The following is a 61,152-nucleotide window of genomic DNA, read 5'->3' on the forward strand; positions in this document are numbered from 1 at the left end:
TCAGCAAACCTTGGCAGGTGTTTTGAGTTAATTAGCTGATTAGGCGGTGACGCCATCAGTTTCTGATTTTAGACTTTTTCACAGAATTCTAATTTTCTGAGAAATTGCGGCATTCATTAGCTGAAAGCTACAGTCATCATTTCAAGAAAAAATGGCTTGAAAGAGTTTACTCTGATTAGTCTGAGTTATTTTGAGAAATGAGAGACAAATACTGACTACTTTTTTTTTTGCAACATTCAAATATTTTTCAGCATTTAAGAGTTTCAGCAAGAAAAATGGAAGAAAAATCAAAGAGTCAAAATGTTTACACAAATCTGTAAATAGAGTTTGTAAAAAGGCTATTGAAGATGTGTTGAAAACTAACCTAACAAATGTTCACTGGAATAGGCTTTGATGAAAACTTTGGACAGAGGAAAAACCACATTGGAAATGTTGCCTGTGTACACCTGCAACTGACGTGAGACAACAGGAGAGAGGAAAAGCACGAGCCATGCAGGATCCCCGCATGATCTCCCGCTGCCAGGATAATCTTTATTTCTACTAATCTGCAATGCACTATTATTTTCAAATCTTTCAGTTCAAGAGTGTGCGCTGTTTGGAAATAGATAATCAGGCATTCTCTTTTTGTTGCCATTGTGTATGCAGCTTTAAAAACCAAACTAAGTCAAAAGACAAAACTGAACCCACAATCAAATTACGTATGGGCCTGTATGAGATTCCCCACGGTGTGATTAACATAACCACGGCTTCATTATAACATTGCATTCAATCACAAAAATTAAACACTAAATGGCCTAACTGATTGAGTAATGCCATGCGCATACTCCCCAGTTCACCTTAACCAAACTGAGGCATAGGTTTATAGGTGGACCAAAGTTCTGTTTATTGATTTGCATCACAGTTGCCCAAATGAACTATCCATCCATCCATCCATTTTCTTACACCCTTGTCCCTCAGAGGTGTCAGGAGGGTTGCTGGTGCCCATCTCCAGCTAACGTCCAAATGAACTAGCGTTTGATTAAAGTATATGAAACAAGGCTGGAGTGAATGCTTATTTTACAGCGCGTTGAACTGTGTCGCTAACTTCTTTTGTCCTGAGACTGCAGTCAGCTGACAGACATGCAGCTCGCAGCTTGCTCTTTCTAGATTTAAGACAGTGATAAGGAACAGTTCATGTTTGTCATGACTGAAGATATTTCCAAAAATCTTCCTTGTTCTCAAAGAAAAAGTGAATCTCGATGCCAGACGGAGAGGAAACAGAATGGAAAACAAAAGTGTGGGGCAACTTCAGCACTTTTTTCTGGCATTTCATCAAAATACCTTCACTGTATAGGAACAAGATTACCAAAATGGTTCGACAGTTTCCAAATCTGTCGAATTTGGAAAACGTATTGTTTCAGGCACCATAAGTGCCTGGTTTCAGGAAATGAAACCAGGCACTAGTTTCAGGAAATGGCTCAGCAACATAAAAGCTCCACAAACAAATAAATAAATAATACTGGCATAGCTTGAGGTAAAGTTTTCTAGAATGACTGAAGTTGAGAATTTCTCAGATGAAAACAACAACTTTATTTTGCTTGTTTTGCATTAAACAAGTCTAAAGACATGAAACATCACTATAAAGAATCTGAACACGAGTCAAAATTCAGCTATTTTAAGAAGGGAAGTTTCATTTCCACAGGTAGGTCTCACCTTTTCTGACAACCAGGCCCTGGAGGTGCCGACTGCATGTTTGTTATTATCTAAGCCCCCCAGACAGTAAAGTTTTGCCGCTGCTCCAGATATACTACTTTATGCATAAGCAGCCTTCATGCAGCTTTGTATCCTGCATATATCATGGGGTTACAACCCAACTATAACTTCTCACCGGGCCTATTCATCAGGTGCTGTGATGCATAGTGTGATTTCCAGTGTCAGCACAATGTGTACAAAGCAGTAAATCAGAGAGGCTTTATCTTCATCCGTGTGTGTATTTGTGTGTCTGAGGGGAGCCCCTGTACTGACAGGAGCCGATTCTGACAATAAGTTGAACCAGACAATAAAATTACAAATAAATAGAAGCCTGATAGCACAAAGCAATTTACTTAACAGCACAGTCCAAATCAACTATAAAGACTCAAATAATAAAATATCAGTTCATTAAAATTTTAACATCATTACAATTAATTTTACCAGAACTCATCTGGCAAAACAACAGAAGCATTTATTACTTGATATTAGTCCATAGCAACACACACACGCACACACACACACGCACGCACGCACACACACACACACACACACACACACACACACACACACACACACACACAAAGATTAGGGCATCTGACAACTAACATCTTAACAAAAGATGTTAATTGCTCTTTTAAAATATTGTTGGGAAAATTACAAAGATTAATCATCAAAATGATCATTTTTTTAAAGTTTCGCATTAAAAATCTATGAGATTTGCACATAGTTGTGATATTAAGGCAAACCAGTCAAAACTTTAAAGACAGCAGACTGGTTTAAGAAATACAATAATTTCTTTAAAAATATATATATTTAAAAACAGCCATGGCTTTAAAGACACCAGGTTTTATTGATTTCTAACACCAAGTCGAAGTTCTTAAGACAGTCAATTTCATGAATGCTGTGTGTATTCTGTATCTCTGAACAGGCTAGTATCATTTTCTATTTAAAAAGCAAAGACACCCAAAAATTACCCTAACATTTTTTAAAGTAGATAACTGATTCATCTGTCTGGTCAGGATTTATGGCTTCCACATCATGCACTGCGGTGTGAAGCCACCCAAAATCCCTACAGGAGAATATTTAATCACACTGTCAGCTATAATTTGGATTCTTGTTGAATTAGCAATCGTAGTAATAATTATCATAGAATGTTTCAAAGCATGCACACTCAGTTTCGGTCCTAGACGTCTTAGCTGCAACAAACAGATGGAATAAATTGCATATTTTAGTGGCAATTGCAGCAGCATGATCAATTACTAGATGGTTGGGGTTAATGAGTCTTTTAAATATCCACCCTAAATTTGCTGCTACATATGTCTATAAGACAAAGGCCATGTTAATTCTTACATCTAAAGGGTTAGTACACACATAGCTGGGTCTTTAAGAAAACTAATATCTTCACCAGATCGTTTGAAAAGATATTATTGGTTCAAGAAAAGTGTTCATCCACACAAACACACTGATTTTCACTACTGAGCATCGTTTTAAACTAAACAAACCCATAGAGGGCAGTGTAGAGCAAAGCTAAACCTTATGTCAGCCAATCAAAATCCATCAAAATAACCACTACTTCCTGTTAGGAATCTGGTGACAGGAGATTCACTTGTGTGGACAGACAAATAGGTTAAACTACTATTAAATGCCATGTTAGAATATAAAATTAATAAAACACGAGACGATGTCAATTGGGAATCGTGCCATGTGTGGACGTGGAAACGGCATTATGCCTCCATATTGGTAAGAGTAGTTGGTGTAAAACAGCTCACCTCCAAGCGTTGTTTCTCCTTTGCAATTCAATGTATTGCAACAGTTTTGCTGGTAAAATAGGCAAAAAGCATCTGAACCAACGTAAAAATCATCACCTGTCATTTTTCCTCGACTGCACAGCCAAACAATAACAAAAGTCACATATGTGACACATTGTCACAGACTGTAATGTGCATAGGAGCCTCTTTCCTTTGTACAAACGCCAATAAGGAAAATTCTCAAATCTCCACTTTGCTCGAGTCTTTTATTAATCGTTTTTAGTTATATTAGATGGAGTTTACGTGTGGATGAAAGGCCAAATCGCAAAAAACTCCAGTTTCGTAGATATCCTGCTATGTGTGGATGAGGCCTTAGAAGCCTGTTTTCTGGAGTGAAACATTTCTGTAGGACATTCTTTTATGCCACTGTGGTTTGATTTCAATGTAGCAGAAAACAGAACGATTCATGAATAATCTGACATTGTGTGGACTACTTCATTGGTTGAACATCCACTTTCTTCCATTACACAATGTCAAGCATCCCAACGGACAGGAGATACTGTACACGCAAGAAACATGAGTTAACATATGGAGATACATACAGAGAGCAGCAACATTCTCATATTTCACAGCTCAGGAGCTTCATACAATATTTACTTGTGTGCCACTGAGTGAAATTAACCTACTTTAAGACCAAAGCAACACAGTCAATTCAGTATGACGACAGCATCCCAAGAAGTCAATAGCAACTATTGTCTTACATGCTGGCAATAATGAGGAGAGCAGTCCAGGGGGAAAAACCATGCCGAAATACCTTAGAGGGTTGCGCTGAAATCTGCAGCATAATACGGACAAGCGGGATAATAGCAGTCCAACTCTGTGGAGTTGAACAAAAGGATTCAGAGATCAAATAGATAAGCCACTCCAGACCTTTCCATTCCAGTGCATTATAGAGCTTACATCTCAAAATTCATGCTTGGAACATCATCCCTTCCCTTCTTTGATATCTCCTACTGATGCTTAAACTACAAGCGCCCGGCTTTGTAGAAAGATTGTGATCCAAACTGAAGCTTAATTAAATTCCCAAATATTCAATTGACCCAGCAGCTGGTGATCAGTTTAAACGAAGCATGAAGAGGCTGTTTTATTAAAACCTGTAATCTTAAATTATATAGGCAGTGTCAGCTCAAATGTGCAGTGGTTGGGCTTCTGCGTGATGCTAATTAGAACAGGAACTGAGTGTGCATCTTATTAAAAATCACAGTTAGAGCCAGCGTCTAACACTTGCACACTGAGTAAACTCCAGTCCCGATGTCACTAAATAAACAGATGTACTAAGGACTGGTAATGAAATTACAGACAGGACTATTTCTGGCAGAGAGCCAGGGTAAACAAAGAAATAAATCCATCTGCCTTTCATGGCAGCTCGCCGCCACACACACACACACACGCACACACACTCACTTCACCCTTTGTTTAGTGCATCGCTAACTGCAGCCAGCACCTGAGCTACAGCACCACACAAGGAGGCAACACTTCAGTAGCTATTTACTCCTCTTCAAGGTCTCCATCATGCATCGTACGCTCTTCAAGTGCCCCACTGTGGTGGCCCCACGTCTGATTATCAGCACACATTTTGTGGAAGCCTGGATGCGGCATAAAGAAAGGAGAAAAAAAAAAAAAACTGATTACGGGATCCCAAGTCATGCCTTCATGGTAAGGACGGCAGTTTGATTTTGTTATATTGTTTTGCAGCAGAGCTAATGTGCAGAATAGCATCGGGTAGCCCACAAAGATATCCCTGCGGTGTCAGATGAAAATAAGCCTTTGAAGCCAGATATTTATAAGCAGTGTTTGAAAAGACTCAACAATTCTTCACTGTCTGACCATAAGTGAAACTAAACTTTTTTCCCCCCATACGAGGTCAGGAAATTAAAATTTTGTCCTTAGTTTCGAGTATTTTTATTCTTTATTCTGATTTTATATATTTTATATTCCATCTTTGTGTGATTGTACCTGCTTTGATTCCCTGTCCATTTGCTGCTGTTGCAAAGAAATGTTGCCATTGTGGGATAATAAAGGATATTTGCATTACATTGTAAGGATAAACAAAACATTTGATGGTGATATGGCTAAGTTAAATTCTGATGGATTAATGTACAATATTTGAGGTATGTGGAGATAACAGGTGTGTTTTAAGGCACTCCTAAAATCCCAGCTTCCTTGTGTGACATCGTGGAAAAATTCAAATAAACCAGGTAAGCAGGAAGCGAACGAGGATCTCAATTATCAACCGCTAAGTCCTTTACTGTCAGTCTGAAGAGCCAATCAGAGAAGTCAATAATGTAAAAGCAAAATGAAAGGCAAGATTACATTTTAAAGCTGAACTCCAGTAAACAATTACTTTGTAGACAATTTCTGTGGTAGTGTTTGGTCATATTGGCCATCATTCCAATATGGAAGAAAAAGGATGTTGAGGGGATCATTCCCACTGTCAAATATGTGGCAACATAATCTGAAAATATCAGAAAGGGAGAAAAAGCTTAGCCACACATTTATCTCCATCAAGTTAATGACAAACTGGTTTAATTCAGTATTTTTGGAGTGACCATTAAAGTGTTGACATGAATGCCACGGAAGATTTGAAAAGTTGTGTGACAACAAGAAGATTTACAAACTTGACTCAGTTGCACCAGTTCTTTAAGGAAAAAGGAACAAAATTCCATCAAACTATTGTGAAAAGCTTAAGGAAAAAACATTTTAGATCTTTTTACTGAAGAACTCTTGGATAAGACAATCTCTAACATTTTCTGACTCATTACCAACATATTTTGCAAATAGAAATAATTTTGGTAATCCAGTAACAAGATGTAATATTACTCTGTTAGTCACTTAATGTAAAAGGGTGCGTGTCTTTTTATAGTCTGTGCAAATATCTGGTTTCAACTGTACCATGAAGATTTAAACTCCTATATAGGCAATCAACTTTCAGCTTAGCTTCTTTTATGACAACTCTGTAGAATAATAAATTTTTAATCCTTCCTCTTGTGCCTAAAACTGATCCTAGTTCTCATATTTTAAAGCAAAAAAAGTCACATATTTCTCTCCCAGCTTTTTAATGATATGCGTTAACTGGTACCTTTAGACTTGTTGCGGTTTTCCTTTTGTTCATTGAAATAAGGCCATTAAAATGTGACGGTCCCACAGGTTGACAATTATTGAATATACCCAGATGTTTCCTTCAAACCTGCATCATCGGAACAGCATGGTAAGAATCCCTCTGCAGTCCTTATATCCAAAGATGATTTGGGGCTCAAGAGGAAGTTCAATAAATTTTGTATTTTACATGCATCATCATGACTAATGACCTTCTTGCCAAACCGGAAAAAAACAAGTCCAACAGATTGCAAGTTTTATAGGCAAAATATACAGTGACTCCTCGTGTGATCTTCTGAAATAAGATCAAGCACTTGAAAATCCTGAATCACTGACGCAGTTGACATGCATAATAGTGAATGCAATACAATGCGACAGGCTTTAATAAACACAGTAGAGCTTTAAAAAATATTTAACGGCTTAGGATTTTTCTTTTCTCTCTTCTAAAGAAACTGCAGTTTATGTAAACCTCGTGGAATTCCACGTGTAAAGGCTGCATATGGAAAAATAAATAAATAAATCTTCTGATGCTTCATTGAAATGAACGAGCACAGCCCATCACCAATTTCAAGGCTGTTGCACACACGCGCTTCTACATTTATTGTCCCGTTCTTCTCACCTAGAGGGTGTGCTAGGAAGTTGTCAATGACGTAAAGACAACAATCATTCACATTAAGGACACACGATTAATACTTCATCCATCCATTTTGTCTTAGATAATGCAAAGGAGTCAAAATTGCACTGTAAATTTTTCTACAGTATAAATCAGTGGCTGGCCGACCCTCAGGTTGGTATCACAGGATGCATTGAGAGCTGAGGACCATTGATGAACCAGAACAAGAATCCAGTTTGACCCAGACAACTGCTGGCCCTCTCCTTCTCCTGCAGGCTTTTAGTTTGTTTAAGTGGGCTGGGCCATGGGGGCAGATGGTTGTAGGTAAGTGGAGGACAGATTTTAAAAAAAAAAACAGCAACTGTGAATTTACTGACCTCTGCCTCCCTGTCTCTGTAACGGATGATTTGAGAGGGATCTGAGATTTCCCACAGTGCAATGCCTTGGTCTCAGAGTGACACACTTGTTCCCTGCTATGTGCGTAAGAAAATCGGGGTAAGTGAAAGTATGTGCAGTCACACAAAGAGAGACAGAGAAAGGCCAGTTAATGTAGGAAAATGTCCATGTCTTCCAAATACTATAGTCGTTCAGGGTTTAGTTCCACTGCGTGAAGTTGTATTTATTGTGATACTTCTAAGTAGAATCTAAAACAACCAGAAGATACTTAATTGATTTTATCCAAGTATGAGTTCAGGTGTCGGTGAAGTGCTCCATTTTTTGTTGTTTTTTCAAAAAAAAAATTGCATATCATCAAGACAAAGGAATACAGCAGGTAAGTCAGGGAGAAGCTTAAAACAGGGTTGCATGGTTAGGTTGTAAAACATCAGCAGCCAAGACGCCCATGATAACACTGGAGACACTGCAGAGGCCCAAAACTCAGGTGGAAAAATCTGTTGATAGCACAGCTTCTAGTTGTGTTCTTAACTAAATCAGGCATTTGTTGAAAATTAGCAAAAGGTTTACCACCAGGCATGTACACACAAAGGTTGGAAGTCTGTTTGGGGTAGAAAACCAACAACCAATCACACAGTAGAGTAAAGGCAGGTGGACTTCTCCAAAATATCAATAATATTGATACCAAGTCCGTATCAGAATCGGTGAGATCAACACTTTATAGAGTATATCAGATTCCTTTTTGAAATTTTATTTTATTTTTGTATTGCAGTTTCTTAGATCTACCTTAAAATATATGTTGTTTATTAAAGTATTTTGTAGATACAAATTCACCCAAAACACTGAAGAGTCAGAAGTTTAACGCTACATCATACTCAAATAAAAGGTATCGGTATCAATATCAGTGATGCTTGAATGTATTTACTTGGTATCAGATCGATAACAGAAAATGCAGTATTTTAACTGCAGAGCACGGTTAAAATGGATAAGATGGAGCAACAAAGGAAAGGTTAAAATTAAAGAATATTCATGTGTTAGGACAGTCCAGTCAAAGTTCGGAGCTGAATGCAATTGAGAACTTTGCCCTTTGTACTCCTACTTGTTGGTGCATCACATAAAATCCTAATTAAATACCCTGAAGTTAGTGGCTATGACATGACAAAATGTAAAAACGTTAAAGAAGTATGCACACTTTTCCAAAGCGCTGTGTATTTGTTTGTTTCATTTTCAACAACTACTAAATTTAAGGACTGAAACACACAAAAAAATACTTAAGGCTTTTCTTTTTAATTTCTTCCACGTGTTTAGAAGGGTTATGGGCAGCCTGTTTTACATCCCCACACATCAAGCGAAGCTCAAAGTGCAATGCAGCTGGTATTAAATAATGATGTGTTCTAGGTGCTGGCATTAATAACTAAGGAGCAGAGTTCTCTGTGATTGGAGGAGAAGAGAAACTTGACTGTGGGCACATGCTGAGGATTAAAACAGCGCCACTTCACCCCACCGTACACTCTCACCAACTGGCGCGTCTTTCACTGTCTTTGCCGTGGCGTCTGCAGAAGTAAATAACCATTTCAGACCCTAAGCTTTATTACTGATATGTGCAGCATCTCATTAATAAAACAAAAAGAGACTATTTTTGCTTAAAAATCTCATTAAATATAATCATACATCTCCTCCTGTCAACACGCCGTGTGCATAAAGACGGCTTCGGGTCTACATATCCCCTTTAGAATCAATAGCTCTCCCCGGAGGAATCAGATTGCGGTGTGGCAGTATATTTTACAGCAACAAATACCACCGCTAGTTAAAATGATCCAGGATGGTCTATTAGTGTTTTGGTAGCATGTTCTATAAAACAGGGGTTGCAAATCTGAGGAGGCATGTGTGTGCATGCATTAGCCTCAGGGACTTATCGCTCTATCCTGAAAAGAGCTAGCATGATAATGGCAAGGGACTAGCATTTATCACATGAAGTAACTATCCCCCCCTGACACCAGAGCAGACCTTATCCCTCCAAGCCATCTGCACAAGAGAAAGCACCACACACAGAGTGACCATAAAATCCAGCGTTCATCTGAGCATGTAATTTAATACCATTGTAAAGATTACCCGCGTTGGCCAGCTCGCACACGCAGGATCCTTCTGCACATGCACATGAACTTTTTATCACAGCTCTTTAAAAACAGGGAGCCTGGCAAGTATTATATACACTTCATCAAGCCATTATCTTTGACCACACAGAAAGGTGTAGGTCCGTGTTTCACATTAGAGGGTGAATCAATAGTTTCCCCGCAAGAAAGCAGCGAGGAGTAATGGGGCTAAAGGTTCAGCCTACATCTCGGCTTTCTTACATCAGCACCATTTTTTTTCTAGCAAAAAACTATTTGAATGATTGCAGTTCCTTCTAAATATATTTTTACCACTGCATATTGTGTGTGCACTTTCAAGGTTTTAAGTACACAATCAAAAAGATGTGGGGGTTGTTTTACACATGGAAAGAAGGTTGAAAAATAGCTCACCCTTAACTTTTTTTTTTTTTTTTACTCACAATAGGTTTTGTGGTTTCCTATACTTTGATCGCCTAGAGAACCAATGTGTGCAGATTGCCGATTTGTCTTCCATTTTGTCACTTTGTCTCAAAGCAAGGCTTTCTCATTGAAAAGCTTTTACAAGATTCCGCTTGATGAACTAAGCAATGACTTTCAAAGTGACTGGGGCGTAATGTGTTAGCAAATGGGGACTCTTTTTAAAAAGATGTCATTTATTTTAAGCCTTTTTTACGCAACCGTTATGTTACTGCATTTTTTTTAATTAATAACCAAACATCTGCTGTTGCAAAACCCTAAAAACTCTACAGCTATTTATTCATTTTGTTATGAGGTCCCTGAGAAGTTTATTAGATTTTTTTTATAATGCTCTTTTATGGTCTCCTCATTGGTACATAACACATAAATATGGCAAAGTTGCTTACAGTGGTCATTTGAAGTAAAAAAATAAAAATAAATAAAAAAAATTGAGTTTTAAAATCTAATGAATCCCAGCAGCGGCTCATTACTGAACTCGTTAAAAACTTACAAGCAAAAGAGCCACTGTGACTTTAGATCTAAACTTACTTTTAACAATCTGCCACAGTGACTGCAGCACTTCGACAGTTTAACACAGATACGGTCATTATACTCAGCTTATCGTCGATATCTCTGCCTACAAATTCTAGATTTACAATCATACAGTGTGGGTCTTCTGGTGGATGAGAAGTAATGACTTTTGGATTTTATTTGAGGATATAACTTTTTAAAAATCAATGAAGAATCGCTAGCTTAACTGGTGCAGCGACCAATACAATGATAAGTCTTAGGAAAACACCTATAACTGCTGTCAAACATAATAGTATCAGAAACCGCCGCTAACCTTCAAGTTCAGCTCTGCTCTCTTTTTGAAGCGAAAGCAGCACAAAGTCAATGATTCTTTGTCGATGGCTCCTTCAAGATATCAAACGTTATCTTTCAAATTGCTGCTGGATGATGATGGTACATTTGCAAGGCAATAGTGGAACTACTTTGTGTCGACAAGGAACAGAAAAATAGAGAAAAAGATTACTGGCATTTAGAACTGACATGAGCTATATGAAAAGTAAGACACAAACGATGATAGCGGGTTGATGAAGTGTATAAAATACTTGCCATGCTCCCTGTTAGAGAGCTTCGATTCTTCCAATTTGTCTCACTGTCATATCTTCTCTCAATCATCACGAAGCTGCAGACATCTAGGCAGACGGAGTGCAAACAGTGATGGCTATCGGTATTGACATTGGTCTAAAAGGATCCGCTAGCCTTCCTCTGGCCCTGTAGGCTCCATAATTCCCTATTCAGAACAAAAAAAATGCCAGCCTCTGCACTCCTCTTCCTCTCTGGTGCTCCGCAAGGGAAACAAAGAGCATTACTGCTTAATGCCCCATAGCGTTCTGACATCACCTTTCCACAGGAGAGGAGGACACACTCGATTTGATGGGCTAATTGTGTGTGGCATAATTAATCAATGTCTCCTGAACAACAAATTCCCATGTGTGCACACCCTACGTCGCATGAATGCCTTCAAAAACATAGAGGGGGTAATTGAATTTACATTTATTTATATTTCTTTACAAATGATTTAGTCGTTACTGAGAGATACTTGTGAGGTATTTTAACTGGGAAATGGATGCAATAGATGGGTATGAACTGAGTTTGCCCTCGGCGGCGCTGTACTCGAGTGCAGAGACGGCAATCAGCATTGCTTGAGGCTGATTATTTTTTAATGACAGAGTGGGAAGAGGCATCAGAAGAGACTGCAAGATTAAGGTGACGTTTCTGCTCTTTGTTTCACATTAGGTGCATCCTTATGCCACACTTATAGCAGGTTGATCAGGCACTGCATCCATGTAGACTAAAGAGCATTCAGCCGTAGACATCTTTAGCACCCGACAAAAGGTACAATAAATATTGTGTTTATGAAATGGGAGAAAATCCGATGTACCGACACCTCTGAGAAACGGGCTATGTCCCGAGAAGTAACACTGCGTTAAATTTTATTACGCACAAACCGGCAACACCAAGCAAAACTGTCACATTTTGGCTGCTGAAATGTCAGAAAGAGTACGAGCCACGGCCGTGTAAAAGTATCAAGTCTTACCTTCAGGATCAAAACAATAACTATCCCAGAATGGAGTTATGGAAAAAGGGAATGACTATGAATATCAAAACTGTCCAAGTAATAAAATTAATGTGCATTTTAGAGCGCACGTAAGGTATACGAGTAACCAGCTGAATCCTGGAGTGGTTTGAATTTCCATTACTTAGCACGCAGATCAATTTTAAATTTCTCTTCACTTAGTTGTCTCCTCGGTTGTGGAAGAAAAAAGCAATCACTGTCTACAGTTCACACCGTGTTAGTATTGCCAGCAGGCTGCAGCCAATACCTTGGGAAAGTTGCAAAACAAAATTTGAATAAGTCTCACAAACACAAGCTGAGTCACTGGCTGTAAATGCAGATGGGTTATGCAGCTGAAGTTTTGAACTTCAAGTTGTTAATCGACAAATTGCTATTGAGCTGAAAAGGTGCCGTCCTTGCCGTCAACATTTCAGCAACTGGCACAAATGTCTGCAATTTAGTTAAACAAGAAGTGCATAAAGGCTGAAACATGGCAGAGAAATATCAATTTCCCGTTGCCTCTTTAAAATTAGACGTTTAACACCAGACACAACCTCAAGAGCATAAGATTGAAATGTCACACGGTTCCCAGTCACAACATCTAGACACCATCTAGGTTGTTGTTTAACATGGTTAGGAAGCCTGTTAAGTTTTGCGTCAACAGTAACAATTAGGGAATCTGGTTAGCATGCAAGTTTCCTTTGGTAAAATATATGCAAAATATACAAATTAACAGCAGAGTTAATTTGGCAAGGATACAGGTATTAAAAAAAAAGCCTGTATGAAAAAAATACCAGGGCAAAAAAGAGATCACTGATAGGTCAACAAGGAATTATTTTTTTGTCATTTAGGGATAGGCAAAAAAAAAAAGAAATGTCAGAATTTTCCTGAATAATACCAATTCAGTGTCCTTTTAGGTATGACTTGCTGACTGAATTGATATTTCCAGGGCTGTAATACACAAAAGACTAAGATTGTGTTACAGGTGCTAAGCCATGTGTGACAGAAGCTCTGAGCCTAACAGAAAATGAAGATTATCCCAATATACACACGAAATCATACATCTAAATCATTCCACATAAATGACAGACATTCTACTTCAGTCTATTTTAAATAAAAACACAACTTAAGTTGTCTTATTAGCCAAATTTCTGAACCCTACAACAACATGTATACATGGAACAATTGAAAAATCAGGTCCACTCCATCAAATATGGATATGTGAATTATTCTTTACGAATAGCCTTATGCACTTCTTATTTTTAATGATAGCTTATTTTCTTGTTTCAAAATGTCTGGGAACATAGAATTTCTGTTATGATCATTAGTCAATACTCAGAATGATTTAGAATTGATAAAGGTTGTCAGTAGTTTGTAGAATAAAAAAAAAATTCATTTTAATTATCTGTAAATACTAAATTCAGATAAGCTATTTTTTCAGTTTTATGTCCCTTGATTTTATACAAATGCTACTAAAAAATAAAAATAAAAAAATAAGTGCATGTCATAGGTTGATTAAAAAAAAGCAAAATATTAGATATGATGCATTTATTGAGTAGAGACATTTTTTTTTTATATATTTTAGTATTTGACCTGTTGATTACTGGGAAAAAATGTGAGAATTCTGTTCTCTGGGAGATTAATTGGTTCAACTTTAGAAAAAAAAATTGAACTGAACTAAAAGTTGTCTTGGAGAAGAATATGTCAAAGTTCTACACCAACTAATCAATTGGCTCAATAAGAACACCTTCAGTCACTTAAAAGTATGCTATTGATTATCTGGTTCCATGTGACAGAGCAATCTCACTCAGCCCAAAACAAAGATATCGAAACAAAACCCTCACTTAAAGGTCTTCCAGCGATATATTCATTTCTCTGAGAGGTTTTCACTCAAAATATATGATTCTGGAAAGGAGTGAAATGTTAAAGTAAATTTTTTTCTGCCTTGCTGGGGCTAAATTCAAAGTGCTTTACATTATAAAACATAACACAATAAGCAAAAACAATAAATAAATTGCAGCAGCAAAATAAAGAGAAAATAAAGGAAAGTTGCAATCCAGACTACAAATAATCAATGTACCACAATCAACAAACTTATTAAGAAACGGCAGCCAAAGGGGGTTTTAACCTCGATTTAAACAACCTCAGTGTTTCAGCATTTTTGCAGAAGTTTGTTCCAGATTGGAGCAACAAATTCCAATCTGGAGAATGTGTTGCTCCAAATAAATCAGCATTCAGATTTATTACTAAATCTGAATGCTGCAGATTTATTACTAAATCTGAATGCTGCTTCTCCATGTTTGGTTCTGACTCTGGGGATGCAAAGCAGACTTGACCCAGAAGACCCGAGACGCCTGGAAGGTTGATACAATGACAACAGGTCTTTAAGATATTTTGGTGCAGAGCCCTTCTGTGATTTATAAACCAACAAAAGTGTATTCCATGAGCTACAGGAAGCCAGTATAAGAACTGTTTAGAACTGGAGTGATGTGCTCTATTTTCCCAGTTTTAGTTAGAATGCAAGTAGCAAGGCTCTGGATCAACTGCAGCCGTCAGATTTTTTTATGGGGACCTTTGAAGACGCTTTTGCTGTAATCAGTTCGACTAAAGATAAACGCGTGAATGAGTTTCTCAAGATCTTGTCGGGACATTAGCCCTCTCATCCTAGAAATGTTCTTCAGATGATATAACGCCGACTTTGTAATTGTCTTTATGCATCTGAATCCATCACTGCACCCAGATTCCAGGACTGATCACTAGTTTCTAGTTATAATAGCTGAAGCTGTTTGCTGACTATTTCGTTCCTCTTTTGGTCCAAAGATAATAAGTTCAGTTTTGTTTCTATTCAGCTGAAGAAAGTTATGGTACATCCATGCATTGATTTGCTATAAGTGACTGTTTAGTGCTTGAACAGACTCAGACTTGTCTCTTCACAGATTTATTCATAATAATGAGGAAACAGATGCATCCTCTACGTCTAAAAGCTAACATTTAAAACAAATGCTTTAAAAGAATGCTGCATATTAATTGGTCCATCTCAAGATAATACAGCTATATTGACATGAATGAGAAATACAAATGCAACACAGAAAGCTTTTTTTAACCTGTATAAGATGGAAACACTACAGACATGGATTCAATTCAAGATTTTTTTTTTTTTAAAAGACCACTTATTTTTTGCCTGGTCAAATAATAAAACCAAATGAGTATGCAATTTATTCTATAATTACGTTTTTTGTTTTGCAAAGTTCTGTCGTTTTTGTTCCAATATGAATATTAAATAATTAAAAACACGACTAAGCATTGCATTCCTAATAAGATCATACTGTGCTTTTCAAATTAGATTAGAATTATTAATTAGGATGATGACAATAAAATAGGTCAATTTAAAGTACTGTATGAAAACAAAAACAATATCCCTAATAAAGCAACACAATGTTTTCTTTGCAATCACCAATGTCCTAGCGACATGCTAGCAGTTGACTATCTGTAAAGTGGTCAGCATTAGTGTGTTTCTGGGCAGGCACCGATGGACAAACGTGGAGAGGCTTGTTGAACGTTCTCTAAAGGCTTGTGAAATGAGCTGCCGCATGCAGCCCGGCATCCGACTTTTGGAGGACGGATCTCTTTGATGGTTGCAAAGATCAAAGCCGAGAGATTTGCTTCTATCTGCAGTAATTTCAGACCCCCCACCATCGCATATACAGTCAGACGCAGACACGTAAGACTCTTGAGCTCATTCTTCCTTAATTTGTTGTTTGCAGGTTAAAAATCTCAAAACACTTTGTGTTTATCAGCAAAGTTACCATGTCTCCTCTTTGTCTCTCATGTTGAAAAATGATGCTTTCATGCTGCTGCATACGCCAGTCAGGCGTAACATTAACACCACCAACAGATAACGCTGTTTATCTCTTCTTCATGGCATCCGTTAGGGGTTGGGATACATAAGGCAGCAAGTGATCATTTTGTCGTCATAGCCGTTGTGTCAGAAACGGCAGAAATGGGCAACTGAAGGATATGAGTGAGTTTAGCCACAGTCAAAATTATGATGGCTGAACAGCTGAGTCAGAACATTTGGAAAACTGCAGCTAAGGTGAGCTTTTCCTAATCTGCAGCAGACGAAGGAAAAAGCAGTGATAAACAGACAAAATGTTTGCTCATGGGCAGTCAAGACTCAGTGATGCATGTAGGGAGCGAAGGATGGCCTGTGTAGTCAGTAGAGTTGTCAAAATAATCGGAATTTAGATTAAGTCCATACAAGAAATATTAACTTTAAAAGAAAACTAATTTGCATCAAAACTTATGCAAAATAAGGCAAATTCACATAGCAAACTAGCTTCCCTCCATTATTTTAGGAAGACCATGATATGTTAATTGTTGTTTAAATGTTAGCAGCTTGCTAGCAGCCCCTTTACAGCTCTTTCCACAATTACAGATGTCTTTATTGTGTAAACGTTTAACTAGAAAACAAAAATACTACAGAAATACATACATGTCCCCAGCTGAAGCAGTAAACACTAGACATGCTGGGTAGCATCGACTACTTGCAGGTTTAAATCAGCCACTTTCTGATGACACCACAGGACAATTTAGACAGCTGGATTAACCTAACAGTCATGATTTTGGACAGTGGGAGGAAGCGGGAATACCTGGAGAGAACTTATGCATTCACAGGAAGAACATGGAGACTCCTCGCACAAGGATCGGGATTCAAGCTACTGCAAGGTATGCAAGCCAAAAGTGTTACCAACATACTGCACAAGGCAAGTTTTTATTATATATAGGCCCTATATATATATATATATATATATATATATATATATATTTTTTTTTTTTTTATTTTTTTTTTTTTTTATATAATTTCTATTTTGAGACATACTCTTGAGTGAGAAAGCCCATATTTCTCAGACTTTTTCAGTGGCGGAGTTAAGGTTGACATTGAATAGCCAGATGTTGCAGCACAATCATATCTGGCTGTAAAACATTTATGAGGCATTAGACCTCACAGCCAAGGATGCTGCTGATTATGGGGTCAGGGAAAGGAGGAGGGGGACACCAGGGGAATTTCTAAAGTTGTAACAATGAGCCTGCTTTTTTTTTTATCTGATAAGGTCTTTGCTTTGAAATTATTCCACACACATAAGCCTACATGTTACTTAACTCTACATGTTCTGACATTAGTCGGTGTTGTGAGAGATGGCAACAACTTTCGTTTCTCAAATCTTGATGGCGGCTTATGTAGGCACCCTTTAACGCAAAATGTCAGCTGAACCACCAAAGGAGATATGAGATTTTTTTAAGGGATGATTCTTTTTTTTTTCTACCCTTCTATGTTATATTAGTTTCAGCATTTTGTCAGCTAAAACCAGATCTCATTTCAACATCATGACTGAAAAAAAGCGGCTTAGAGCAGATGACACACCTCTGTCAGAGCTTCCATGCCAGGAAAATGTGGGCTACACAATTATACATAATTCCATAGGCTTCACCAAGAACCCTGCAGTAATGGGATCCATTTTATAGGCGCTTAAAGCCATTCTATTTGACATAACATCTGGACAGAAGAATTCATCCTCTTCGGTGTGTCTGCTTCATTAAGACTGACCAAAGGAGAGAAAAAAAGAAAAAAAAAACAGAATGAGGTTAGTCCTGTCACATAGTGGCGCAGAGCAAATGTAGCGTGTCACTCTGAATCTGAATAATCCCATCAGCCTCAATTTTCATTTAGGTTTTATTTTATTTTTTGGCCTAAGGGGAAACACGACAATGAGCACATCTGGTAAACCTTGACAGACATGAGCAAACTATTGCATTCGGTTTTAATTTAAATTTTGAGCTTTTTATCCTTCCCTAAAGAGTGAAATGTCTGGGAATGTGCCGACACAATTTATCATATTTCACGTGCGTACCAAAACCCAGCAAATTAAGAGTTTGAAAAACATATTTGTTTACAAAGCTAAATTGTGAAAATGAACACTCATATCAAAAAATGTCATATGTAAAAGTATTGCTGTTGATTTAAACATGGCCACTTGGGTAATGTCTTTTTTTCTTAGCTTGCAAGATCTCCCTTTGATTTAGTAGATTTTGTCCAGGTACTCCAGTTTGTTCCGACACTTCAAGTAATTATTCAGCAAGATACAGAATCGTGGGTCTTATTATTGATGAAACAGTACTAGTTACATTGCCAGGTTATTTCACTTTTAAAATGGGGAAAAATGTTTTTTTTTTATAACTGAAACAAACTGAAAATGTAACTAGTATTTTTTCATCAATATTAATGAATTGATTTAAAACAAACCCCTCTATCTTGAAAAGTTACTTGTATGTTAGCTTTGTCTTATTTCAGGTGTGCAAAGATATTTATATTTATAAATCTTACCAAAATTACTTTGTATGATTTTTTATTTTTGCAGTGCACAGTTAATAAAAACAAGCCTGATTGGCTGAACTGGAGGATTTTGCATAACTGTTAGGTCTGTGAGGGGCTTGTATGAACGTTTCTCTCGTTTCGGACCTCGTTATAAACAGGTGACTGTATGGATCAACCTTTATGCAACCCTGACCAGTAATAATCAAGACACTGATGATAGATGGTAAGCTTTCTGGTCCCAGCTAGTCTCTTGATTTTACAAGAGACTAGCTATAACAAGTGATGTTACAAATCATCACAGGCTATGTTGGTTTAAGGACATACAGATGTTGCCTCATTCATTATTGCCTTTCTATTAGCTCAGCTTGCTGTTTAATTTAAAACAAGATTTTTTTTTTTATATATTTTTTTTGTGGCAGAAGAGGCTTTTCTCTCTGGCTCATTCTCATCTGATATTGGTAGATTGTGAAACCTGCCAATCAAGATTCTGTGCTCCTAATACTAAGCTGAATTCTCCTTTGACACCGAGAGCACGCCCTGTTACCCATCTTTCATCATCCTTGCAGGTGTTCGTTTCAGTCGCATTTCATTCTGCAGCTTCTCTGTAGGGTCCGATTATTATAGATAAACTCATCTAGGTCATCTTGTCATGGGCCGCCTGTCAATTTTGTACCTGAATCGGAGATGGAAAGTGAGCTTATTCCTTTGTTTTTGCTCCACATGCCAAAATATTATATTGACTTACTGTTTTTCCTCAGGTAAACGCGGATGCTTGGTGGGTAAGTGTGACACTACGTTTTGCTTTTGTAAAAGAGAAAAGGGGCACAGCCTGATTAGAATTGGATGTCTAAGAAATCCGTTGCTTTTTGGATACAGAAACATGTTTTGTTTTAACATACCGTCTTATGTATACAACAGGTATACAACATTTCAAGCAAAACAAAGGCAAGTGTTATCGTTGCTCTGTTTGGTACAAGAACCACACGGTAGAAGTAAACAGACCTCTGGTTGCTTTAAATAACTCAAACCATAGTACTATGCATAAAAGTTCATTCTTAATATTTCAACATCTTTGTTACCAGTGTAATTAAATCTAAACTAAAATATAAGTTTAGTTGTACTGAAATCAGTCGGACGATATTTAGATGACTAAACTTCACCATTTGAATTGACAAAATAAGCTGAATAATTGTAAAGGATAGCATAAACACTTGTATTTTTGATGGATTTTTTTATTTTATTTTATGTATTTGGAAATTAAAGTAAAAATTAAACTTTTACTATCCATGCTATTTACCTGTTTATTCATTCATTTACTAAATGAACATGTTTTTAAATAATATGAGTGGATATAATAACAGATTTTTAGAAATTGTGTTCACGACACACTTCTGTCTGATAAAGCCATATTATTCAGAAGTCATGTTAAGAAGTTGATTGAGAACAAATTTATGCTAATTTTTAATGTATAGAAAATCTACTCATTGCAATTTATGTAGTAATTATGGCCATTCATGTGTAATGGCAATTGAAGGTAATACATTCACGATAATGTGGGGGATCACCTCTTTCATCACAAATACCAACCACGTATCATCCGATACTCCACTGAGTGTTTATTACACCCACTGATGATCAATGTCTGGGGCACAGTACAAAGGTGATCATGTAGTTTATGAAAAATTATTTTTAATCAGGCAGATGCAGCGGAGTGACTATCCCCTGGAGCACGATTCAGCACTTCACATGCTGAGTTCTAATTGCATTTCATCTGAAATGCAATGTGTTTTCATGCTTCTTTTTGAGATGAAGACATACTGCTCAACTTTCACAGATTTTTAAAAACGATTTAGAGTTCACCCAAGCAGACGGGTTTCAACACGACTGGGGGACCAGAGATCACATACTTCACATATGCAGCTGCCTAGGGTTCACACACTACAGGATTTGTCAAACCAAATAAATGCAAGAAACTCTCATTGTGGGACTCCGCTTTAATAGGTAAACAAACCCACCGGTTGGCAGCACTAATAGATGATATTCTATAAATTCTCACCAGATTATTTTTTTATTCTCTCGGCAAAATAAAAGAGATGGAAATTAATTTTTCCTGTTCTTAGTAGGTTTAGTTCAAAATCAACAATAGGTGTTGATTTTGAACATATAATTTTTTCCTTAACATACAGCACCATAATGATTAGACTAGATTGCCTAGATGAAGAATTTGTGATACCCTGCATATGGCTTGTGTTAAATATGCTGTTCATAAAAACTGAATTCTTTAAAATCAAATTGGGTTAAACACCAGTTAAAACACAGACAAAATGACTTGTTTATATTTTATAAATAACTGATCTATTTTAATCTATTTTTAACTGTATGTTCAAAAGTTAAAATGTTTTGATTATTGGCGAGATATGCTTAAAACAATCAAATTATTGGTGGCTTTGTGATTAATTCATCGTGATTAATCACATTTTAATCAAATAGCAATAACTGATTAAAGAAAAGTTTTTCAATTTCAATAAATTTAGTCAGTGACAGAGAATCAATAAATAGACAATATAAAATTACCATATGATGATTGTGTAGCAATGTGTTCTTGTGTTGTACGTAGGTAGTTATGATTATGTCTTTATTGATGTATTTTCAGGTAAAAATAAGAAAATTAATCAGTTTTTAGGTGAAGTATCCTCTCACTTTTTCATTGGCTACATGTAACGTGATGACTTTTGGGTCGATTGTCATTTCAAACTATATGAATGTGTCCAAGTTTGCCAAAAAAAAAAAAAAAATCATGTTTAACCGAGTGTGACTGAGGTTGGGCCAGGTCTGTTCCCCTCAGACACTTGTAGACGTGTCTTTACTCCCTCTGACAGTCACAAGTTGTTCTGCCATCTTATCTTCCCAACTGTCCCCAACTAAAGCAGAATGATAAGACATTTTTTCCTTCTAGGTCTCATGACTAGTACTGGGCAAAATATTGTATAGCATGTCCCCATCTTTAAACTGCAACTTCTGCCTTTTAGATTGGTCTTCCTAACTATGTATGACTTGAGGAAGCAGTAGAACAAAACAAGATAAAAGCACAATGTCATCCTCCTCAGGCAAGGGTAAATTAAACTTTATCAAAGCCAAACTGTAAACCAGTTTTTTTTTTTTTTTTGCCTGGCAAGGTTAGATGATTTGCACATTGATGAGGGGGAGACGTTTAGATGCCTCCCGGAGTTCAGTTGAAATCCTGCAAAATCAGGAGAGAGGAAGAGGGAGAGAGAAAGAGAGATGTAACACATAACTAGACAAAAACCACACTTGCAGCCAGACCAACCAAGGCATGCAATTACTCTGGCACAGTGGTTTGTCCCCCTGTTTCTTGTTAGTACTGTATGTTGCTGAGTTCTCTCGAGCACTGCAGATATACACAGCATCATCACTCCACCGGAACTCCTGTACCGTTCTTCGTTTTCATCACAACATTGCTGATGAGGTCTTGAGCTCAATTACTCATTTCCCAGCTCTCCTCCACTACCCCAGTATTAATCACCAAGCCCACCACATTGGAGAGCCGAATTTCAGACACACTCCTCTCAGAGGATAGTTGTGTTGTCACTAGATGGGTTTACAATTTAAACAGACCTGTATCCACACAGCCTTTAAGTTCACGCACACTACTATTACAGTGTTGGACTTCATTTTTCTCAGGACTGAGCAAAGTCTATGTCTTTTAGTCTGCATGCGCTAGAATGTTTCCATCCAACTCACCAGTGGCCTCATGTACATTTAGCGGGGAATTCCTTCTGAAAGATGGGATATACAGTTAAACCGAGAAATCGGCTTCTGCACAAAGAACTCCAGATGTATGAAACTGCACTTTCTTCTGAATCCAGGCACATTTACTTTTATATCCAGATCAAGGTGAAATTGAGCACACCAGAACACTTCCCTTGAAATCCCTCCTTTTAAATATTCAAGTAGATTTAGAAATGCCCTACACGTGTGGTTCTCCTCCCTCTAAATTCCAAAATCACGTCTAAGTGCTAGACGAAGAGGAAGTCAATGGGCAGAGAGTAGAGGACGTTCCTTAATTAGGTGCTTAAGAACAAGTTGTATTATATAGGGAAGATCACAAACTCATCCAGTAATGTTATTCAATACTTGTATGTATTCCACATGCTATGCGAAAGCTCAGAAGTAAAAGTGTGGAGAGGGCATCTCAAACTTTGAGTGTTTTCATTCACCTGCCGTCTGTAAAAATCAGAGGCTCTTAGGAACTCAAAGGGTTCAGAAACTGCTGTTTAACCAGCAAAATAATCATTCACTGACTGATCTGTACCGATGATGTCAAGACAGGATGATATCTGGGGGTTAGTATGCCTATTAGAGGGATTGATATTAGTACAATTAAGGGACTATATTCACAATGAAACAATCAAACAATCAAAATCTATTCCCAACAATAAAGTTTATTAGAATGAATGATACAAGCATTAAACTTGACCACCTTGCCACAATGTGGGTTAGTTACATTTGCAAGTCACATAAATTCTAAATGTTAATGCTTCTTGTTAAGTTATTTCACTGTGCAGTGCTGCTTGTACAGCAATGTGTATGCAGTCGATAGATTTAATTACACTGAAACAAAACAGTGGTGTTCAAAGTCAGTGTTGTAGATGTTCTCTTGCTTCAGCACGCCTGAATCAACTGAACGGATCAATCGCATGCCTCTGCAAAGCCAGGCGACATGCTGAGGAGGTAATACACCCAATAGAATCAGCTGTCTCAACAAGGACATATCTGAAATCTGCAGGCCACCAGTCCTGGGGGACTGGAGTTGAACAATCATCCATCAAGGAAGTAAGTTCTTCCTGCAAATCATACTTAATGTCCCAGCCTGTCAATTACATTTCAGGAAAATTTGATGTAACCAGCAGAGAAATGTATGATACCATTGTGCAACTCAGCATCAAAAGGCAGAGTTCCAATCTGTCTGTCAGGTCTCTCTTCAGCGTCTCTGTTAGCAATGTCTCGATGTGGTCAGTCGGACTGTGACCACCTCTAGCAGGCAAGGCAAGTGACGGGTCTTGCCCAAGGACACTGACTGAGACAGACAAAGCCACCCTGAAAAGGCAACAGTTTAGGGGATGAACTCCTACCACCGAGGTCACTGTGAGATGCAAAACCATCACCGCCACTGAATGTTAAGCCTTTCTGGCTGTCTTAGCCCCTGAGCATCGGTTTTCTGGTTTTCAACATTCCTTTGCTTTTCTGTGCTGGTGGTGGACAAAGTATTCACTTTCATTACATCAAAGTACTGATCCTAATTGTCAAATGTTACAACATTAAAAGTAAAATGTTTGTCAAACAGAGGTGGGTGGAGTAGCCAATAGAGGTGGGTGGAGTACAATTTTATAATTCATTATTATTATTTCTACTGGTGAACTTGTTGAATTAAATAATGAAACCAAAGAAAAATCCTTTGAATAATTTAAACCATGCTACTGCTCACGCTTTTTTTGTTTATCTTTATAAAAAGCCTTATCCCATAAAAACAACTCTCACATACCAACTAAAGCTCAATATGCTACCATCCTTCTGTAGAGACAGTTAAATGGACAATTTTGTTGAATAACTTGACTTTCTTGGATACGTGGCAAACCTAAAAGCTCAACAACGATATGTTGATGGAAGCGGTGAACAAATGTTAAAACTCAGCCCACTGAGCCTGTTTGGATGGAAGCTGTAGCCATGGGCCAGTACAGCAGTGCCATAAAGCTCCGAATGCAGGCTGGTGTAAAAGCATCACTGCTCAATGAGCCACACTCACGAGATGTGACAAGTACTGCTGCCTTACCATATGCTGTCAAATTTATATAGAATAGAAGACTGTGTGAAAAAGGTTAATTCTCCAGGGAATAACGCTGCTGTAATCTATGCAACACTCATTTGGACAAGAGGAAAACTTATGTTTAATAAGTTTTCCTTATTAAAACTTATAAGGAACCGACTCGTCGGGGTGTCGAGTCGGTCCACCGTGTTTTTGTATTAAAAGATGTTAAGTTGACAGGAAATGTGAAAGTATTACTGTGGAATTATATGTTACGGGAAAATATCTCCAGTGAAATGCTATTTAAATCCACAACTAGCCTAAAAACAACAAATTTGCACTTCTGTTTAATCCAAATTAAGTCAGTGGCTCCATGAGGCCTCAAAGGGCTTCAGGGGCCCCATAAATGCTAATAATTTAAAACAAACCACAGATACATAAATGTAACACTTGCTCATTGAGATTATCAATGCTGTTAAATTTTATTCAATTGTTTAGGCATACATAAATTATTTTAAATTGTTTAACATTTTATATACAAGATTTTAAGGAGCAGGCAAGGTTACTTAGTAAAACGTCAAAGAACAATATTCATAGTTAGATTGTTTTGTAACCATAGAAACAATCTGATGATGTGAGTTTAATCTTTGAATTTACAAATACAAATTAGTAAACTGCAATAATAACTTATTGCTTTTTAGGCTGGCCAATTAAACTACTCCCTTCTCCCATATTTCACTAAATCTAACACAGAAGCTGTTAGAGGGGCTGATATTTTTAGCAACAAAAGGGGCCCCTAAGTCTGATTCTGCTCCAGGCCTCATACAGCCTTGGACCAGCCCTGCATGATGAGGTAATCTGCTGCACTATGCAGAGATGTGCAACAAACGGGAGATTTAATTCAATGCTGCTAATGTGGCTAGAGTAGTTCTTCCATTTTGTGTCTGTTGAGTTTTTAATAAGCGTCACAGAAACTATTCTGGCTGGTCGAGTTTATGGGACGAGTTTCTCAGATGTCCGGTGGCCGCGCGTATTAACTCTAAGTAGACAACACATTTGATATGGTTTGATGCATCGTGTCACCGGAAAAATACTACCAAGAATAATAAAATAATATAAAATCAGAGTGATGCGTGACTCCGAGAAGAGCGCGAAAGTTCCTCACCGGGCTGAACCTGCTCGTTATCCACTAACGCTCTGGCCAACCGGGACCATAAACTTTACAGGGCAGACAGACACAGAGCCACATGCTGTGCAGCACGTTGAGATGTAAACACCACATATAATTGTTCATTCACAAAGATAAATCATTCTCACCGCTTCAAAACGCGACCTCTGAATTCGCTACAAGTTATTCCAGCGGTTCACATTGAGTTGCGCAACCAGAGCTAACGCGGCTGGTTTTAAACTCTTACCTACAGTTCTCCAAAGGATCATAATTCCTCACAGTAGGTTGATGTAAATATCCATACAGGTCAGCCTGTGTCCAGTTTGAGTGAAAAGAGGCGCGCGCGATCCGCGCTGAAGTAAGCCTGCATGTGAAATTAATTACTTGTTGCTATTTATACATGCTTAGTTTTAATAACCTTAGAGAAATGTTTTCTGGCTTCATCTTTAAAGTTTATATTAAGAACTCAAATACTTAATATGAGTCCTAAAACATTTTGTTGTCCTTTTGGATTTTTAAAATATTTACTTTTAACAATGGAAATATGCTCCCTTAATACTTAAGGTGAATTTGTAAATATGTTGATGAAAGTATATGTATTAAATTCTCATGTTTCTGTATAGGTAGATGACCTGTGTTTATTTATCATTCCATGCTTTCCTAAGCTCTGCGACTTCTTGTTAGTAAATGGAAGTAGACAGAGAAACAGCTTGAGAGGCTGGGGCAGTTTGCTTAATTATAATAAATTTGTGAATCCTTATCTGTCCTTAGTCAACCTTGGCAATTTTTACTGCACTCGTTTTACTGCGCTCTCCTCTGAGGCACAGAAAACACCCATCCTCGCGTCAAATATCTACTTAAGACACAAGACAAAGCCTTATCTTCAGGCAGCTGTGAGCGTGTTAGGAGAGTAAATGATTCAGTTCCTCAGTGCAAGACAACTTAGCCTCTGATGCATAGAACTCCTCAGAATTAAACAAACAGTACGCTCTCATGTCGTAAATGGATGTTTTCAAATTATATCTTCATAGTGAACGAGATATCTGGAGTTTTAACAAGCCCAACACTAAAAACAGAATCTAATTAAATACAACTGATGTTAAGTCAGATTTTTCTTCTTGTCACCAGGAGTTTTTCAGACAACTGATTAAATCAATAAATGTGACTACCAAGCAACCAGATTGATTACAAAAACTTTCCATGCCAAAATGAAAATTACATGCCGTTAATATGTCATACCATAACTTTTTATAGTCTTCTGATGCAGCTTAACTCAAGACAAATGATGACTTAACAGATTTACAGACAACATAAAGGACATGTACTTACACTTTCCTTTAGAGCAAAACCACTGAGAATAATGCTTAGTTAACTTTATACAAAGTACAGCAAGACAAGGTATGAATTTTATATTGTCTATTTACTATAAAAGTTATTTTCAGACATAAATAACATTAAAAATATATGACACTTTTACATAAACAGTGCTTTTAGTGTTTCATTAGGGACCTACAGCAATAACTGAAATGATTAAGCCATATAAAAGATCCACATTATTATTTATATAATGGAGTCTTGACAAAAGTTTAGTCTGGAAGACTCTCTAGTCGCACCTGCCTCATCAATCAGCGCCTCCCTCTCTGCAACCTGGATCTATCAGTGATTGGCTCCAGCCAATCATCGTGTGGTCTCCAGTTCAAACGGACCTTCACCCACGGCCTCCTCTGCTCACCAGCTGCGATCAACCCACCTCCGCCCCATCTCCACCTTCTGCTCCCGGCTCTCAGGCCTCATCCTCCTCCGACCGCCGCCACCAGTACAGGCCCCGGGGGGTCTACATTCCTATGCTGCATCAGGAATGTTCATCGAGCTTATCAAAGTCCAGTTCGACGTCCCCGGCCGGGGCCTGAATGCCAAAGGACTTTGTGTTTATTTTTATGTTCATTTTGTCATTAAACTCTTTTAATCGCCTTCTTTCTCCGTCTGAGTCTCTCCAGATTGAAATGCATTTTAGTAAAAATCTTCTACCAAAACAAGATGTGCTGCTTTGATGATTTTCAAAGACTGATTTTAAGAAGTACTTTAGTTAAATAAAATATTACAAGAACCATGAATGTGATCAGAAAAAAAAAAAATGTATTTCAACAACTAATGTCTATGTTGGATACTTGATTTTAACTACAATATTCTGATTTCATATTATTGTATCCTGGATATTCTTATTGTGTATAGAACAGAAGACTCTGGATATTATTATGTGAATATTTTACTTTATTTGAGAAACTCAATTCACCAAGTGAAGCACATTATTTAGATTAAATACAGAGACTGATGTGTCCTAACCTTTGTTTATGGTAATTATGATGACTTTCCATTTATGTGGGCTTAATGACAAGTACATTTAATACCTGCTTCAGGGAATTAAAGGTTGTTCAAACCTTTAATACCTTTTGGAGGTTGTTATTAAAAAGTACTTTTAATCTAACTGACGAGCCTCATTGGGACACATACTCTAGTTTATTGAATTGGACTATCTTTGCTTATTTTCTAAATATATGTGCATGCACACTGCCCTGGTAGGTAGAAAACACAAAGTAGTGAAATTGAACTTCCTAAAAGTGTATGAGCAGAAACTCTTTGTGTTTTAATAAATTGTTACTCTTTATACATAGGGTCAAGTTGGATTAAAAAGATTTTCTACCTAAATAAAAAAAAATCAATCATTAGAAAACTTTGATTTACTCAGGCTATCAAAAGATACTATGACTGAATAAAAAAATAGACCAAATCTGTGAGGGGAAAACACTTCTACAAATCACGGCTTACTCGTTAACGCTAAAATGAACCAAATGATATAAGCGTTTGAGATCTAAGAGCTCCCACAGTTGCACCTAAACTGAAAAGCTCTCTACCAACTTAGTTTTTTACATCTTTCCTTTAGAAGTGTAGAAAATGATTGACTAACTTCCGATTAAAAATGTCTCCATTTGCATAAGAACTTGCAAGCATTTTGATTGTCAACATTCTCCTCTCAGACTTTCCATGAGTTTCACGCTCTAATTCAGTACAGCAATGGGGCTCTTCTGCCAATCAGAGGCACACTGATAGAAGAGCAGGTGCTTGATGTCATGCTGCAGCGACTCCATTGGTTGGTTTACTTCTGAAAAAAAATTGCTCCAAAAATATTGTCCATTTATCTTTTTGTGTTTTTTAGCTATCCCTTGGTTGGGGTTAAATATGGGATTGTTAGTCACAAATGCTTCAAGACAGGAAAACTGAAGGAAAAAAAACTACCTTACACAGGTGAAATTCTTTTACACGAGTAGTGTTAGGATTCAGCGTGGGGCCACAGGAGAGAGACTGCAGTGGAAACAAGGTGCAGATTCTAATGTGAAAGTTGATACGAGAACAAAAAAAGTCCTAGTTGCCAAACATAAACAGCAAGCAGGCAAAGGCTTACACACCCTTCAGCAAGGTCCTCAAAAGGTAGAAAGAACAAACTGCGTACAACGTGTAACAAATGTTCAAGGCACAAACCAAGAATGCTGAGTAAATGTTGGAAGAAGTATGGAAAACGGAAGACAAATAAATACAGGAGAAATGTATAAACTAAATACAAAGGGACTTCCAGGGAGAACAGGGAGTGCAGAAGCTGCCAACAGAGAGATAAACTGCGAAGATACAGCTTGGAAACAGATGCACAAAGAAAATAACACTTTAAAATATGAGTGCAGTAAGCACATCCTCCACTAAAAACAATTTCAACCAAAGCATCCACATGAAATATAGCAGCTTATTCCTTTGCCCGTGTCTCAACTCCCCATCAAGGATTAAGAACACATGGATTAACCAAACTAAATGAATAACTCAGCAGGTGACCAACAAAATCTATCATGACAAGTGGATGTCAGTTGAGCTCAGTTGGTGCACACCCACACAATCCTAAAAGGAGATCCAATTTCTCTGAATAAATTAAATTGCAAAAAGGATTTGCATGTTCAGTGGAGAATTGCTGGCAAAAAAAAAAAAAAACAGGCTTGTTTCTGTAGTCAAAAGTAGTGAGTATCAGACTAAACATATTTATTTTCTCTATTTATACACTTGGTTGAAAAATAAAATATCCAGAAGCGAGGCCAAATCTGTGGTGACTGGTCATTTTGGGGTGTTGGAAAATTTGCCTCTGCTATAGAAGATGGCAGAAGGTGTCGGGCCGCCATGGTGACAAGGTTTATAAGAGTCAGGGGGCACGTGGCATGTAAGTATTTTTCTTACATGTGTGCCACAAAGCAATCAGATATTTACTTTGTGGCACTTTACCAGAAAACGTGCTCATCTCTTAAAAGATTAACAAATATTGTTATTGTTCAAATAACATAAGATTTCTTCTGCTCTTTTGAAATGCTACGGTAACACTTTATTCATCGTGTCCATTAAAAATGCCAACTTTGCATTATATTATCATAATTTACAAAATGATGCAAAGGTAGCACTTTTAATGGACTTTCAATGCAACTTTGCATTAAAAGTGTCATTATTTACCGAATGACACTTAATAACAACTGTCATCGACATTCATGAAGACTTCTTTATGTTCATGACAGATGTTATGTCATGTCAGTCTAATGCACACCCCTTCAAATAAAGTGTTACCAATGCTACTTATCTTATGCTATCTAAGAATTCTGCAGTTGGTTCATTTTGCAGGAAAGAGAAAATGTTCATTTCTTGGTCATTGATGAATTATATTATAAAACAGACATTACACAAAAGTAAAAGTCTGATTTATATTTCGTGGCAGTTGACCAGAAAAAAAACGCTCATCTCTTAACACAAATTTAATAACAAGGACTATTATTGTTTATTAAACATAAGCTCTTTTGAAATACTGCTCATCTGCTTACACACAACAAATTGACAGTTGGTAAATTTAGCTAAATTAAAAATACTGCTGACCAGTGGTGGAGAAAGTACTCAAAAAATGTACTTAAGTAAAAGTACAAATACACAGACAAAAATGTACTCAAGTAAAAGTTAAACTAGCACATTAACATTTGTACTTAAGTAAAAGTAAAAAAGTACTGGCTTTTAAAAATACTTAAGTATTAAAAGTAAAAGTACTTGCTGAATGCATTACCTAATCACTAATACAATATCATTAAGTGTATTGATCGTATTTCATTTTAATACATTAGAAATGTGCCATTTTAATGAACAATGCCAGATAAAGCATGTTCTTATCGTGTTTACTCTGTAACATGGTTTAGACTTAAATATGTGATTCTATGCATCATAATGTTAGGGATGGAAACAGCTTGTCTCCTGTCCTAACATAACATGAACTTCACTTTTTTGCCACTAGTGGCATTTATTTTTTAAGGAAATCCAACAGAAAGTGGATGGAAAGAAGGTGGGTGGGGGAGGACATGCAACCAAGGAGCCACGTAGCAGAGTTGTAGACAAGACCACCTACCCAAGACCAGCACCCTGCGCTACGTGACACAAAAAAAATTAAGTTTTACCTATCAAAATTCTAGTCCCATAAATACCTACATATTAAATACTTAGAGCTGAAAGAAGTTTAATCAGTAAAGATCCATCCAGAAGAATCGGATCGTTCCTGAATGTCATATCACTATATTGCACTTTGGTCACAGCGCTGTCCCATAAATGCGACACCTCAGTCAACACCTTCACACAATAATTCAGGGCATGAGTGACAACTTTTTTTCATAGCAAATCCAACATGTGTGTCTGTCAGTACAGCTAGCTTTGCTAGCATCACGTCCACGGAGCTTACCTTTCTTTAAGCTTTCCTTCCACGTGACGCTAAAAGTTGGACGAAGTCCCCACCGTCTGTGAAAGCGAAGCGCTGCTTACTTTACATGTCACCATATCTTATTATTTATGCAGCGCTATTATATTACTGACGATTAGACAGACACCTTCTCCCGCTCAGAGGAAACCACTGCGCATGTCTGGAGTTCCGCGTGAGAGTAAAGGTGGAGCCGATGGGTGACAACAGACACGTAAGTCATGTTATTGCTCGGATTTTACGGCGCCACCTTAAATCCCTGAACTTCACATTTTAACAGACAAAAAGTGCAACGCGACTTGGATGTAACGAGTAACGCGACAGTTTTGTAGAAATGTAGCTAAGTAGAAAGTACAGATACTTACTGTAAAATTTAGTGGAGTAAAAGTAGAAAGTATCCATTATTAAATCTACTTAAGTACAGATACACGAAAATAGTACTTAAGTACAGTAACGACGTACTTGTACTTCGTTACTTCCCACCACTGGTGAAATTGAATAATTTCCACGGCACACCTGACGATCACTCACGGCGGAGGAAGTCTTTTATTTTGAAGAATGCTTAACAGGATCTGGTTCTGTTTTTTCATTATCTTTCTTTTATTGATTGTGGTTGCTATGGTTACGAACAGCCGTTGCCGTTATCAGTTGTCGCTTTTTTTCTCTTCAATAGAAACTGAACAGAAAGGTTCAGTAAAAGACATACGAGCCTCCGTCTTGTTTGGAAGAAACCTTCACTCCGTAACACACAGCATTTACCTTATGAGTTTGGAGATAAAAGCTCACACACAGAGATAAAGATTTGAGTTTATGGGAAGTGTACGGAAAAATTAGGCATAGTGTCACAAGGCAAGACCCAAACAGTGATGGCCCAACAGCCAAACCTGTTGGGTCAGGCATATAGAGGACCAAAACCGACATAATAAGAAATAAGAGCATACATATATGTTTTAATAAGAAATAAAAGGATAAATATATATTTAGTTTTTCCTTTTCTTTACACGTTTCCGTAAAGTAATATTTTATTTCCCCTAAACATGCGTTTTTGTTTTTTTGTTGTGTTTTAAGAAAAATTGATATTTTGCTTTGTCTTTCTTTGCTTCGAAAAAGCAAAAAAAAAAAAAGACAAAGCAAAATATCTTGACGGAAACTTGTGTAAGGATAAGAAAAAAACTAAATATATATTTATGCTTTTATTTTTTATCAAAATATATATTTATTCTTTTATTTGTATATCTTAATCTTTTATTATGTCGTGTGTGTGTGTGTGTGTGTGTGTGTGTGCATATATTCTTTTATTTCTTATTATGTCAGTTTTGGTTCTCCATATAGAATGGCTGGGGATGGTGATGGAGAATGAGAGGGGACTGGAGCTGTGGAAGAAATAAAAGAATAAATATATAAATCTTTCTTATCAAAATATGTATTTATGCTTTTATTTCATATATATATATATATATATATATATATATATATATATATATATATATATATATATATATATATAATTATTTATACATGTCGGATATACATTTATTCTTTTATTTATCTTTTTATTATAATGTTGTGTATATACTATATATTCTTATATTTCTTATGTCAGTTTTGGTCCTTCATATAGAATGGCTTGGGATGGTGATGGAGAATGAGAGGGGACTGGAGCTGTGGAAGAAATAAAAGAATAAATATATAAATAATATATTTGTTATCAAAATATGTATTTATGCTTTTTTTTAAGTAATTTTTTTGATAATTCTTATCAAAATATATACTTATTCTCTTATTTATTCTTTTATTTCTTATTATGTTGGTTTAGGTCCTCCATAGTCAGAATGGCTGGGGATGGTGCTGGAGAATGAGAAGGGACTGGAGCTGTGGAAGAGGATGAAGAACGAAAGATTGAAATGTCTGGCTTGGGAGGAAGTGGTTTTCCAGCCATGACAGCTAAAGCTGCCTGGCTCCAGTCCCCTCTCATTCTCCAGCACCATCCCCAGCCATTCCGCCAGTCTCAGTACCCCTGGTCATGGTTTCCAAGCAGTTTGACTGTCTCCTGGTTGACAGGCTGCACAGCTGGTGGCATGGCTGGTTCCTGAACGCCATCCTGTTTTCCTTCAGTCGCCGCAGTCTTCTCGCCTCCTGCCACTGCAGTCATCTCGCCTTCATCCGCAGCAGTCTTCTCGCCTCCGTCCGTCGCCTCTGGTCGCCGCCTCCAGTCGCCGCAGTCTTCTCGCCTCCGTCCACCACAGTCTTCTCGCCTCCTGCCGCCGCAGTCTTCTTGCCTCCTGCCACACTGCTCTTCCTGAATCCGAGATTTGACTATCCGATGGACCCTCTTCTCCAGGACCCCTGAATACACCTTGCCAAGGAAGCTTAAGAGTTTAACCCCTCTGTAATTGGAGCACACCCTCCGGTCCCCCTTTTTGAACAGGGGGACCACCACATTTGGTCAAAAAGCCCCTCGGTGGCAGGGCCCCGGGGGTGGATGAGATTCGCCTGGAGTTCCTTAAGGCTTTGGATGTTTTAGGGTGGTGTTGGCTGATGCGACTGCAATTTCACATTGGTGACCACCCGAGCTGCATGCTAGTTGGACTGCCAGTATCCATCAGCTGCTTGCAGGGAGTCAGTCCAGAAAGACCTGATAGTTCTCCGTCTTTGGTTTGAGAGCATCCCTCTCTTCTGGTGCCTACGAGATGATTTTAGGGTTGTCCCCAAAACAGGCACAGAAAATCTTGTGGCCACATCTCCGATAAGCCACATTGACAATGGAGTTGGGGGCGATGTTCTATCCACTTCCTCCAAAATGTGTTCAAAGTTCTTCCAGAGGTGAAATTTGAAGCTCTGTTTCACAGATGACTCTGCCAGGATCCTCACAACACTTTTGGGCCTCTCTGGTTTGACTGGTATCCTCCCCCATCATCAGTCAACTTCCAACCAGGGAGTGGTCAGTGGACAGCTCTGCCCGTCATCACCCAAGAGTCCAAGACATACAGCCACAGATCAGATGGGAAACAACAAAGTCTACCATAGAACTGTGGCCTTGGTGTCCTTGTGCTGTGAGCACATATGGACACCCTTATGCTTGAACAAGGTGTACATTATGGACAGTCCATGATGAGCACAGAAGTCCCATAACAGTACACTACTCAGGTTTAGATCAGGGTGGCCAATCCTCTCAACCACAAGTCTCCAGGTCTCACTGTGAGTGCCCATGTGAGTGTTGAAATCCCCCAGCAAAACAAGGAAATCTCTTGGAGGGACACTCTCCAGCACCCCTCCAACAACTCCAAAAAAGGTGCCCAATGTGGACTGCTGCTTGTTAGCTTTTTCTCCTTGGTAGGAGATTTGCCAACCTACGGCCTAGCTGGTGAAGGAAACTCGTGACATTAAATTTCCGGCATTTCTGCTTTCAGACTGGACTTCCTCAAAAGAAACATCCACTTCTTCAACATCATTGCTTTCATGATGTTGTGGCTCAATTTGAACATTATGTTCTGAGCTTTCTTCTGAATACATTCCATCTGATGTAGAACACTCAGAAATTCTGTCTAAAGGTGGCACGTAATTCTCCAGATTTAAATATCCCAGGATGGATGATCTCCTAGAGGAAAAAACCCTCCTGTTATAATTTTCAGAGAATTCAGTGTCATCTTCTGTGAATGTTTCTGAAGATGATTGTTTTTCTGAAGAATGCTCAAAAACTTCTTCAAAATGTGCCACAACATTATCAGCAGTTGTGTTAGAAGAAGGGATTTCCTTAGAGGCGACGTCCATATCTGCAGCGTCCATGCCATCAAAATGGTCTGCGTAATTTTGAACTCTGTCTTCTGAGTTTCCATCAACAGAAGAAGCTTCTTCTACCAATGGATCCTCATAGACTGCTGGTTCTAAATTTATCACATCTTCCTGGCCGTCACAGCTCGTTTCAACGACCAGGTCCATTTTTTCAACGGGAACATCAGCACTTTTACAAACATCAGTGTCTGCGTCCCCTGGACAAGTTTCCAAGTGGAGTCCACAGATACTTTCCAAAGCCACAGGATCTTCATCAGTAAAAGTTGCCAAACTTGTCAAGACACCTGAAGTGCCACTGACAAGGTTGGCAGAAGTGTCCATGTTACTTTGTTCTTCATCTGCGTCCCCAGGGCATGTTTCTAAGTCCAGTCCACATATGCTTTCAAAAGCCACTGTGTCTTCAGGGGTAAAATTGGTTAAAGGTGTCAATACCCCTGAAGCGGCACTGATAAGGTTGGTGGCGTCCATGTCATTTTTTTCTTCATCTGTGTCCTCAGAGCAAGTTTCCCAATTCATTGCACAGATGCTCTCCAAAGCCACAGTGTCTTCAGGGGTGAAACTTGTTAATCTCGTCACGACACCTGAAATGGCACTGGCGATGTTGGCTGAAACGTCCGTGTCACTTTGGTCCTCTGGAATTAACTCCATCCATCCATCCATCCATCCATCCATCCATCCATTTTCTTCCGCTTATCCGGGGTTGGGTCGCAGGGGCAGCAGCTTCAGAAGGGAGGCCCAGACTTCCCTCTCCCCAGCCACTTCTTCCAGCTCCTCCAGGGAATCCCAAGGCGTTCCCAGGCCAACCGAGAGACATCCCTCCAGCGTGTCCTGGGTCTTCCCCGAGGCCTCCTCCCGGTGGGACGTGCCCGGAACACCTCACCAGGGAGGCATCCAGGAGGCATCCTTACCAGATGCCCGACCCACCTCAACTGGCTTCTCTCGACGTGGAGGAGCAGCGGCTCTACTCTGAGTCCCTCCCGGATGACCGAGCTTCTCACCCTATCTCTAAGGGAAAGCCCAGCCACCCTGCGGAGGAAGCCCATTTCGGCCGCTTGTACCTGTGATCTCGTTCTTTCAGTCATGACCCAAAGCTCATGACCATAGATGAGGGTGGGAACGTAGATCGACCGGTAAATCGAGAGCTTTGCTTTTTGGCTCAGCTCTCTCTTCACCACAACGGATCGGTACAGCGCCCGCTTCACAGTAGACGCTGCCCCAATCCGCCTGTCGATCTCCCGCTCCCTTCTTCCCTCATTCGTGAACAAGATCCCCAGATACTTAAACTCCTCCACTTGAGGCAGGACGACCCCCCTGACCCGGAGAAGGCACTCTACCCTTTTCCGGCTCAAGACCATGGCCTCGGATTTGGAGGCACTGAGCCTCATCCTGGCCACTTAACACTCGGCTGCGAACCGCTCCAGTGAGAGCTGCAGATCACGTTCCGATGAAGCCAACAGGACCACATCATTCGCAAAAAGCAGAGATGCGATCCTAAGGCCACCAAAATGGATACCCTCAACACCTCGGCTGTGCCTAGAAATTCTGTCCATAAAAGTAATGAACAGAATCGGTGACAATTCACCTCGTTTCTGGTGAGAGTCCCACTCTCACCAGAAACGAGCCCGACTTACTGCCGGCAATGCGGACCAGACTCTGACACCGGTCATACAGGGACCTGACAGCCCGTATCAAAGGACCCGGTACCCCATACTCCCGGAGTACCCCCCACAGGGTCTCCCGAGGGACACGGTCGAACGCCTTCTCCAAGTCCACAAAACACATGTAGACTGGTTGGGCGAACTCCCATGCACCCTCCAGGACCCTGCTGAGGGTGTAGAGCTAGTCCAGTGTTCCACGACCAGGACGAAAACCACACTGCTCTTCCTGAATCTGAGGTTTGACTATCCGACGGACCCTCCTCTCCAGGACCCCTGAATAGACCTTACCAGGGAGGCTTAAGAGTGTGACCCCCCTGTAATTGGAGCACACCCTCCGGTCCCCCTTTTTAAACAGGGCGACCACCACCCCAGTCTGCCAATCCAGGGGAACTGCCCCCGGAATTAACTCCTCAAACCCAAAATATCTCCACCTGATATTCTCTTCACGGTCTTCTGCAACTTTTTCCTTATGATCTCCTAGCAGTTTCTCCACTTCTTTTGTGGCTAAGTAGCCCAGGCCCCAACCGATCGTTAGCATCATTTTGTTGTTGAAATGGTTTCAAATTCTCTGAAAATGGATCTCCAAGGCAGCTGAAGGGCAAACTGAAAATTCTTGTATTCCAAATAATAATAATTTTTTGAACCTTTATGACATCATCGATGAGAACATTGGTGGCATGATGATGTCAAACAACCTGTCAGGTTCTTGTTTGTTTTAGTTGCTATGGAAACACAAGGAGTTATGTGTAAGGTGGGAGTACTGTCAATAAAAAAATGCATACGCAGACATCTAAATTCGTGAATGCAAGTCAATAAATGTGAATAAATTTAAGTTTTGTATTTGTCCTGTTTTTCAACTTATACATACGTGTAGAAATCAAAGATTTTATCTATAACAATACCCATAAACAAACAAATTAATACAAGTGTTTTATAGAATAAGTATTTTTCCAGAAGTTAAACAGCATAAAGTGACAGTCTACCCAAAACATTTGCAATGGAGATTTTATTCTTGATTTTGCTTCTTTGATTGCATTGCAGAACCATTTCATGTTGTTCTATCAGTTTAGTTGCATTTTGTTGCCCTCTCCTAGTCATTTTTGGGTAAATTAGTTTTTTTCCTCTGTTGAGTTATTAAGCATTTTGCAATAAATAAAAAAAACATAATAACAGTAGCAGCGAGAACCTGATACCACAGTTATGAATAGTTCCCCATTCATTTCCATGAAGCCATCTCATTGGGAACAAACAGCAAATACCCGCAGCGATACTACTGCTGGGTTGATGTAAATATCCATACAGGTCAGCCTGTGTCCAGTTTGAGTGAAAAGAGGCGAATGAGATCTGTGCTGAGGTAAACTCAATCCAGCTACAGCAACGCGCCAGCGGTGTCATTGGTCCGGCTTTAAATGCATAAACTATAAACCTACCTTTTATCTTGTAGGACTAAATCTGCTCCGCCAGTGAAGCGTTCAGAGCAACAGTTTTTTTTCTTGTTTTTTTTCCCTAAGAATATGAACAAGAAAGGCTTAGCCTGGCGGTGGCGCTAGTAAAGGATGGCGGGCCGCCATCCTCACTGGAGGAAACCCTGGTCAGGCAGTCAGAGCACTGTGGGAGACAGCACAACTGTGAATACGAGAGGATACTGCATTTAAAGGCGCAGTGCGATATCGCTCTGCAGCGCCAATGTTGTGACTTTTTTACACTTATATGTTGTTCAGTATATTTTGCATAAGTGCAAAATATCACTTATCATGCAAAATATGATAAGTGATATTTATATGCTTATATGCTTAACATATAAGCATATATTTATGCTTATATGTTAAGCATAATTTACATGATGATTATTATTAATTGAATTCAACATGATAGTATAGTGGGCTCACCATTAATACCAACAAATGTTTATTCACTTGGCCTGTAGAGGCTTCGTTATTTTATTTCTAAACAAAACATGTTCATTACATTTCATTACAGAAAATCATATTAGATAAAAAGAAATGTTTGAGTATTTTCAGCTCCTTTCAGAATGAGTTGTTTTAGGGCGTCCAAATAAGGTGATGATGGCCACGCCCCCCAACTCAAAGTTTACTCTTGGACATGAACATGAAAACAGATGGGCAATTATACAACTGTACGTCTTTGAAAAGCAGAAATAGAGCTTCCTGCACAACCAACAAGAATGCAGCGAGTGCTTTGTTGTTGGTTGTGAGTGCGAGTAAGTCAACAACAAAACACTTCTATCTAGCAGCCATTGTACAGCGGATACAGCGGTAAAACCAACTGAACAAATGTCCTGGTGCTCTACTGGGGTTGTTAGGTTACAGCGAGCGTCTGCTGATTTGTGATGTTGCATTTCAGAGGTTTTTGAAATGGCTCATTTTCCAGACACGGAAAAACATTAAGTTTAATGCTAGTTTAATCGAACTCTGATGTGGATCAAGAAAGTGAATTCTGGTCGCCTACAAACCAAGGTTTCGGTTCAGTTGAAATGAACGCCAAGCTGACTGGAGACCGATCCTATAGCAGGCAGATTTTGAACCCGCGCACTGCATTCTGGGTAAATATAACCATGACAAATGTGCTAAGCTAGCTGTGGCAGCAGAAACAGCTCCTTGTTTTTCACCAAGAACAAAAGAGAAATCCTACAACCAATAAAATCTGATGCCACTCTATTTTTGTTTACATTTTGTTACAAAGGAAGTTGCGCTCAGTGTCTTCAGAGATTTTCTTGTCGATTCCTTCAGCGGTTCTTTTAGCAGCGCCCCCAAAGGCGAGGAAGGGAACGGGTTTTCCAGGCTAGTTTGACAGTGCAGTGTGAAAGAACCGTAGCAGCTGAAAATGTAACAAATGTTGCAATTTTGTTCCCCCATCAAACCGACTCAGGTGACTAAACACTGTTAAATCGTCAGAGTGAAGTCATGTTTCTGTCTGCCTTTGTAAATTTTCATCAATGGGGTGAATCAGAGGCTGTGTCCAAGTGTGAGTGAGCAAGGAAATGACACATTTGGCTTCATCATGGAGTGACTGCCGCCATCACTGTGGGTGAGGTCATTCCCATTGTTTCTTCTTTCTCTGCAACGTGACGTTCTGTTTGTGCTACAGGTGTATGCAGAGTTTTATGGCATTACATAATGCAGATTTTTACGACGCCATTGAAATGAGGAATTCCTCCTTCAGCAGTGATAATGCACCTAATAACGTGACCTCAGCTTTACCTCTATTGAAGAGTTGATGACAGAAAAAATGATGGGAGGTTTATAAATACTGCATTACATAAAAACTCAAAATGAAGGTAACAAGTCTGAATAAGGGAAGGTAAAGTTATTTTTTAGAAAGAAAAAGTGAGAAAAATCACAAAAGATAAAATCAAAAGGACATATTAAGTCACATTCAGTCAGCATTCTGCCTAAATATGCTTTTATAAAACAGTTTGCAGATAGTCTAAAGCAGTGTTGTTCAAAGTGCGGCCCGTAGGCCATGTGCGGCCCGTGGTTTGATTCTGTGTGGCCCGCAGATATTAATCTTCCTCGGGTCTAATTGATAGAATACAAAAATATTAAATATTTTTAACCTAATATGCACAAAATTGGCCAGATATTACATAAGTTAACATAGATTTAATTTTTTTAAAATGCTCTTTTAAAAGAGTTTCCACAAGAGTCTCTGGTAAAATAATTATGTGAAAAGATGTTCAATAATATTTAATTTTAAGAAGTACTCATAATTATTAATATTATTTTAAAGTTTGTTAATTGAGTTTAATCAATACATTTTGTCACAACCGGCCCTTTAAGGACATTTATAATTATGATGTGGCCCAAAATTAAAATGAGTTTGACCTCATGACAGTAGACCACTGGTGTCCAAACTTTTTAAAAACTGGAAAATTTAAACTACAAGTGGGACACATTTTTATTAAATTAAATTGAAAATTAAAAAAAACAATTATTGTGATTTTTTTTTTTTTTTTTTTAGTTTTACCTGATAAGCAGTAAACTATTTTTTTAAAGAGACCATCTTATTAAAAGGAAACAGACAATTTTCAAATGTTTTTTTTTTTTTGCCAATTTTTTTTACATTTTTAACTTGTGGCTGAACAAATTTAATTTTTGGGCCACAAATGGCCCCCGGGCCGCACTTTGAACACTCATTTAAACTCCCAGTGTTTCTCTCCTTTTTAGCTATTTTTTTTATATAATAAATGCAAATATAGGCTTTACATTTTCTACAAAAAGATGTATGGATGTTAAAAAAACAAAACATAAAACAGTAAAAAATTTTGTTTTGATTAACTTAAGGGATTTACCTTAATGGTTGGAGCCATTGCAGTGTTTTAAACAAGTCTCCGTGTTTGGGTGGATGGCTGCCGATCAGCATGTCCGCCCCCAGCTTCTTCCCCGACTCGCCCAAAGCCGCCGCCCAATTTTTTCAGCGGTGTGCCGTTACCTCGGCAACCGGAAAGCCCTCCTCTGCCAGGGTCGCTGCTCCGCTCAAAACCTCCTGCAAGGACAGCTAGGGAAACAGGAAGCGTTTTACAGGAAGCAGAGCGGCGCAGGAACACACTGTGGTAAACCTCTGCAGCGTCACTAACACGTGCAGAGTTTTTATTTTATAGCAGTTATACGTTGAAAAAATCCACGTGTTGCACTGTATCAGTATAAAATTATTTGAATATAATCAGTTCTGTTTAATTTTAGATAAAGACGCACCTTAAATTAATTTAGCTTCTTTTTTGTGAGAAATAAACTGTCTTGACTTGATGAATGTTTTCATAAATCCAAGGATCAGTAAAAACTCTAAATTCAAACCTTATTTTTACTTCAATTCACAAACAAGATGGATTTTTCTTCTGTTTGTATGATCCGTTTGTGTCAAAATTGTAGTTTTTAAAGAGATGATGTCCTTTAAATTTCTGCTAAGTGGGGCTTTAATTACCAGATTATTGCAGAAAACATGGCGACTAGGGAAGCAGACAAACCTTTTGGCTTCCAAACAACTGGACTGTGTCGCACCAGAGAGCAGGAGCTCCAGGGACAGTCACATTTAAAGCATCAAACACCGAAGGAGGAGCTTCTGCTGAGTAGCCGAGTACTTCCAGAAAGTCCAGGGTCAAAGTTCGAGATGAACGACCGCTGAGGAGAAACATGGATGAAGCTTAGATAGTTACTCAACATCATCGGGGTGAGAATAAACCCGACAGGGGAGTCTCAACCTGCCATTAATCCTTCGGATTTCTCCAGTCTTCCCATCGTAGAACAAGCAGAAGGCGTCGCCTCCAAGTCCAGTGCTGCATGGCTCCGTTACCGCCAGGGCTGCTGCCATGGCAACGGCCACATCTGCAGCATTCCCGCCACGCTTCAGCACATCTGGACGCAAAAACAGACCCAGGACAGTAAATGGTTTATGGGATTCCTGCAGCTCTTTGCCAAAACATAATCCTTATTCCTTAGGTTAAAGTTTGATGATTCTTCTGTTATTACAAGCTACTTTCTAGAACAAAAAGACTAAATCCTACCAAGTACTTTTGGTCTTGTTACCAATCCAAACATTTAAGTACACTTGAAATAAGACAAAGGTAACTGCAGTGGTGGAGAAAGTACTCGAAAAATTTACTTAAGTAAAAGTACAAATACACAGACAAAAATGTACTCAAGTAAAAGTTAAACTACCATATTAACATTTGTACTTAAGTAAAAGTAAAAAAGTACTGGCTTTTAAAAATACTTAAGTATTAAAAGTAAAATTACTTGCTGAATGGATTACCTAATCGCTAATATCATTAAGTGTATCGATTGTATTTGATTTTAATACATTAGAAATGTGCCATTTTAATGAACAAGGCCACAGATAAAGCATGTTTTTATTGTGTTTACTATGTAACATAGTTTAGACTTAGATATGTGATTCTATGCATCATAATGTTAGGGATGGAAACAGCTTGTCTCCTGTCCTAACATAACGTGAACTTCACTTTTTTTTGCCACTAATGGCATTTATTTTTAAAGAAATCCAACAGAAAGGGGATGGAAAGAAGGTGGGAGAGGACAGGCAACCAAGGAGCCAGTAGCAAAGTTGTAGTCAAGACCATCTACCCAAGACCAAGACCAGCACCGTGACACATGGTGACGTGACACAAAAAAATGTATTTTTACCTATCAAAATTGCTTCTCAAATTGATCTGCAAGATCCACATTCCCATAAAAAAACTAGATATTAAATACTTAGAGCTGAAATGAATTTAATCTGTAAAGATCCGTCCAGAAGAATCGAATCGTTCCTGAATATTGTGCCACTATATTGCACTTTGGTCACAGCGTTGTCCCATATCTGCGACACCTCAGTCAACACCTCCACACAATAATTCAGCGCATGAGTGACAACTTTTTTCATCGCAGATGCAACATATGTGTCTCTGTACAGCTAGCTAACACGGAGCTTACCTTTCTTTAAGCTTTCCTTCCAAGTGACGCTAAAAGCTGGACGAAGTCCCCACCGTCTGTGAAAGCGAAGCGCTGCTGATTTTACATGTCGCCATATCAATTTATGCAGCGCTATTATATTACTGACGATTAGACAGACGTCTCCTCCAGCCCAGAGGAAACCACTGCGCATGTCTTGGAGCTTCGCGTGCGAGTAAAGGTGGAGGCGATGGGTGACAACAGACACGTAAGTGACGTTATTGCTTTGATATTACGACGCCACCTTAAATCCCTGAACTTAACATTTTAACGGAAAAAACCTCAATGCGACTTGGATGTAATGAGTAACGCGACACTTTTGTAGAAATGTAGTGAAGTAGAAAGTACATATGCTTACTGTAAAATGTAGTGGAGTAAAAGTAGAAAGTATCCATTATTAAATCTACTTAAGTAAAGTACAGATACACAAAAATTGTACTTAAGTACAGTAACGAAGTACTTCCCACCACTGCTACTGACTCGGCTGTGTAAATACAGCGATCCCTCGTTTTTCGCGGGGGGTTGAGTTCTGAAAATAACCCGAGATAAGTGAAATCCATGAAGTAGTTACCTTTAGTTTTTACAATTATTAAACAGCATAATTAAATACTCTACATTGAAACCAAAGAACAAAACCTATTTTCAGGTTAGCGGATGTGCGTGTTCATCAATCGGGCCTTAATATGATACGGAGTCATTAAAGCGTCTCCTCCAAGCTGCTTTGCGAGATTCACAGCTGTATCTACGGCAGAACGATGGATCTCGTCAAGCGAGCCTCCGGTCGGGTTTTGCGCTGCCCCTGGCCTCAATTTTTTTCCAGCAGGCATTCAAAGTTTTCAGCTGTCATCTCTTGATTGGCCAATCTGTATGACTTATATTTAAATGCCGTAACGTTATTGGCACGCAGGTAGAGAAGGAGCTCGGAGACTGTTTAGCCAATCAGGACGCATAACTCAATGCACTGTGAAAAAAATTGCACAAAAAAAGCCGCGAAGCAGCGAGACCGCGAAAGATGAACCGCGGTATAGCGAGGGATCACTGTATTCATATCTGAAAGATTTTGTGAGCGCCTGATTATCAAATAAATCCAATGGGATTGTTTGGTCCTGACAGAGGGATTGCTCAATGTTGTGGACTTGACCATGTTCTTGCAGGTTAGCAAAAAGACCTGGTTAGGTCTTTTAGGTTTCTGGCTAGTGATTTATTTTTGTTCTTTTAGCTGGGAAAGGTAGTAAAAAAGAGCGTTTACTAACTCCAACTTCTATCCTGTTAGATTTGGTATTTTATCATAGATTTACCCAAATAAAAAGTCTAAAAAACTAAAGACGATAAACTGCCAAAGGAATCAGATGAAATTGCACTTTTATCAAGAAGATCCCAGTTTTGAATCCTGGTCTGTATAGAGCTTGCATGCAATTCTCCTTCAGTACTCAAGGTAGTCTGGCTTTCTTTCAAAGTCAAAAAGCATGACTATTAGGTTAAATGGTCTCTCTAAATTGCTTTTAGGAATGAGTATGTGGGTGCATGTGTGTCCTGTGTTGCTACTATCTTATAAACTGGCAATCTATCCATGGTGTGCCCCGTTTCTTTCCCCAACAACCATTAGAAAGAGGCACTTAAAAAACGAATAAAGAATTTGAAAATGAGTTGGGGAAAAAAAGACAGTCAAGGTTAAAGAACCATCCCAACACTATATAGGCCAAAAACACAAACATACATCACTCTTTAGAAGTAAAAGAAAATAGTTTAAAAAGCAGTAATAATTGGAGAATTTTGCAAAGTACAATATGTCTCTTCAAAACAATTTTCCCAAAATTCAATAAGCATTTACTTAGGTGGAGGTTGTAGCATAATATAAATCAAAGCAGAGTGTAATTAATAATTACTCAGCACCGTGCAAAAGTCTCAAGAGTCAGAGATTGCATTTGTAGAAAACAGAAACTGAAATATCAAACCAGAGCAATTTATAATATAGCTAGATATACTTGTGTCTGATTTATTAAGATCTCTGCATACACAGAAACATGATGGCTTGTCTAAAGCATCCGTTTTAGGAAAAATTGAGAAGATGACAAAAAGAAGACCAAAAAAATTCATGTCCACGTTTGACTTCAAACTCCGATTCAAAGTTGTACTGACCAACATAATCAGTGAGTCTTAACATTTTGGAGATAACGCAGAGAATGAAAGTGGTTTAAGAGATACCTCTTGACGTGTAACAAGGTGGTTCCATATTTGTCCGATCACGCAGCTCTTAACTCTTTTGGCTACATTCTAGTACGTTGTTTTTCAACCACTTTGCCGCGGCACACTAGTGTGCTGTGAGTGATCGTCAGGTGTGCCGTGGAAATTATTCAATTTCACCTACGGTACCGTATTTTCCGGACTATAAGCTGCTACTTTTTACCTAAGCTTTGAACCATGCAGATTGTTGCCCGATGTGGCTTTTCTGTGGATTTTTCTTCAACCACCAGGGGGCTCTCTAGCAGGAAGTGAATCATTAGAAGTCAAAATTGTAAATCAAAGAAGAACGCGCTAATTTTCATTTAGAATAGCGGTTCTCAACGTGGGCGGTACCGCCCCCCTAGGGGGCGTTCAGAGGACGGCAGGGGGCGCTGGCGGACATTTTTACAAAAGGGGGGCGCTGGGATGCCTTTGGGGGGCGTTTGGTCGAAGGTAAACTTTACACCTTAAATCCACAACAATACCAGTTTAGACTTTGAGCAATTTGATAAAAAGGTATTGTGTAACATTAAATCATGCTTGGCTGCAACTGTATCGATGGCAGCTCTTCTTCTATTCAGTGTTTGTAGCTTCATGGCGCAGTTCCGCTCCGCATCAGTTCAGCGTTACACCGGCTGATGACGCTGCTGTGATTCACTTTGTCTGGTATTTATGTAGGCTACGTTTTGGCAGTTCTGTGATCATGTCAAAGCAGCAATTTATATTAAAAAGTGTTTTATTTCCGTTTGAAAGCTGCCCGCTACCATGGAAGGACAACAGAAAATCGCTCTTATAAACATGTAATTACTAAAATCACGACTTTGTATCCCTCTGAAAAATGAACCCATTTAAATAAAGAAATCCCTCCATGGGTGATACCACTGATAGAGAGCGTTCATGTTATAGCGTTAACACGGAGCTGTAAGTGGTCGGACATGAAACGGGGGTGATAGAACAACACAGCACTTTTACATTTCAATAATCAGAATGCAGAAATTGTTTCCGTTGTTTTAAAAGGTTTGTCAGTCTGCCTTTTCCCCATCGATATGTTTCCCGGCCGCCCTGCACACCTCAGGGGGTTAAAAAAAAAAAAACCGCCGCGCATTGCGCAAAACTCTGAAACATGAGAAGCGGGCAAAACGGCGCTCCGTTCTTCGCTCCGTTTTGCCCGCATCATCTATAGATGTGAATTATGGCATAAAAACAGAAAATCCGACGCTGAACAGTGAAAAATCAACACATGATGTGAAACATGACGATTAGGAGGCGCAGGAGGTGATAAGTGAAAATTACTGGTGGTCAATAAACGATAAAATAAATCTAGCAACAGAAAAGAAACTAAAGTGGACATAGCAATAAACCAAGAGAGGATAAAACTAATCAAATGAAACTAAATGGAAATGAATGAAGAACAAAATGCAACAATAAACTAAGAAACTAAAGTAAATACAGAGGAATAAACTCGTATGGCAAGACCTATCGAGCAATAATTAATACAGAGACTGTATGGCAAGAATAAACAGACACTATTTCCAGACAAAAGGTAAAATAATATTGTTGAAGTGCCATGGGCAGGTGCGCAACTACACTTTATTCAGGTGGATGCGAAAACATAAATCGGTTGAATTAAAAGGTTGAGAAACACTGATTTAGAACAACCACATGCTAGCGACAGGCACGACGGAGAAATGTTTTCAAACTCATATCATGCAGCTTTTAAGTTGAGGGCTGTCGATCTGGCACTACGGGAGGGAAATAGAGCCGCTGCACTTAAGCTCGATGTGAACGAAACCATGGTTCGAGTGCTGCGTCCAGCAGATTTATTAGGACGCAGCCCTCTGCTGGGTCCTAATGGAAAACCGAGAGCAGCTTCCAGGTTTTTTTTTTTGTTTTTTTGTTTTTTTTTATTGAAGGTGCTAGTATGATTTGCTCTATAGTCCGAAAAATACAGTAATTGGTTTTAAAAGATTTTTTGAAAATGAATTATCTGCAAATAATGCCATTTTCGAGTGTCTCTGCTGTAGTAGTGACTAGCGGCTTAATCATGTATTTTTCTTATCACTAGATGGCAGTAGGTACAGAGCATTTTACACTAAAAAGAGAATTAGTGATGCATGAATGTTACAGGTAGCGGTGAGAACATCGTATCTAGCAAGACTGTGATGACAGTGATGGAAAAGACAGTGAAGCTCAGCAGTAGTTGGAAAGAACATGAGTCCATTTCCCACAACTTATCTGTGCGAAGTGAGCTTATCAAGCCTGGCCACTATAAAAACTAAAAACAGAGAGAGACTGAGAGCTGTTGAGGAAGAGCTTTGTCTTTCTTCAATTTCTGCCAGGAAATCAGCTGTTTTCAACCAAACATGCACAGGTTTCACACTAGGTGGGTAAAATATACAGATATTGACATTTTGTACATGCAACTCTTCATATTGTAACAGTGAATATGAAGTGAAATATTTCCCAAATATTATTGCTTCTTTCAGAATGAGAATTATTTTCTGTATTCCAGCTATAAGAATGCTTGTGGATTAGTTTGTAAAACATTTAAATTTAACACCACAGTGTTGTGGCACTGTTCAGGTGTATTTTTGAAGTGGATATGTTAAGTGCAATTTGAAATAAGAAATGTAAAATGTAATAAAAATACATTTTTTGTGTTTATTTAATTCCTATTCAAGAGACTTTGATAAGAATGACTATATATGTAATATAGGCAGCTACAGAGTATCTTTGTTTCCATCTTTGGTTGGTGGTGTGCCTCGTGATTTTTTCAATTAAAACAATGTACCTTGGCTCAAAAAAGGTTGAAAAACACTGCTCTAGTATACAGCATACCAGTAAACGGCAAACAGTCTGCGCTTACGGCACCTTTTTAAAGCTGTTTTAGGGCCTCTCAATGCACTTGAAATTTCATTGTGTTCCTGATTCTTCCCTTCGAAGTACACACACGCGTGCGCGAAAACACTCACCCTGCTCTCATATACAGTATATTGCTCTCTGTATAAGCAAGGCTATTTTCTCAACTATCTCTCTGATGAGCGTATAGGGGCCAATGTGAGGTTCAGCGTCTCAGCCAAGGACACTAACACATGCACAGGCTGCGGATCAGAAATGACCTCCCTAGCCACAGGCATACTGTGCTGCTCGCTTTGAGATGCATTTGCAAATATCGTTGGACATAAGTGCTGGTGGTATTCATAATATGAGCGATATAAACTATGTCTTTTTATTACGCACAGTCTATAACTGATCAACTCTGTGTTGAGAATGTGGCAGATAAGATTCACATCATAATTTTTTTAGCCCTGAGCTGCCTTTATCATGGTGTTGAACAGTGGGTTTCAGTGATACTTGATAAGGCCACAGGGTATAATAACATTCAGTTATTACAGCTGAAGTCAGGTACCAGTGGAATCAATAAAGGTGAGGTAGAGTATATCTGATCCTGCCACACAAACAGCTTGAAGTAACACAATGAACTGCATGCATTATAACCCTTTGCAACATTTGTTGGTTCTTCAAAGTTCTAATGCTGTTTGAGGTCCCATTAATATTTTAAAAACTAAGCCCTCTTTTATTTAAGGAGTTAAGTTCTGCTCGCTTTTCGGTCTTCAATTTTACTCACTGTCGTGTGCACACTGCGCAGCTTCAAACCATTAGCTCAGGCCGAGTCTCTTTCGAGTTTCATTCATTCTTCCTCCTAATAAAGTTTTGTGACTCCACAGGGAAGGCAGTTAACTGGAAAGTGGTGGTGTACACATTGGGAGTGCAAAAAATCAGAATTTGCACAACAAAAAAAGCCCCTCCACTTTCAAGCTGCCAGTTTGCATAATGTTCCACAAAAGGTGCATCAAAGTCAACCAGAGGTCTTCTTTCAAAAGGGGCATCCGAGTTTTCCTCTGCTGACTTTCCAAGGTAACCACACCAGGGATGCATATTGTGAGAGAAAAAAAAAACATTAAAGTGCTTGCCTTTGCACATACATGAACTGAAATCAAATTCCTTTAATATGGACTTGGCATGTCCTTTGCAACCTTAACAGCCTGAACTATTTTAGAATAAGCTTTCCACAAGATTTATGAGTGTTTAAACAAATTACCCATAGTTGTGGTGTTCAGTTTCAAGGAGAATATTTGTCAGGTCAAACTTTGTGCTTGCAGACATTTTTTTAGTTCATCCCAAAGATGTTATATAGACACGTTGCAGGTTATTGTTCATATTCGGAAATTTTGCGCACAATACTGGAGGGCAAAAAGACGATTCTTATACTTGCCATCCATAACAGCGCTAGAACAATTCTGTTAGCAAAATGAAAAATGGAGATGTATGTATTATTAATTTAGTGCAGCAAAGGCAAACATAATCCAGAGAAGTTTTGACTTGTTCCAAAGAACACATCTTGCCATAGCAGGGTAGCACACCTTGCTACCCTGACACATCTTGCCATAGCAACTGACTGAAAACAGCTCTACCAGTGTATCGGCATTCAACACCAGAAAACAGAAAATACGCAAACATTTCCGACAAAGAACAGAACATTCAGTCCGTTACAGTACTATGTTTTCATCCCTGACACTTATTTTACTCATAAGTGATCGTCTGAACAAAGCAGTAGTTAATAAGCTCATGTAAGCACCTGCTCTACCGATGATCTACCAGAGAGTAATTTTGCTGCTTGTATTTCCAGTTGATAAATGTATATAAAATGTAAATTGATAATGCAGGACCTATTGGTTAAACAGAAGCCAAAAACAGGTTGATATTTAGTACTTGAAAGAATGATAAGGCTTCTCTTTACAAACTGGGCCACACTTTTTCACCCAATGTTTGGTCAAAACATTTTTGTAAGTTTTTACAGTGTGGTTGTCTAGAAGTGATCAAAAGTACACTGTGGGTCTAGTATTTTCAATCAGTAGATAAGGCTGAAGTTATGCTGTGTTTATAGAGAAAACGGTAAAAGAAAAATCCTGTAAAAAATCTAAAACTTTCCATAAAACTTAAGAGTTAAACGTAATACAAGTCCTTAGCTTTTAATCAATTAAAAAGTTTAGCTTTGAGAAGTGTATTCTTTAAGTTTTAAAACGGCAGGATGTCTTGTACATTAGCCATTTTAAAATGTAATCTTCGAATAGTCCCAATAAATCATCTTTAATCACTAAACAGCTAGTTTTTCTTTCTAATTTAATTCTATGCATGCAGATAGGCTAATTACATTTCATAACAAATATTTCCTTTTTCCTTCTATTCTGGAGTGATTAATTAGGCGCCTTGCTGCAGCAAAGAAATAATATTATATTACAGATTCACACATGTTCAGCCTCCAAACAAATGAACATGAAAGATAACGGATGAATTATGGAGATTCTTTAGCCTTTTCTCTGAATCACAAAGAGCTACATGCACAAAGTACTTAGAGCAAAGCATTTTATTTAATTCATTTACATTCCTGTCTAATCAACCACGTTTTAAAAAGACAGAGGCTTTTCCTGACAGTACTCACATAATCTGGAACCAAAGGATTTGGTAATGGGATGGCCAAATGTGTTGGATGTGGTAAACGTACAGTGCTGTAAAAATATTCAATATTCTCTCGTAGATTTCTTCTGTTTGGTTCAGATTTTGAAAAATCCACTCCTAGACAAAGATACTCCAACTGAATACAAAAATCATGACTCATTACATTTTCATTTATTAGAGGGTAAAAGCTACCTAATACCTTTTGTGATAAAGTAATTGCCTCTAAGACCTACAGCTTGTGTCGGCCTTGGTGATGACGCCTACTGTCGAGCATTTGCAATAACTGGCAATGAATATTTTTATGTCACTGTAGACAGTGGCTGTTCTAGACTAAATTTACCAGGTGGAACAAAAGAATGAAAAAAAAATTTAAAATAGCAACAACTTGATGTTTAATTCATTGTTAATAAATCACTCAAAAAAAATTTGATTTGCCATAAACTACCTGCTACATTAACAGTTATAGCAATTTATTGGTGTCAAGTGTTTAATGCATACTATAAATTACAATACTTAGAAACTGAACTTTATTTAATAACATTGTCAAAATGCTTTAATGTCATTACAGTTCAATTTGATACGATAACAAATCAAACTGACTCAACTTTGTAAACATTTTACTCCTTTATGAGAAAGCAGATTTTGAAATGGGGTAACTTCTTGTTTACTTGCTTTTCGATGAAAATCATTTGTAAATGTATATGTCGCACCTGTCTGAATAAATACCATAAGGTAGCACAATAACTACATTTGCTGCATGTTCTATCATTCTGGAAAACTGCTTTGTGACAACGATGGAATGGCTAACAGAGGGGAAAAACGAAGCAATTCTTAATAGACTTTTTAAACTCAAGTAAGAGTTTTCTCTGATGGAGCAGGTGAACTGGTGATTGGGAGCTACTTTACAGTTTGTCATCGTTTTGATCAGAACACCAATTCTTCACACAGGGTTGCGATTATCAGAAGTTATCCTTCTTTAATGAGTCTAGTGAAGTGTTTTTCTAACAGGAAATCTTTCATGGCGAACACTGATAAGCATCCACCTGGGTATAAATTTGCTCCTCTTTTTTCTTTCACCTCAGGATAAAAATCAAGGCCACCGCTTTTTAAAAATTCTCTTGTGATTACATTTCAAACCTTCAAAATGCCTTTTGTTTTCAGTGGGCCACAGCATTGTGAATTAATTTAACACTTCAGTTATTTTTTTCTTCTTTTTTTTTTTGCTTGGCATAATTAACATAACAAGTGGGCTGGTAATTAGGCTTTCTGGATATGTCAGTTTGTAAGATTAAAATAAAATAAAAAAATCTAAATATCAGCCTGGTTTTGTTGTCTAGTGGGCTATCAATTTGCCATTTCCTGGATAATTGTACATTTATTTTTAATTATATGTTACATTGTATTCATGAGTTACAAGGCATGGTTAAAGCTGATGGAGTGAATTAAAACAGATCAAGACATGTAAGCTAACGTAAGAAGGAAATGATAACTCTATAGAGTTGCAAGTGTTTCATTGCCTAACCTGGAATGTTTGGTCATGTTTTACCAGTGATCGTCAAAAGTTGACAAGAAATAAAGGCCAACAAAAAAATAGGAGGAGTTTAAAGGGGGTTATTGTGACATTTTTTAACTTTATATTATGCTCTCATCGAAAATGTACCTGGGGAGTAGCTTTGACTCATTCATGCATGTTGGAGAAAACTTTTAATCTCCTGTAGCCTCAACGCCTGCTCTGCTCATACAATGAGCCGCCTATTTACCCAAAGGTCTGCCTTGGATTTTCAATCCTTGGTCAAACGTCCGCCTTCCCCTCTCAGCTCCTCCAGACTAACCGTAGCAGCAATTAGGAAACATCTGATGTCACTGTGCATCTGCTGAGCTTATATCAACTACAACGCTCGTAAAAATGGTTGGCATCAGTGGATGACATGGAGAAGCATTGTCATAACAGCGAACTGATAGGAGGTTCTTAAAGAGACAAAGGCCAATTTCAAGGCATCAGATATAAAGTCAAATTTCTTTTAGGTTGTTTTATGCGCAGCATTTTCACAACTGGAGGTAATATAGTTACTTGATTGTGCTATAAAATGACACTGCATTCTTTACTCAGAGTAAAGTCTCGAGACAGTCTTTTGTAATCCAAAGAATAAGTAAAGTAGCTTGGCTTCATTCTTAAAACCAGGTTCACTTATAGTTGCAGAAACCCCTAGTTGACTGAATATTTCATCAGATGGTGTACATATTTAATATTTGAAGATATAAAGATCTTCAGGTTTGGCATGGTCTCCTGTTATAAACTGGGAGCAACATTTAAAGACACTCATCTGCAACCTTAAATCATTACACTCTTGGCTCATGTTTTTTCTGTAATTTGGAGGGAAATTACAGAAGATAAGAATCAATACAAGTTAATCACCAGTGCCACTTGTGCAACACAGGTCTATGAGCAGGTTCATCAACATTCCTCACGTTGCTGCTCGTTGCGGCCCTGGCTACCCAAGTCTCCATCCTATCGCCCATAGAAACTAACACCTAGCTCCCTTGGCTCATGTGCTACTACATCACTATGGCAACTGCTCTTTAAATCAAAAACCCTTACACACGGTTTTTTCCATATCTCAGCTCCTTTCAAGCTTAACGGCTAGCCGTCCTACTAATGCTGGAGAACATAAAAGCCAGGCGGTGGCAAAATGTGAACATTTTATGTACTGCAAAATAAAGCAGGATGGAGTATAAAAACATTTCACAACAGCCCTGTTCTAAAAAATTTAAGGCATGTCTCATTACAAAATTAGCATAGTGAACCATAGCTATACTTTACAGATGGTGCCACCTTGGTTTGCTAGGCTTTGCGCTTTCTAGATCCACTAATTATGAGCCACAGCAAATATTCAATCTATCCCTCAGCAGTGGAGATTACCATTAGAAGTGTAACAGTGAAAATGTTGGAGAAACAAATAAAAACGTTATTAATTTGTTTTTGGAAAGGCATGACTCTATATTAGTGACATTATTTACATTTTGTCTGTATTTACCTTTAAGACAAATGTCACAAATGAGCTGCTCCAGATTTAACTTAATGGTCTGAAAAGGCTGGAAAAGAGGTAAAATAAGTGGGGAAAATAAGTTACTTCTGACAGTAGCTCAGATTCTTGTGTGTGACTGCCTCATTAGGTTTCCCCACTGCTCTCAGTTGCTAGTAGGGGCTGTAATGTTCGAAATTACCCAGTGGTAACTTTAAGTGGCTCAGCAGTGCTATAGGATAGCATATAGTACACAACATCTTGCACTGTTGGCAACATTTTAGTTTTTTTTCCCCTCAAGGGAAAGAAGTTGGCTTCCTAGAAGTGCTCAGCAGTCAGATGCACGACTTAAGAGTTAGCCCATAGGGCATTCACCCATACACTCAAAGTTTGTTGGGTCCTTGTTCTAAGCTGCAGGGAAAACCGCTATGGACTGGAGGAGCTGTTGAACGCAACCATCACAATTAGGAAATTATATCTCAATATTTGTCAAAGTGTACTATTAATAACCATTTTAAATAGTATGCCTCCAAGGTAATACACATTGTCTTCAATACAACCCTTCAAAATAAGGAAAACAATAAAGAAAGCATAAACATAATATTAATGTTTTTCTTTGTCCTGTAATTGACAAGTTACTTGTCCAGGATGCAACCTGCCTCTGCCCTAATGACCGCTGGAGAAACGTGCTAACCCTGCAAGGACAGCTGGATATGAACGATGAATAAGTACTTCAGCCAATCAGGCATGGCGTTATTACTGCCAGCCTAAAAGTGTGCACTTTTTTTCCCAGATGATCCTATAGTTATTTCTTAAGGTTTATAACAACAACTTTAAAAATGTAGACAAAGTTCATACGCTGTCCCCACATTGTAAATTTCTTTTTGCACCTGGGAAAACAATAGCTTGACCAATGATAATGTGCAGTACCAAATAAGTTACGATAATAAAAGCAAATAAATTTTTGTTCAATAAATGTTGCAATTTTCCAACAGCCTCTTTGAAGTAGCAACTACACTTATTTGTCCACAAAAACATGTTATAAAGTTCTTGTGTATCTGATGAAAGCAGAACTACGGTTCGCAACAGTTTTGTCTACAGAAGCCCCTAAGTGAATATTGTGCTAAATATTGCATGATTCAGATGTGATTTTATTGAGCTATATATGGCAGTCGGCCACATGGTGTGGACGTATTGTGAATGTAGATAGTGCTTTAGAGAGAGACAGATCATGACATCTCTGAGCATGGAGTAATCTAGTATTAAAGACTGCCTTGCAGAAACAGCACAGAGTTTGAGGGGGTTCTCATGTAGAAGACTGAAATATTTATTGGATACAAACAACACTTACACTTGCTGTAGCTCAAATGGGACAATGTCTCCCGTTGAAACATAAAAGAACCGTTTGTTGTCTTTTTTCCCCCTCTTGTTTTTAATGCCACACTTAAAAATGACTTCTTATTTTTACCAGTTTCTGCCTGTATTTTATTCACAATCTAAGCTTGATGCTAAAAATGTTGCCTTGGATTATTTTTTTATTGGATATCCACCAATCAAGCTGTCAGAGATCAGAATCAAGTTGTGTTGTGTTTGATGCAAAATTGTATTGGGATGTCTTCTAGTGTTATTTTTTATTTCTAATCATTTTTAAAGGTGGAACTACTCAGCCGGGAAGGACATTTTAATTCAGTCCATCCATAAAGTGTTCACAGCATTTTGTTACACTACAGCCTTATCCAAAATTGTACTATAATAATTGTACACACAAATGCCCCCTTATGACAATGTTACAAGAACGAGGTCAACAGAGCATCTTCTTAGCATAGAGTGAGAAAGTAATCGCAGTAATATCCGAGACGCAAAATGTCATTTCTGTAAAGGTGGCACGTTTGCTATATAAAGTTTGCAAGCTGTCACACCCATATGGGTTTTTTTTTTTTATATGTCCCAGACACCGAGAACAGATTTTGTATGTTACACTCACTGTAAAATGTAAATACCATGTCATTGTTATTTTCTTGTAAAAGTGCTTCTTTCAAAATTATTCTGTGAGTTCCACTAAATGCATCGAGAACTAAGAATTACTGCTATGTCTGGTTTCAGAATGCAATCAACAACTCCATGCATGTTTGATACACTTTTTGAATTTCAAATATTTTTTTCTGTTTGTGTCAATAATCTGATAAAGGTTCGAAACATGACATCTTGCATTAATGTGAAATCTCTTGGAACACCTTTTATTATTAAAACTAGCACCTCCATCAGGAGACCTACAGCACATTTTGTTCTTTTGTGTTGTGGTAGAGCAAAAAATGTAATGTGCTTAAATTGTAATTGGCAGGTCAGACCTCAAAGAAAACTGAAATTTGTTATTGGGAAGGAAATATCTGATTGGTCCGTCTCTACTTATTAGAGAAAGGTGCTTTCCCTGCATAGGCTGATAATCTGTCAAGCATAGAAGGAACATCTTGACTAAGAAGCTGCAACAAGCTTAATAAAATCAGAAGATTGGGTCTAATACAGGCTCTACATAGTAATATTGCAATTCCTATAGGAACATTACAGAGGCATTGCCATGTAACCTTCATGAAGATTTCCATTGACTCAGGTGAATATAGAATCAAACACTCCTTCTGTACTGTTTTACATTATGTTACTGTATCAAATTATTTCTTTTTTTTTTTAAAGGAATAATTTGCTCCTTCAATAATTTGACATTTAGTGCAACACATTCAGCCGGTATTCTATGGACTCACATTGCTGTGCATCGGCTGCAGAAATGGCTTTACTGCTCATATTGCCTTTGGGTTTACTCCATTTAGATTCGCAGTATGGTCCCACTTTTATTCCAAATGTCTATTTTTATCTCAGTTTTGTCCATGTTTCTGTTCATTTATGTCTTCATAAAGCAATCTTTTATTTGTCTCAAAGCATATTCTCATTATTAACATTTTATAGGAGGCTTTTGTGGGTAATATCCATATTTCACGGGCACCATTTTATAAATCACCCTTCTATTGCAAGACTACAGCACATGTATGGATATGTCACTGACTAAATGAATGCAAATAACCCTTGTTATATCTTTTTCAATTATTTCTTTTGTGTCAAAACAAAGCAGGACTACAATATATAACCCTTTTCCCTAGCTCTGCCTTTCAGGATATTTTCCTTGTTGTGTAATGAACTAGTTAGTCCACTATGTCCCACTGTCCTATCAAGAGTGTTTTTGGAGATGAATTTATGCACGCCAATTACCCTGAATTGGAACAATGAGTACAACAAACACACACTAATAAAAATGAAACACGGAAAATAATCAAATAAAAAAAGAACACGTGAGTCTATGTCAGAGTCAACACAGATATAACCAGTGAAATTTTGTTCACTTGTTATAATTTGTCTGTTGTTCTCATCGTGTGGGCATATATACTTAAAATAATGTATATTGGGAAATGTTGCATATTTAAGTATTTGTTCTGCTCTAATAGATGCAGAGAAATTGTTCAAACAAGTGCAATAATTATACATCTGTACACTCTTCTTTTGTTGTGTGCCGTTGTAAGAAATATGTATCTGTAACCATTTTTTCTATTTCTTAACTGAGGTTTTTTTCTATTTCTTTCCTCAGTTTTTGTTTATTGGTTGAAGAAATCTGACTCAGTTTTGAGAAATGAAACAATTCCCACACTTCAAAATCGTGAAGGCACAAATTTGGTTCTGATCTTATAACGTGACTATGTCGTGTACGTCATAATTGTTTATGTTAAAAACTATTGAGGAAGAATCAAATGCAAAAGCTGTGTGAAAACAGAGATTACAAACGCATACACCAGCTGCAGGATTATGATCATCCTTATACAACGGGTTTCTTATTTTTATGCATATTGCACAAACACATCTGACACACAAACCTGGGCCCAACTGCCCAGGCCTCTGTCATTTATAGACAATTTAATTGCGACTGGCAAATTTGTGGTGTATACACCAAGGAAAAATACATATGTAAACATAAAAATATACATTATGCATGTCGCATCTAATATGTCAAATGTTTGAGCCTCTGTATTTTTCTGAAAACAGAAAAAAATCTGTCTTCATGTTAGAACACAAATTCTACTGAAAGAAAGGATTAAGTAAAACAATTTTACAGAATATAAACAAAGAAATTGCTATGTGACACTTTCTTCATATCTAAAGATATATCCTAGCAGATTGTAATTGATCATGTTTCCATACAGTTATAGTTGCAAGGAAACTGTTGCATAGAGAATGAGATGGAGACATTTTGTTTTATAATACTGCTTGCTTTCATTTTTCAAAACAGAATTAGAGCTACTTTCAACCGAGGAAAACTATATTTGTCACAGTTACTTTGGCATACAAAGCTAAAGCCAAGAGTAAAAAAAAAACAACATGAAAGAGAAATATAAGCAGGATATCAAAAATGGTGCAAAATATGCATCCAGGTATGCAATTTGTCTTTTACAACATTATACAACAAAAGTGAGCAGTAGAAAAAACACTCTTAGCTCACTCTTTTAGATTACATGAATTACAAACAATTTAGTACTTTCAGCTCTAATACCATTTTAATTGTTGTACATCATAGTAACAATAGGGCTACTATCCTGCTCTCAAAAACAGCATTAATTGAAACAAACAAAATTAATAGAGCTCCAAAAACTTCTGTTAGTTAATGTCACATTTTTTTAGATGGAACAACTCTAATTACCAGGTACGGTCGAAGAAATTGATATCTGGGCGAGGGTATTTTCGATCGTGAAAGAAGTCACGCTATGAAGCTTACCGGAAATCGCGTGTGGTGTAAACAACCATCTCCCACTCTGAAGACAGAACTTTAATCGCTCAATGTTTGGAAGTGAAGCCAGCTCAGAATGAACGGCTTCATTCACTTCCTCTGCTGCCACTGCCAAACTACAACCAGACTACGATTCAAAAACAATCTAAGACAATCGGCATCATCGTTGACAAAGCATTCATGAAACCGTCAGATCGCATGATGAAGAATTCCACAGTACATAGATAACCTGAAAAAATATATATATTAACACTTGAGGAATATTCTCTTTTCCTCTTTAACCACTGTATTTAAGTTTCAGTGTCTGCAGTAGAATGACCTGGATTCAGATCCACTGGGAAGACTGTGAGGATGTAGGGTAGCAAACTACACAGGGGACCTTATCATGGATTGGCTTAAACATATGCACCAATTACAGTGAGCACAGCATGCATCCTTTTCCAAACACTGATGAACACACCATGCACCCCCTGAGAAAACATCTGCCTCTGTAGACACATCCCAGTTCCAGTCCCATGTTTATGCACACGTTATTGTGAAGCACAGAGCTGACACACACATGCAAGAAGGCAGGCAAAGTGCTCACACAAATGAAAGATGACACTTTTTAATATTTTTGAGGACACACCTTCTTTTCCCCTTCTTTCACATCAGAATTGTAATGTATGATCTCTATTTTATCAATCAGAAGCTCAAAATTACTTCTTGAAGGTTATTAAATAATAATTTTCATTTTAATGATCCCACATGCTCTTTAATTTAATCTGCAGTTGAAATATACAAGACTCTGAGATGGACTATAATGAACAGAGCATCTCTATAGAACACCTGAACCGTGACTATGTGTGTAATTAGGCAATGGAGCTCAGAATAATAACAAAAAAAATGTTATAAGCATTGTTTCATCTTCACAGTGACATCGTTTCTGAAATGTTTGGAGACTAGAAGCAGTTGAATTCAAGTTCAACTTTTTCCTGAAGTAAAAGCTTCAAGTTAAAACTCAAGTGGTTTGCAGGATTCAGTGTAAACTGGTTTATAAGTTTAATATTAGTGTTTTAAGCTATTGTCCCAAAACTCCAAGTAGTCAGTGCAATTAGCACTAGGCAAAATAGAATCAAGACAACTTCTACTAATATGTTGCACAGTGTGAAATATTTCAATATGATCTTTGTATGCATTTCTGCTTTACTTGTTTTTATTCTGGTTTTGCATTTCTTTAGTTTTGTTTCGCTCTTAAAAGCAGACTGTTCTGAATTGAATTGACTTGGCTGTAGTGTCTGGAGGTGGACTGTCAGCAATCAGCTGCCAGTGCACAGGTGTAGCGCAGAGAGCAGGCCGCATATAAAAGGAGCTCAGAGAGGGAAGCCAGAGAGAGGAACACTGGCATGACAGCGACGCAGCCAGCACAGATGTACACATTCCCCTCTAGAACCGAGTCCAGTGGAACCCACATGTGCTGGGAGTGAGGCCACTGGCGATGGTAAGACAACCCAGCACAGATGATAAGGGCAGATGAGGACCTCTGCCTGCGCTTGTGTCTTTCGCCGAGGAAGGCGTGATGCGTCCAGGGAGCAGAACCGTTCCGGAGGGTCGGGGGAGACCAGCTGCATGCCGGCCAGCAAACAACGGAAGAGTACGCCATGGACAAAGCAGTGCTTCCTGGGATGGAACTGGCTGTAAAGAACCAAGAGGGTTCAAAAGACGGCTCCTTCCCTATAGAAGAAGATTGTCATTGTAGAAACGTCTTCTAATGACTGGAGAAGACGATTCCCTGATTATTTGTTGTTTTTTTCTAAGCTGTGTTTTGTTACACTTCCCCCTTCCATTAAAAATTTATTTCAACTTAGTGCAACATCTGTTCTTCGGATTTCTGACTCGTTGCTCCACCCTGTATAAGAACTTAAAAGTTTTGTTCCTTATACAAAGGAACTTATGCTTTATGACCAACAGTATTGGTCATCATGTAGCCACTGTTCTCAGTAGCTGCCTTTCCATTAAAAATATACACAAATCTTTGTCTATATTCTGCTAATGTTGAAAAATAAACACAATTCCAGTGTTTACATTAAATAAGAAATTAAATTAAAATCCAGTGTGAATAAGCTTGTTCACGGGATAAGTAATTCAAAATTATGGCAGCGAC

The 61,152-nt window shown here is 38.2% G+C and overlaps 1 long non-coding RNA gene across 1 annotated transcript; it reads right to left on the minus strand.

The window, feature by feature from the left end:
• Nucleotides 1-2,284: 2,284 nt before the first annotated feature.
• LOC145551073 (uncharacterized) lies at nt 2,285-32,710 on the minus strand. The gene is made up of 3 exons (XR_014086855.1): nt 31,638-32,710; nt 31,493-31,548; nt 2,285-5,125 (listed from the first exon to the last, which is right to left on the minus strand). It is a non-coding gene; the product is annotated as an uncharacterized LOC145551073 (long non-coding RNA).
• Between the last annotated feature and the right edge of the window lie 28,442 nt (nt 32,711-61,152).

Source organism: Poecilia reticulata, chromosome 3 (genome assembly GCF_904066995.2).
Source record: "Poecilia reticulata chromosome 3, P_reticulata-male-v2, whole genome shotgun sequence".
Lineage (NCBI taxonomy): Eukaryota > Metazoa > Chordata > Actinopteri > Cyprinodontiformes > Poeciliidae > Poecilia > Poecilia reticulata.